A 54,884-nucleotide genomic window follows, 5' to 3' on the forward strand; every position below is an offset into this window, starting at 1 on the left:
AGGTCGCCCGGGCTAATATCTGGTCTGGGTGCACCCCGACTTCGTGGTGCTTTTGCCTTAACACTATGGGGGTGGTTAGCGAGGCGTTGTGCATGCTGCATTGAAATCAGTTCCCGGTCACGCACTGGTAATTGCTCGAGAGAGAACTGATCACGCTGCAACAGCATTTCACGAGCGGACATACCACGAGACCGGACACGGCTATTTAACTGAGCAACAGCTACCGACAGCAACACGGGGGTGACGACCCCGCAGTGTGGTTCTAGACGTAAAATCTCGCCCTGTAGCTCCTGTATAGCCTTTTCCGCCACTGGATTTTTGTTGATATTTTTAGCATCGCCTACTTCAATGGCCAGCCTGTGTTGGGCAAGCATTGCGTCTTTGGCCAGTGCTGAGAAACCTGGTGCTGGGTCCGTTCTAACTACGGCAAAGGGGCCATCGAGCGGACGAAGGCTAATACACATACGTATGATACCATCCCGCAACGTTTCCTTCCGTTCGTCACCAATCAACAATGCAGCTGTGTAGGATGTCACACACTCACGAACGACTAGGATGAGCTGACGTTCACGTTTAAGCACGTCAGCTGCAAAGGTAGACCCGACCGTCTCAGGTGGATCGCAGCAGGACTGCTCTACTGCGAACACTGGGGACTGTGCCAGTGAAGCACATTGGTGACATCCCTTACTAGTAAGCCGGACGGCAGCCTCCAAATCCAGTGCATAGAAGTACCTGTCCATAACGAGTCTCAACTGGTGTGCCGAGGGGTGATCTAACCTAATATGCAATGACATAAGCAAACCATGCAACACTGACCTAGGAACGACGATGCACTCAGTGGTGGTCGACAGTGGTGTGTTGCGTCGTACGACTAAAAGCCCATCTCTTGCCAAGGTAACAGTGTTCAAATAACGTTTCACATCTTTAACATTAGTAACCCTCTTGGAAGGGCGCGTACCCTGCCGAAGATGCGCGTGCACTCTACGACGGTCCGGACACTCTGCTTGAATGGACACCCACGTGGCTCTATTGGCAAAGGGTACCTTTTGAGCTCCACGCAAGATGTCAGCGACGTCAGTACGGCACACCACAGAGACCATAGATTCACGGACGAAGTTGCAAACTTGACATGAAGGACTATCACATTGAGCAGCATTACGACTAGCATAATCTGACGGGAGAATGGCAGCCCCAGCGACATGCCTAACAGAGACCTGGAAGCGGCTTGCAGTGGACAAGAAAGTGGTAACTCGCGGGCTTGCAGAGAATTCGCCCCTGCACAGCTTTTCAAAGGCCTGTACACATGGTTTACTGTCAGTGAGCACACATGCCTTCTGTGATGACTGAATAATGTATGGGCTGCAATGTTTGAGGGAGGCAGCTATAGCTAGGGCCTCAATCTCGCACGGAAGCCAATTAATCTGATTCTTACGAAGTTTAGCACTAAAATATCCAGCGATCAGCAGCTTTCCCCCCCGTGTAACGTACATTGTAGCGCCTAACCCTGGATCCCTGAGAGCACCATCAGTGACAATCCAAAGCTGATCATCAGGACGCGGTATCGTCACAGCGCAACTAGTAGATAACGCCTGCTGAGCCTTGTGAAAACACTGGAGAAGCTCATCTGACCACACAATCGCAGCCGTCGACTCACCCCCAGCGACCACATTGTCGAAGGGAGCAAGGATCGATGCACAACCCTTAAGAACACGTGCTAGGACTTTATATGCACCGATGAAGGACCGTAGGCCACGAACAGTCGCAGGGGGAGCACACGAAGCCAATGTTGCAATGCGGTGTGAACTAGCACGAATAGTACCCTGACTCCACACCCACCCCAATATGTCAGTCTGGACCGGGGCAACGACAGTCTTACTGGGAGCTAAGCACAGATTGCATGCCTGGAGAGCCACTAAGACCTTTTCCCACACTGCAAGAAGGCCCTCAAGAGTGTCAGCCCCACAATACAGGTCATCAGCAACCTTAGCCACCTGTCCCTGTTGAAGGAGATCACCGAGTACCCGACAGGTCAATTCTTCTAATGCAGTTTCTGAACCAGGCATGCCCATGGCACATCTGGCATACACCCGAACTCCTTTAAATGGCGTGACGACCCCGCAGTACTTCATGGAGGCTTTGGATAGTGGAATTTGGTAGAACGCCTTGGTGAGGTCAGTGGCGATAATATACCTCCACTGAGCAATCTGACGCAACGTGGCATCCACATTTGGCATAAGGGATGGCTGGGGTTTGCTGTAACGACCCACATCGGCGAAAGCTGTAACGAGACGAAACCCGCCATTAGGTTTTTTGATAAGAAATGATGGGTTGACATATTCAACATCGATGTCAATGTCTTCAGGCTTTCGAAAAACGCCTAGTGATTCTAGTTCGTCGAATTGAGCCTGCAGCTCCTGTAATTGGCCCCTGGAGTACTGAGGAACTCTTCCCTTCCGTTGCGGTGGCTGGACAGGTCCCATGTTTACCCTCGCCTGGAAGGGGCCAGCAGCGCCATTATAGCCTCCAAACTGCGGATTGAAGACCTCATCAAATTTCCTATGAATCTCGTGAAATTTTTCTCTGATGTCTGCCGTCATAATACCATTGGGGTCTAATGAGATAAGGTCAGAGAATAGTGTTAAACTGGGCGAACTGGACTTGCAAACAGTGGCCTGAGGAGTCTCCATTGGGGCCTGTTCAGTTAGGGGCTCCGGAACGTAGGTCATGCGAACACGGCATACATGGTCATGTTTCTTAATCCCCTGCGGTACGTCAGTCAAATTGGGAATCCTGATTTTTCCGGATACCCCTACGACTAATGATGGGGCAAACCAGTGTGTACGGCCCTCGTGCGGCTCAACAGCAAGCTTGTCGCTAATGTTTGCTAGTTCTGCTGGAAGCTCAAGTTCGACAAAATCCCCCGGCCACACAGTCTGCATGACAGCATGTCTGTCTCCATACGTTTGACTGGCACCATACTCGTATGTGTCAGACCCCACACTGACCTGATGTCGAGCAGGGCGGATGGAGATGTCATTACATTCCATAAAGGGGATGCCAGCGAGAATGTCAGAATCCAGGTTCTCTACCACAAGTCCGTCGAAAAAGAGCTTGTGACCATTTCTCTGAAAGTGTGTGCGTGTCTCCCCCACTACCTTCAATGGTGAGGAGCCATCTGCCTGACGAGCTGACTGTGTACTACTATAGACTTTAAGGCCCAGTCTGCTCGCACATGCTGCCCTTATCATGTTACCTGTCGCCCCACTGTCAATGGTCAGCCTAATGGGGATGTGGCCATGGAAGGCTTCGATGCATGGTGACTGCATAATATGAACGCGCTGTACTGCCTTAAGGTTGGATGCACTGTCCTCGTTGTCGTCCTCAGACTCGCTGTCAGAGTGACTCAGTGAGCCAGCAACTTGCCGCGCCTTAGCAATGAAAGCTCTGTCAGGAGGGGGCAGAAAGGGGCACTTACTGAGAAAGTGATTGTCTGGTCTGCGAGCCTCTTTACATAGTGAGCAGGATTTCTTTAGTCGACCTAGTGAAGCCAGCTTCTGTCTTGGGGGGTTAGACACAGCCAAGCGCATTGCTCTAGCATCCTCTGAGGACTGCAGCTCGTCTAGTAATGAGCACAGGGCTTGAGATATCTCTGGTTTAATGGACGCCAGAGTGCGTGAACGTAACTCTGTGCCATACCTCTGCTTTACAAGCTTCGGCAACTCGCTGTGTATAAGACGAAGCCAAGTGAGAACAACAAAGTTTTCTATCGTGGGGGAGAGCTCCTCATCCTCTGCGATGGGTTCACCTCCATGAGTAATACCAGAGTCTCTGCGTAGTAGATTATCCTCAACAAAAGCCATTAATCTCTGGTACAAATCCTCTGGTCCTTCATTAGACTCTAGTTTAATAGCAGAAAAATCTATAAAATGTGCACCAGTCGACTGGAATCCATAATGTAGTCTGATTGTCTGCCATATGTTATCAATGCATGTAGAGCTCTTAACAACAGTATTTCGGGAAATAACTGGGCATTAGTTAGCGATCTGCCCCAGCATAAGCTCAAGCATGCTGACCTTTTGTTGGCGCGTGCGCCGTTGCGCCGCGGGAACATCTGCGTCATCATCGGTAAAACCTCTGAATGGTGAAGCCCTCGTCTTTTTTTCCCAGCGCGCGCCGTCGACTAGAAACGGAGCGAACTCTGTGTCCAGAGATAAAGTGTAGACGAGGTTCTGACGCCAGTTCTCAAATGAATTTACAGTCTCAACTTTTGTGAGGCACCATTGTTTCGGTGCTCTGTGTGTATTCGCCATGCTTAAGTCTCGCGTTACACCAGCAGAGATAATCCACAACGCGGCTCGTTTATGCACGTCGATAGTGTGAATTAATCTCGCATGAACTCACCAGGCTGTTTGGGGAGTGAGTGCGTTAAAGCTGCCACCACGCCAGTGTAGAATAAGGTACAGAGAACCGCTGACACGAGAGACTGGTTTAGTCAAGCCTTTAATGGCGAAGGAAGTTAAACAACAACCGGACTTCACGCGCATGCGCCGCCTGGGTCAGCGCATCCCCGCTCCACGTCACAGAACACGTCACGATCCACGTAACACTCCACATCCTGGCGTAGGCCTAACGGGTACGTCTCAGTGACCAAACTGGCATGTTGCGAGGACGTAACATCAAAGGACCATATTGCGACAATAACGTTCCAGCGACGTAACTTTGTGATTCCCATAATCGTCGTGGCGACGTTATAGTGGTATGTTGTAAGAACGTAACGAGTAGGCTACGTCTCAATCTGCGTCTCAATAACCAAATGTTGCGAGGACGTAACATCAAAGGACCATATTAGTCGGTGCAACGTGCCAAATAACGTAGGCTACCAGCAACATAACTTTATGATTCCTGTATGCGTTTTGGTGACGTTATAACTGTACGCTACTGGAGCGTGGCAGGTACGTGCTAACGACAGGAGTAACGGTTGGAATATATTATGACAACGTTGTGAGGACGTCATGGTAAAGTTCCATTTTTTAAAATATTGGATTAGGCCTACGTTCCAGAAACGTCGTGAACCCATGAACTCAGCCAGCTGAAAAACTGTGCTAATTAGCAAATCCAGGTGATTGGAACAAAATACTGAGGAGGACTTTTACTTTCTGAACTTCACCTCTGATCTTAGGCCTACGTCAAATCTATAGGCTAAAGCTACGTTCACACTACAAGCGACAAAGCGACACGATACATTCATTTCAATGGAGAGCGGGCGATTTCCGGCGACACCGTCCGTCTCTGGCGAACGGCCACCTGTGTGGATTCTTGGGCTCGGGGCTGGGTGACAGCAGAAGGGAGCCTGATGACTTGCTGATGTTTGCAGGAGAAGAGATAAAGTGGTGAGTATCCTACCAAACTAGTGAATATCCCCAGTAAAAATGGGACGGTTCAGTGCTGGCCAAATACTAAATGCACAAAAACAAAACGCGTATTAAACCATTTATTTATGAGTCTCATATAAGTTTACACTCTGACATCCATACCAACAACACACCCACACAATTATAGCTGCATAATTTATTATTTGGCCAAACGCCAAACCTGAGAAAATGGCATCATCTGGTAAAAAGAAAAAAAAGAAAAAAATTAAAATTTTGAAGCCTTGCCAACAGATTGAAAGCCTATTTACAAAGACTGCATACTTTTATATTTAAATGGCCCTGGGATTAAAAATTGCAGTTTTAATGGGTTTCAATGGGGACATTTTTGTCCTTAATGTCCTGAGTGGAACTATTTGTTTACCTAGTGCAAAATAGATTTTTAAAGGAAATGGGGCTGAAATAGTACAATTCCAATAAAAAATACACACCCGTGTCAAAATGTATGCAGTTGGCATTAACACAGGCAAAATTATAAAACTAAAAAACACTGAAAAAGTCAACATCCATAAGGTCGCACAAGGGTTAAATATTATTTACACTTAGAGCAAAGTAAATACTATTTGCATTTAGTGTAAATAACTTCTATCTTTATTTGCACTTAATGTAAATAGTGTCTAATGTTTAGTGCAAATAGCCTCTGCCTGTTTTTCTTGAAGCAACTGACGCTGAAATAAATGAGTTGCATAGTCACATGTGGATACTTGAGACCAGTGTCCTGAAAATAAAGAAACCTGTGAATTTTAATAAAATAAACAAAAAGTGCATCAATGTTCAGATAGATAGATAGATATATAGATATTTGACCCAATATTTGTGAGTACTGTGTATGTACTTTTATGTTCATTATAGTATTGTGGTGTTAGCTCAGCAATATTCTAACATCAGACTCCATTGAAGTCAAATGTCTTATATGAGGGTCCATTTCCATTTGTGGTAAAATGCGGTCCATTTTATAGGATACTAATCTGTGTTGAGGATGAGGATCGTATTTGCATAAGATCTGTCTTTTCTGTCTCAGTCTAAGACACGTCTCATCTGTCTCAGTCAGTGTCACTCTCTTCTGAAGTGCAGGTCTGTGTCGTCTCATTTTTAGAGCCAGAGTGTTGCCGACCAGAAACAAAGAGTCGGCTACCTGCTGAAAGTTAAACTTGTGGCAGGATACTCCTGAGATGATTAATGGCTTAGCTTATGATTTCATTAATCTATTAATACCACTGATAAGTATCCTGCTGCAGAAAGAGAAGGTCAGTGTCAGAATAAATCTGGACACTCATTAACCCCTCAAGCCAAACCTCTGCTCATTAGAAAGGTCTGTGAAGACAGGCGAGAGAAATGGCATCTTGACTGGATAGAATGTTTTTAAAGAAATAGATCTTTTCATTGAATGGTTGATCCAGTTCACAAAAATGAATAATTTGATCACAGATTTGGTTCACGATTTAATCGTCAGCCATGCAGTCATGCACCTTACCTCACCTTATTCAAACATTTGGGGTCAGGAAGATTTTTAATGTTTCAAGTCTCTTATGGTCTTCAAGACTGCATTTATTTGATCAAGTACAGTAAAAACTGTAATATTGTAAAATATTATTGCAATTTAAAATAACTGTTCTTTATTTTAAAATGTAATTCATAATAGCTGAATTTCACATGATCCTTCAGAAATCCTTCAGAAATCATTCTAACATGCTGATTTGCTGCTCAAGAAACATTTCTCATATTATTATTATTATTATTATTAATGTTCATAAACTGTTATGCGTTTTCCCCCCACAAGATCCTTTGATTAATTAAAAGTTCAAAAGAACAGTGTCTATTTGAAATAGATATCTTTTGAAACATCATAAATGTCTTTACGGGCAGATTTGATCAATTTAATACATCCTTGTTGAATAAAAGTAATAACGTCTTACAAAAAAATCTTACCAACCCCAAACCTTTGAACAGTACAGTGCATCTTAAAAAGCTCAAAAATACTAGCAACAGGTCAGTGCGGCAGCACCATCACAAATGATTGATTGTGCTACTTTTGGATCAAGCATAGTAACTGCTTTCATAAGGTAGCCATACATCCAAGTTTATACTTGATAGACAGTCTAGATTAAAACATGACAAGACAAGGTTTTTTAGATCTGTCCTATGATTAATCTTTTGAGGAATTTTATGTTGAATACAGATGAAAGAGGCTGAAACTTTAGGTGTTTTCTCCATTATCTCATGGATCAAGTTTTTCCTTCATGTTGACTTGTTTCATTTCTTCACCTTATCTGGGTGGATTTCAGTATTTTTGGCCTTGTGCCTGTACTATGCTGAAAATAGATGCTTGTATGCGTCATACATTTATTAGTGCTCATATCCATGTGAAATCATATCCTGTTTTCTGGTCAATAAGATAACATCTTCATTTACTGCATTAGAGTTTCATTTGGATTTAGGTTGATGCAGGAGTAACTCATATTTATAGTCACAATTAAAACCTCTAGCACTTTTTGGCCCTTTTTAATTAAGGCAATAGCACTGATGGCATTGGTCTGTCGAAGATTGCAAGTAAAAAGGTTTTTAGTGTTTAATCAATGCTTACATTTGTGAGATTTTATATCAGCAGGTTTCCTTCACACATACTAATTTTATCCTTAGACTGAATGACACTTGAAAGCAAATTCAATTAACCTTTTACACAGTTTTACCAACATGGAAAAATAAGTTTAAACACTATGCAGGGGAGACAGAGAATGGTTGTAACACTTTGCTTTAACATTTGTAACATTGTTTTTTTCTACTTTTTATTTCCAATTTTGATTTGATTTTCAGAGCATTTTAATTAAAAAGCTAATACAAATATTACTCTAAATCAGCTAACAAACTGGAACCCCCATTTTCACAGACAAGGCTTAAGCCTAGTCCCAGACTAAAATGCATGTTTGAACTGTTTTAACTGAAAGCAACATATATCAGTGCCATTGTTTTATCTCAAGATGCACACCAGTAATACACAGTTGTGGTCAGAATTATTGGCATCCCTGGTAAATATGATCAAAGATGGCTGTAAAAATAAATCTGCATTGTTTATCCTTTTGATCCTTTTATGTAAAAAAAAAAGAAAAAACCTTTCATTGAAGTAAAAAAATTGAAAGTGGGGGAAAAATCTTTCTCCAAAACATGTTGGCCACAATTATTGGCACCCCTATCATTTTTGATATCTCTTTAGTATATTACCATTAATATTTACATTTTTTGACTACAGGAACATAAAATTGCCTATATGACTTCTTTTTTTCACTGCAGTATAAATATGAGGAAACACAAAGGCCAAATTCCCTTAATTATCCATCACAATGAGTAAAACCAAAGAATATAGTTCTGATGTGCCGCAAAATATTGTTGAGCTTCACAAAATAGAAAGTGGCTGTAAGAAATTATAGCTAAAGCATTAAAAAATCCCCATTTCCACCATCAGGGCAATAATTAAGAAGTTCCAATCAACTAAAAATGTTACAAATGTGCCTGGAAAAGGACTTGTGTCTATATTGTCCTAATGCACGGTAAGCAAGAAAGTTTGAGTGGCCAAAGACTTTCCAAAGAGAATAGCAGAGATTACTTGAGTCTTGGGGGTCAGAAAGCCTAAAAAACTACATCACTACATGTTGTTTGGGAGGGTTTCAAGAAAAATACTCCTCGCTCATCCAAAATCAAACTCCAGTATATTCAGTTGTCAGACACGGCTGACTTCAAAAGGGACCGGATTCTATAGTCAGATAAAACAAAACAAAAAAAAAGAGCTTTTTGGCAGTAAACCCACCAGATGGCTTTGGTGCAAACAGGGATAAAAAGTACCCCAAGCCCACAGTTAAATATACCGCTGGATCTTTAATGTTGTGGGCCTATTTTTTATTTATTTATTTTTTGCTGGAGGTCCTGGACATCTTGTTCAGATATCATGGATTCTAGCAAATACCAATAGATAAAAAATCTAAACCCGAAAGTTTCTGCTAGAAATCTTAGTGGGCCGTGGTTGGATCTTCCATCAGGACAAGGATCCACAACAAAGGGTCACTGAGCACAAAATGAAGCTTCTGCCATGGTCGTCCCAGTCCCCTGACCTGAACCCTATAGGAAATGAGTGAGTGAACTGAAGAGAAGAAGAACCAACATGAAACTGGGAATCTGAAGGATCTGGAGATTCTGTATGGAGGAATGGTCTCTGATTGTCAGGTGTTCTCCAGACTCATCAGGCATTATAGGAGAAAACTCAGAGCTGTTATCTTGGGGAAAGGATGTTGCAATAATTCAGTGCCAATAATTGTGGCCAACGTGAAGTAGAGAAAAACATTTATTTCATAATGTGAGTTTCCCCCCACTTTCAATTGTTTTACTTCAATGAAAGGTTAGAGTTTTGCAAATTTTTTGAATGGAATATCGTTCGACATAATTTTCATTTTTGGGTGAACTAACCCTTTAAATGTCCTAATTGAAGTAAGGCCTACTCCTGGCTTCATTTAAGCTCTGTCTATGAAACCAGACCAAAAAGTATTAAACCAATGCATAAGCATGTGCTGACAATTAAAAAATATATATTTTACTGATTGAAATTAAAATGCTAAACATTATTTGCAGTGCAAAAGGACTTAATATTAAAAATTGAAATTCAACAGTAAATAAATCACAAAATTTGGTCGTGCACATGGAGTACATGTAGGAACATGCTACAACGTACTCTGCATACTTGCAAAGGTTGACAACATGTTTGTCTTTGATGGGACTGTATGAGGCTGTATCACTTTCTCCAGCTCCAGATCTCAGTGTTTTTCTCATCTTTAACCAAGGCAGTGATATCTACAACATTCTGGAAAAAAAAACCTGGCCAGGCATTTTTTCCCTCTGCCTTTATGGAGAGTGAACGGAAAGTCGTAAAACCTGGTGCCAGCTCTTACCTGGCCTTCCAAACCCTGAGATGAACTTGAAGCAGAAAGATGAGTCAAAAGCGATACAACAATGATTTAGAGCCTTGCGGTAGCCAATGTTCAGGGAGCCCAGAGGAAACTCCTCTTTTCCGCCAGGAAAACTGATGGAACAAGAGGAGTCAGTGAAGGAATGATAAGTTCTGTCAGACTATGTCTAACAATAACTGAGAGAATCTCTTCTGCACCAGGGAGAAATAAAAGAGAGTGGAGGGGTGGAAATATTATGGTGGAAAGTAAACAAGGGCCATCATGTGGACAAGAAGAGAGAAAACGTGTCACAGACCGTATAACAGGTGGAAATGTAATTTTTCCATTTTAATGCGGTTTCATTTTCAATATTTTAATATTTGTTAATGTTTGACTAGTTGATTTGACACCTTATTGCATCTTTTTTTCTTCTTCTTCCTTTCTGCTCGACTTCAGATGTTAGTCATAAGCCTTGTCTTCATTGTCATAATGTTGTGGTTTTACATCTCTCATTTGAGCTTTGCAAAACCCACAGTTGTCGAATCGCTGAGCAAACACTTGTAGTGGTATGCAACATTCCAAACTGGGTTCCAGCATCGGTCAGCGCCATATCTTCAAAATCATTTGGTCATTATTTTCTATGGAGTGGAAGAGGAAGACATGAGAAAAAATGTTACAATCATGCACTTACATTCCTTTACAGACATTTTAGTGTAAGTTTACAGTATTTTTCTGCCTGCTAGTTGCTGCACATTCATAGTTTTTACTGCAGTGGATCTACAATTTATTAGAATTGTAAATGGAAGAAAATTGATGGGATAGCAGATTTTACTACAGTAATCTCTTATACAGTACAGCTACTAAAGTAAGTATCGCAACCCCGATCCTAATATTAATACTTAAATAAATATGTTTAATTCAATCCATTTATTTTTAAATATTTAATTATTTTTGTACTATAAAAGTACAATATTGCCACGTATAGTAAAAAGTTCATTTGAATTTAGTTAATAATTAAGCTAATTTTCCTCTACGTAAAAGTCCAAGGAGTTCTGCACTAGTGTCTGGGAGAACATGTATTAAAGATTTATAAAGTTCCCAACAGGGTGACTTCAAATACAAATGCACAATCCCCTTTTGTTTTTTGTTTGTTTTTTGTGTTTTTGACTTAGAGAAAGTCCAGAGCGCTTTGTTAAATAATTATTACTAAATTTAGCCCTAACAAATGTCCAAATTCAGTTCATGCGTATAATAACAGCAGTAAAATTGAGCTGGAGGAGACTTCACCTTTCATCAGCGTCACTTTCGGCTGCTGTCACCTCAGACTCATTTAACCAAGAGGAAAATTCATGTAAGTGTTTTTAGCATCTGCCAGATAAGCAACACATCTGTTCTCATTTGCACACAATGACAAAGAGCTGCAGAAAGTAAAGGGAGAGCTTGTCTGAGACATACATGTGGCAGTCATTTCTTTCTGGATGTGATAGCTTGGGACATGCTTAATTTCGACAAATCATTCTAGATGCACATCCGATAAATAGCAGATAATTAACTTGTGTACTATACTGTATTTATCAGATTTGTGAGGCTTCTTCATTATCTAGGTCATCATAGTCAGGTTTATTCTGGTGCATCTGGATTTATTTTTCCATTTACTGAAGACGTTTGGCCACTCGTCTGATCTTTTTATATATATATTATGTTTATACTGCTCTTTTGAGTGGCAGATATGTGTGTCTCTCTGTCTGTAAATGCATGTGTTTGAAAGAAGGGAAAAAATAGATAAGACAGGAGTAGAAATATGGGCCTTACTCTTTCTTTATTCTCTCATTCCTTACGCCCTTGAAGTGATCTGATGCATAGCCAAATCTCTGACTGACTGACCTTGCCTTTTCTGTTTTGTGTGTGTGTGTGTGTGTGTGTGTGTGTTCAAATCCCCTTTAACAATTAAAATGTGTACAGTATTATCTATACAGAAATTGTATCAAAGTATGTAATATTTCCTGTTTAATGAGTTAATAAGTTGCTTAGTATTCTAAAATTTCTTTAATATCTAACTTTTTTACATAAATATATTCAGCTTTGATCCTGAGAGCAAGATGATTAATTGTCAATGATATAAAAACAAAGGTAAGATGCCATAGAGCAATTTTCATCATTCTCTTTTGTTAACTTAATTGAGTGTTAATCACATAAAAATGAATAAACTTCAAATCCATTATGCTTAACTTCCCCTCAAGAATGCATGTCAAAAATAGATACTGGTGTATTACAGGTTTTGTTAATAGGATTTAAAGATTGTAAAATCGCTATGGATAAGAACATCTGCTAACTGACATTTTATTTTTTTTTATGCAAATTTAAAAATGATATTCAACATAGCCTATAATATAATTAAATACATATGATGGAAAACTTCCCTTCATGCTACACATAACAATAACGTGAAAACTGGTGACGGAAATGCCAGAAGTATTAATACAGTGTTCAAATGGTATGTTTAAAGTTTTCAGCCTTTTCCTGATGTGTGACGAATACATTTTTGGGGGCAAATTAATACCCTTATATTAATACTCCATTTTCAAATCATTCCTTCACCTCTAAATGATTGAGTTTGTTTCTGCAGCTACAGCTTTCACACTATTAATTTACTGTCCATTAACCATTTAAAGAGCAGCATGTCAGTCTAAGACTAGTTATACACTCTCTCCTTTAAATTGGATTTGAATGGATTAACTCCAGCCTTGTTTCGCAGAAAGCCTCATTCTTACTGTTCATAATTATATTTCACCCTGATATGCAAATTCAGGTCAAATTGTCATTAAGGTCATTGACATCTTCCTGACACTTTATCCTAATCCCACATGTACTGACTTTGGTCTACACTGGAAAGTTGTGAAGTTGCTTCTCAATATCCAAAAGGAGTTTTTCACGTGTGTTGATCAATTGTTTAAATCTAAACCAGTTTTATCAGCATGCTGTTTTATAATGGTTTCATGACTACTCTTCACTTATGTCATCTGAGTCAGTTAGTTTCTAAATGTGTGTATATCAAAAGCTCATGCTGAGATAAGACCATTGTTCTAGACATTATAATCTCAAAATAAATAGCCTGGAAGCTCTATAGCAAAATAGTATGTACTATATTTAGCTAACTGCTTCTAAAGCCTGAGGCCACTAATAAAAAATGCCTTTATTTTCCAGTTTATCTAATTTAATAGTACTTTTGTCCTATTAATATACAGTTAAATCATATTTTGCTACAAATTCTACAACAACAAAGGTGTTTCTATCAGTGATGTTCAGGAAAATCGATTTAATGTGAGATAAGGTTTAGGTAATTGATGACAAAATTTTTGGTTGAACTATCCATTTTCCATTAAACACTTTAAAAGAGATTTTACAAATTCATTAATGTGAATAAAGAGATGGCATGCCTGATGGGGACACAAATTTTGTTAAGGAGATGTGTGGGGTATTTTAATGGCATTTTTCTCCAAGGATTTCTCACGAGTCCCAGGAGAGGGGTGCACAGAAGTCTTTCCACAGACACATCCAGATGTGTGAGCTTGTTTTCCCAATGATGCTGAACAGATGGCATTCAAACGCTTGAGTACCTGACTTAGCCTGACCTATAAAAGACAAAGCTGATTCTTTTATTGCCTAAGGATCATGCTTCTTGATTCACGCTTTATTTTCTTGACAGAGGACTATCGCGCACAATTTAGTGTGCATGAACAATTTAGTGTGTATAACACAGCGGACTGGGGCAGTACCCTTAAAAGGACATTTTTACTCCAAAAGGTGCATATGCCTTACTACAAATACATACCTTAAGGTACTACTATGAATCTTTTTGTGGTAAAAAAAGAAGAAAGGTACAAAGATGTCCTTTTTAAGGGTACTGCCCCAGTGACAGGCTTTTGTACCCCTAAAGGGACCATTCTTGCACTTTTTTTCTCTGTGTGTATGAGTGGAGTCTTTTTTACAGTGTAATTATACATTTAAGTACTGAGTAATACATAGTAAGTACTTAGTATGCATCATTTACTGTTATTAGTACATGTACAGTAACATATGTAACAGGGACACTAAAATAAAGTGTTACCAAATATTTTTTGAATATTGTAATTTTTTTTTGGCAGAGGTTTACGTGGAAAAAAATGGTTCAAGAGTACTTTATCGAATGGATAAATAGATGGATGGATGATTAGAAATGTTGCCATAACTTAAAATAAGTTTGTTGAAATACTAAAATTACTCAAACTGAAATAAAAATAAATTAAAGCTAAATACAAAAAAAAATTAATCAAAAGCACATAACAAAATTACTAAAACAAACTAAAATTAAATTAAAGTTAATTCAAAATATTAAAAAGTAGCCTATAATAGTAGCTATACAACTAAAATAACAACTTAAATGTTCCATGGTGTGACAAACGATTTTCTTTTTAAGAAATGGGCTATTCCCTGTAAGTTTTATTTACAGAGTGTAAATTGTGTTTTCAACATGTGGAAATAGCATATCTGTATGTACTTTACAAAGTGAAAGTGATACTTTTAAATAGTGAAAGAAGCTATTCAAACAAAATGTAAATAGAAGTAGGCTAATGTGCTATTTGTACTGTGGTAAATTGTGTGAGCAGAGTGGGCGGAATCTGTGCAAATAGCCTTCACCAATAAATCTGCCTTTTTGTAGTTACTTCAAATAAACATTGCCTATTAATAATTAGAAAAGCCTATATATATATATATAAAATGAGAAAAAAAAAAGTTAAGAATAATTTTGAGATTGATGGATGGTTTCAGATATGGGTTGGGATGTCTCGTCTGAATTATCATAACAGCTTGAGAGAAGCATTGAGCTGGACACTCGTTCAATAGAGGAGGAGGGCTGTAATTTCTCGCCCTCCAGTGAAGTCTTTACGCATAAATTGGAGCACATGTGGTTGGCAAAATGGTGCATCATTCTTCCAATGAGAGGCGGAGTCAACCGAACCGTGAAGCGCTCCGTTCATCTGAATTTTCACACGGGTAAAGAGGGGCGCGCGGCTCGTTGCTGCCAGTTTGCTCTCTGGACGCAGTGCACAAGAGAGGGACGCGCATAAGAGAGTGAGGGATGAGAAAGTAGACGACGTAAAAGGGCACATTAAAGATATTTAATTGTAATAACCACTATGGCTGTTCCTGCGACTCTTCCGGTTCACTCTGGGACTTCTGTGGTGTCCGGTAAACTCTTCAGAGCCGACCCGTTCTTCTCGAGTCCCACGGACTCTCCGCGTCTGATCAACTCGCTGAACGCGACGCTTCCGAGCGGCGTAGCGACAAACGAATGCAAAATCGTGGAGGTGCACGGGGTGAAAGTCGCTTCTTTCAACGTTGATGGTCAGGAGCTCATTTGTCTCCCGCAAGTCTTCGACCTGTTCTTGAAGCACCTTGTCGGCGGACTGCACACCGTGTACACGAAACTCAAGCGTTTGGATATAAACCCGGTGGTGTGCTCCGTGGAGCAGGTGCGCGTGTTGCGCGGACTCGGTGCCATCCAGCCCGGAGTGAACCGCTGCAAACTCATTTCCAGAAAGGATTTCGAAGCGTTGTACAACGACTGTACCAATGCCAGGTTCGTTTGGTGAATAACTTTTTTTCTTTTTTTTTTTTTTTTTTTTTACTGCAAGTTTAAATTATTGATGTGCATGCATTAACTTTTAAATTGCAGATCCTAAAGTAAACAAATAATTTCCAATACTTTTTCAGTATTAAAAGAACTGCACAGAAGCAGAAATGTGTGAAACGGATTGTATTTTCCATCAGGGTTGGGTAGAGGAACATAGTGTCCCGTTATGTTGCTCTTGAGTCCTTTCAAAAGCAACAAGTGGAGCCCCAGTTTTGACTTGGTGGCAAATGATGAAAGAAATAGGCTATTAAGAATAAAAATAAATATTAAGAATAAATCTAGTTTAAAACTCTAAAGCTCTAAGAAAGTCCTTAGAAATGAAATCCTTGTGTTTATGTTTTTTACACAAATGTTCCACAGATATATTGATTTAATAGTACTTGTCTGTTAAATACACAAGAGAGTAACTTTGGTTGACTGATTTTGTTTTATGGTTTTCTTGCCAAATGACAATGTGGCTTCCTGAATGTTGGTTACATCCCACTGACTTTGATTTGGCAGCCAAATATATTTTTTGATATTCATATTTGAAAAGTAAATAGCAAATAAAATCAATCAAATATTATGCCAACTAATTATTCCAACATTTGTTTTTTCAAGAATTTAAACTTTTTTAACAAGACTTCATTTTTACAATCTAGAAGGTTACACTTGACATTGTTTACTTTAAGCCCAACAAAAGAAGGTAAAAACATGTTCATGACAGAAGAAATGTTTGCAGATTGCATTTGGACCATCTCAGATATTCTGCCAATGCAAGGTCCCGCAACCTCTATATGAGGTAAATTTTCACGATACAACTTTTATCAAGGAAGTTTGCTTGCCTTACAATGTGCTTATCTGTCTTCTCCATGGACACCCTGGAATACTTTCAGGGACCCTCAGGGGTCCATAGACCCCTGAATGAAAACCCATGGCTCTAATTGGATGGAATAGTTCCGTCAGGAACCATTAGTTCTGTGAATACACGTTGTGCGTCAGCTTGTGATTGTAATTGCCGTTCTTTGAAGCCCAGTGCATGCCTGTCCTGTTCAATCTCCTTAGATCCTCACATACGTGACACAGATCAATTTTCCAGATCCTTATGTAAACGCATATGCATCGGTCAACTGTTTATCCACTTTCCGATCTCACTGCTTGCTTTTTATTAAGGACATTTCGAGCGTCCTATGTTACGTTTCATTACCTATCAGTATAACAGTCTTCTTCCAAACAGAGAGAGAGAGAGAGAACCAATTTGTTTGCATTTCCTAGCAAAGACCATATTAGTTTGGAGCCTAATACTTTAATGCATTTAAACATTTCATTTGAGTAATGGCTTCTGTGTAATGCCCAAGTGATTAACTACATGACTGTATATATTTTAGTATGTTTTGTACAGTGCTGTGAAAACACTGGGATCATGTAACATCTACAGAGTCACGTTACAGTCGCGCTTTATTCACAGCAGACAATAGGTTAAAATATGGTGCTTTGAATGTGATGTCCTAATCCTTCTCTTTGTTGCGGTCTGTTTGTGCAGAGACCATGACTGAATAGAGGGGAGATATATTGTCATATTAGGTCATGTGTTTTGAAGAAAGTCTGTCATCAGGTTTCAAAGGGACTTTTGGATACATTCGCAGGTTTGCTGGAAATATTTTTATGGGGTGTGAATGTCAGAACTGTTGCCTCTGGTGAGATTAGGAAGCTAGTAACTTGAAGAAGAAAAAACGTCTTGAAATTTAAAACTATGATCTTTTAAGAAAATGATGAGAGAGAAAAGCATTTAATAGCAGTCAGGTTTTTTTTTTTTTTTTTGCTTGTAGATAATTATGTAAAACAAACACTGTTTTGTGGCTTTTAGTTCATGTCTGTTTGAGGCCATCCATTTGCTAGTGTACCGCTAAAGAAATATAATTCATTGTTAAGTCATTAATAAAAAAGTATGATATGATTCCAGGAAGAACAATATCATTTTTGATTGTATTAAGAATTTAGTATTGGTCACATTTCACCTTTGTGTTTTCTGGATTATGTTTCCTAGCAGATGGTTTACACTGCTTTGCATGAGTGAACTGCTTATTGACCTGTGACATATATTGTGGAGAACACACACATACACTCGTGATTTTATTTCTCTGTATAAACAGTGATGTCTCACCATATGTGATCCTAAGAATACAGTAGGCTCAAATGGTGGCTTGTTTTATTGCCTAGCTTGTCATGCACTGAACATTACCATTTATTAATAAGAATTTGAAAACTAAGAAGCTAGCACAATAAAACAGTCCATGCCTCAGATGTTGTTGAATCATGATTGTGTCAGTATGAAGTGATCCATGGTGTAATAGTGAGTCTGTACTTGGGCCTGCGGTGGACTATGTCTGCTGTAATATGAATATAGAATGGCCTCTAGGATCAGACTGAGTTCCAGCTTTAGAATCTGTAGTAAAGCCGTTTCTCTATTTCATCAGTGCACTTTGCTTAAGTGGAGAATGCGTTAATACAGTAACCTGTTAGTTTTTTTTTTTATACGCTTTGGTACTATTTTGGTATTCAAAAACTTTCAATTTCAACACAATAGATCATCAAAAGTGCACCCCCCCCCCCCCCAATTGTGTTAGTACAACACACAAATCACAAAGTATCCTTTAATTAATCTATATAAATGTTTCATTCACAGTAACTGCCTTTCATAAAGCTCTTAGTATCAAACTTTTTATTTGCATCTCTTCTCGTTCAGTTTAATACATTTGTCTATTATTTAATCCAACTGATCTTCATGGTTAATCAATGTATCATTTAGTACACCTATAGATATTGATTCTATAGTTTCTGAACTTGTTTGCAATTTCCGATACAGATAGCCAAATTTAATTAATTTTTTTTTACACAAGTGATATATCTTAGATGATAACCACCGCACTATGTTGAGAGAGAAAGAGAGAGAGAGAGAGAGAGAGAGAGAGAGAGAGAGAGAGAGACTGTGTACAGTAACATCAGATTGACAAGAGATGCATCAATAGAAGGGTCATGCTTCATCACGCATTTTGATAGCACATAACATTATGGATTCAATTACATAAGTTAGGTAATGTAAGTGTATTTTCTAATTTGGCAACTGTAGCCTTTATTACTGTAATTAATTCAGCAACAAGGATGATTTGAAACATTTTGCATTGTTCAAATGAACTGATTGTTAAAAGTACTAAACTGAAAGAAGATCATACTGTTGCGGTTTGGTGATTAAACCAAATTTTCTTATTACAGTAATCTTGTGTTTGAAACAATGATTATGTGGACTGAAAATATGTGCAACTGAATGAAAGCATTGCATCAGGTTTTGCTGTGTTACAAGTGTGATCAGTTTGGATCTTTGTACTGAGAGTTTTGAAAATGTACACCTTACTTGTGAAAATAGTACCAAAGCGAATAAATAAATAAAAAACACACAAAAAAAAAGTGTTCTAAAACAGGCCACACTATGTGCTGCTTTAAGCAGTGAGTGTGAAAGACCAGGAGAACAGCAGTCATTCATTTGATTCCTTATTGAGTTGTGTCTCAGCTGAGGTCATTCAGTACATTCAGTACTAATGAGCTTCTCTGGGGGTGCAGTTGCACTCAGCGAGGTTAATGTGTAGCGTGAAGTGGACATTTTGATAACACTTAATTACATTTGTCCACATCAGAAGCGGATGTTGGATGGTACGACTTATGCGTCACAGCATTGTGCCTCTCTGTCAAGAATCAGGCTGTAAATATGAGAAACTTCCTCTTCAGAAAGTTATTGTGTAGTCCAGGTGAACATCAGGAACATATGGATAGTAAAGTTAGATTGTTAGATTGCAGGTTCAGATAATTAAGCAACAACACTGTAAAAAATTATATGATCAATAAGTTACGACAACATATGTTTTACATTGCTTTAACTCATCAAAACAAGTTAAGCGATTTTTATAAGATTCAACAATTTTTTTAAGTCAGCTTAATGTAATTTAATGTGTGTGTGTGGCGGGGTGGGGGGTAGGGGGGGTATGCTTTATACTGTAGATATTCTATTTAGTGCCTGATTCGAAATGATAGAAAATCACATTGCTGTATATTTAGTCTTAATTATAAAAAAAAATATTTAGAAATAGCATTCTTTAAAGGTGCATAACGCAAGTCTCTGAGTTTTTGCAGAACTATGCCCCCCTCTGGCGACAAATAAAACTGCAACACTGCAACTGAACGCGCATGACGTCACGCCCAGTCTCAAATTCGGCCCGAATCCCTCTTATTTATTTTACTGTACAGGATTATAGAGGCAATCGCAGTGATCAGAGAAGGGCTCATTCAGCCCATCAGGCAATTGTTTAAGCATGTATGGGTTAGAAAAACGGGTATTTTTAACATGAAAAGTTGCATAATGCACATTTAAATGCTACCATTCAAAAGTTTAGGGTCAGCTGCTATTTACTGTATATATATTTTTTAAAAGAAATTAAAGCTTTTCTTCATCAACAACACATTAGATTGATCGAAAGTGACAGTAAAGACATGTATATTGTGGCCACGAATGACCAATTCGATACCGCGACTTACTAATACGTCAGCACGTTTTACTAATTCGTTCCCTCATTTTAAATAAATCGTGCGCACCATAAAGTAATTTGTTTTCTCGTTTTACTAAATCATGGCCACGTTGTAACAGTTCGTTCCCTTGTTTAGCTATCAAAAAGAGCAAACAAATTAGTACAACATAGCCATGATTTACTAAAACGAGAGAATTAATTAAGTCGTGGGGACGAATTCTTAATTCATGGCCAATATTTACTAAAACGAGAGAACAAATTCCTAATTTGTGGCCACAATATACATCTTTTTTTTCTGCATGTCATGTGCAGGGCTCCATATTAAATAAATGCTGTTCTTTGAAACTTTTAAGTCATCAAAGAATTTTCCACAAAAATATTAAGCAGCACTACTGTTTTCAACATTGATAATAATGAGAAATGTTTCTTGAAACCAAATCAGTGTCACGGGGCTGTGTAGTTTAGATCCGAAGAATGATGCGTGACAGAATTAATGATTGATCCTTTTAATAAACGCCTAACATAAAAAAAAGTTTAGGTACAGGACCTACAAAAAAACATTGATGATGCCAAACAATGAACAGAAAGAACTGAGGGCAAGGAATGATCAACAGAACAAGAAACAGGTGCATAACTCAATCAGAAACTATGGTAGCAAACTATGAACGAGGCAAATGGTAACAAGGAAAACGAAACCGAACATGACCATGAAACCAAACAGAACCAGCTACAAAAACTAAACATGACATGATCGTGACTAACGACATATTAGAATGATTTCTGAAGGATCATGTGACACTGACGACTGGAGTAATGATGCTGAAAATTCAGCTTTGCCTTCACAGGAAAAACCTTTCTTCTGTTTTCAGTTAGAAAGATACAATCTTTTCCAGTCATAGGTTGGTTAAACCAAACAGACAATTGAAGCGTTAAGAGCTTTTTACAGCTTGTGAGACAATAGCCCTGTGTAGCGATTATAACACAAAGGGAAGTTCTGTATGTTACATCAAGTGATTAGCTGATTGTGAGGTGCTAAGAGACAGGTTAGCACGTTAAGTACCCGAGATACTGAATGAAACAGGAGGAATCTGGCATCTTTTTTTCATGACCTGACGCTTGTGGGGTTCACAGACGCATAAATGAATGATCTCGTCTAGACGCAACAAGAGTCAGCTTGTTTTCAGACTAACAGATGCCTCATCTCACTTGTTTTAGCCATAGCATCATGACCTCCTTTATGACTTCTGTTGAGATCATGCGTCAGTGTTTGCATTGCGGTCATGTAGACGGGTAACATGCGGATGGATAGATGCGTTGTGATAATGTTTCTCCGAACAAAATAAACCAGACTTCTGTTTGGATCTCTTATCTGAGTGAGGGAGATAAGCTGTTGTAAAATAGTCAGTTTCCCCTTAAGACAGTCAAGCAGAGACACACACACACACTCACTCCCTCCCCACGCTTTTTCCTGTTGAGGTGTGGATGTTATGGATGGATGTTAGACACATGATAAGCCCTCTCTTCCTACTCACCTCTTCGTTAGAGGCTTGAAGAAAACAAAAATTACAAAGTGGTAGTTGACAGTATGTTTCAAACACTGTTTTTTTTTCTCATGCCTTCCTTTTAAAGGAGCAGTTCATCCAAAAATATCTGTGATCATTTACTTACCGTTATATATTTTCATATTTAACAATATGACCAAAATGGGTAAAAAAAGAAATTCAGCCACTTTTTTCAATGCAATTACAATGAAAGCTTTTCATACCTCAAAAACGATGTAAAAGCATTGTGAATTTATCATCATGGTAGTCCATGGCACATGCTCTAAAGTGTGTGTGTGTGTGTGTGTAAGTCATATAATAGCCTTGTGTGAAAAACAGGCCTTGGATTAAATAATCAGATAGAATTGGATTATTCCAATTTGTGAACAAATTATTCAGACAGTTTTTGTGAACCAGATGAATTGATTCATTGAAAAGAACTGACTCAAAACATTGTCTCATTCACAAATCAGACATTTTTCTTGTGAAAACGCCAAGGAGATGTAGGTCAGGTGTCAAGTATTTCAATGAATAACTACTTGTGTTTTGGTGTGTTTCTCTCACAAATCGTCAGAGGACTTTTATGGACGGTGCTTTTTTGAAGCTTTATTGTCAATGTATGGAAAAGAGCATGAAAACTGTCGTTGGATTTTATCACTTTTCTGTATTCTTTTAAATAGTTGTTTTGTCCACACTTGGATGGATAGTTTTGAATCTGAAACTGAATAAGCCACAGTGAATTAATTTATTTTGGGGAAGAGTTGTTCACTTTTTCTAGCGGCCTTAGGGCCAGATTTTCTAAACAGGTCAATTTAGCGTGAGAGCTATATTAATATATTTATTTATTTAAGTTGTTAGCAAGTGTAAGGAGATTGACTCAATTACGTAATTCACAGTGCTTCATGGGAGTGGGTGGGCGGTAAAGAGTTATTTTGGCGCAATTTGCTTGATTCCCTGATTGGTGGGGATTGTTTTGCATGGGTAATGTAGTTCTTCACCAGGAATTGCAATATTAAACATGAGTATTAAAAAAAAAGTGGTTTAAATGATGCGGGATGATGGCTTCTACAAAATGATATGCCATTGATTAACAACATAGCTCACAGTTTGTCTTTAATGGTTTAGTTATTGCTAAAAATCAATTCCCTTATGCAGAAAAGGAATGGGATTTTTTACTTCTGGAACCTGACTGTTACACTCTGTTGAATAAGTTTGAGATTCATTTCTTTTTGTCATGCCTAAGAAAACTCTTTTGTGTTAAAATCACTGTAACACCTGCCTTTTGTGGCGTGTTGGTTTATTCCATTCCTGTCTAATATATTCTCCCAATTTTTCCCATTCTCACCCTGTAGCACCTTTGAGAATGCTGCTCGCGTCTCTGTCCGATCACAAGGTGTCATCCCTGACTGTGCTGACTTGGCACTTCACACACACACACACGCACACTCACACACACACACACACACAAGAGGATTGTTTATTGGCTTGCAAATATGTCCTCTATCTAAAGAGGACAGAGAGGGAGGAAAGTATAGAGAGAATTGAATAAGTAAATGTTTTAATATGCAGGAGGCAAAGAGGAAAAGAAAGACAGGAAGAGTAGAAGATAAAGAAGGAGAAGTATTCATGAGGTTGAGGCAGAAACTGAAAATCAGTCAATGTAGAATTTTGGTCATTAGCGGAGCTTACTAACGTACTGTAAGAGTCACTTTTACTATTGCTAATACTTTTGTGATTTAAAAAAACTGTGAAAACTAAGTATTGAACTTTAGTGTGTAACTCATTTGTTATAATATTCATGCTAAAGACATTAATAAAAGCTCAAATTGGGATGCTATTTCTAAGCTATCATGATATAACATGCTGGAAAACAGTGAAAATGTATACTGAATCAGGGAGTCTTGGGCTCTTTTAACTTGTACCTTTTAGCAGCCACCTAACAACCACACAGAACACCCTAGCAACCTCCCATCTGCAAAAGAGGCTTGATCACAGTTGACACAATTACACAAATCTATTTTTTCAATAATTCTCAGAACGGAATAAATATAAGGTTGCTCCTTATAGTATAATTAGACCATTAACTAGCTTTTAGAGCAGTTCATAAGTGTCATAAAAGTAAATCATTCTCATAAATTATGTTCACATGGTCATTTTGTCTTTCAACGACATTTCTATATTTACACAAGCATTAAAAAATGCTTTAAGCCACCAGTTGTTGTTTCCTTGTGCCCCTTTTCCTCTTTCACTCTATGAATAGAAATCAGCATTTATGTTTTCCGTTTGCTTCTGTGATTCTTTTTAGACAGAGAATGAATGCCGCCTTTGTGTGGTTAAGAAACAGAGCAGCAGATAAACCGCCTCTCTCTCTCTCTCTCTCTCTCTCTCTCTCTCTCTCTCTCTCTCTCTCTCTCTCTCTCTCTCTCTCTCTCTCTCTCTCTCTCTCTCTCTCTCTCTCTCTCTCTCTCTCTCTCTCTGTAGTCATCCTTCTTACACATCCTTCTAAATACATTTTACTCTGATTTTTTTTAAATGCAGAATTAATCAAAAACATGAATGGTCTATTCTTATCAAGGCTGCATGTATTTGATCAAAACTATATTAAAAACAGTAATATTGTGAAATATTATTACACTTTAAAAGTACAGTTTCCTATTTGAATATATTTTTAAATGTAGTTTATTCCTGTAATGGCAGAGCTGGATTTTCAGCGTCATTCCTCCAGTCACATCATCCTTCAGAAATCATTCTATATGCTGATTTGGTGCTCAGTTTTTATTAGTATTGGTGCTCAGTTATTAATTATTAAGTTTTCGTATTATTATTAATATTTTTGTGGAAACAGTGATGCACTTTATATTTCTATATAGTTATATTATCTTTTTATTTCAGGATTCTTTGATGAATAGAAAGTTCAAACGGACAGCATTTATTTGAAATTATATATTTTTTGTTACATTATAATGTCTTTACTCTCACTTTTGAACAATTTAATGCATCCTTGTTGATTTAAAGTATAACTTAATTTCTACCCCAAGCTTTTGAATGGTAGTGTTCCACAAAAATAGTAAGCAGCACTGCTATTTTCAACATTGATAATAATTCTAAATGTATCTTGAGCTGCAAATCAGCATATTAGAAGGATAATGTGACCGTGAAGACTGGAGTAATGTGTGTATATACAGTGCTATGCATAAGTTTAGACACCCATGCTAAAGTTGACTAAAAAGAGGAATAAAAAATCATCTTTTGGAAATTGAACTTAATGCCTTAATTTAAAAAATTTGGAAAAATCCAACCTTTAAGGACACCAATTTTCTTTGTGAATGAATAATGTATCGTAAATAAATAAATGTTCTTCCTTAAAATACAGGGTGCATAAGTTTGGACACCCCTATGTTAAATTCCCATAGAGCCAGGCAGATTTTTATTTTTAAGTATTTTATTTATTTATTTTTTTAGGATACTATGCATCCTGATAAAGTTCCCTTGGCCTTTGGAATTAAAATAGCCCCACATCATCACATAGCCTTCACCATACCTAGAGATTGGCATGGAGTACTTTCCATAAGATCATCTCTCAATGCAAATCAAACTAGCTATTAGGCTAACTGAAATAAAACCATGCCAATCTCTAGGTATGGTGAAGGCTATGTGATGATGTGGGGCTATTTTAATTCCAAAGGTCAAGGGAACTTTATCAGGATGCATAGTATCCTGGATCCATGAAGTAACTGGCCTTTAAAAATAAAAATCTGCCTGCCTCTATGGGAATTTAACATAGGGGTGTCCAAACTTATCCACCCTGTATTTTAAGGAAGAACATTTATTTATTTACGATACATTATTCATTCACAAAGAAAATTGGTGTCCTTAAAGGTTGGATTTTTCCTAATTTTTTAAATTAAGGCATTAAGTTCAGTTTCCAAAAGATGATTTTTTAGTCAACTTTAGTATGGGTGTCTAAACTTATGCATAGCACTGTATGTGTACATTAGAGCTAACTGTTTTAATTTGCCCTAATAATGCATAACATGCATGTTGTGCCTCTAGATTTTTTATAATGTACAACATTCTTTTATAAATATATACTAGATTTTTACATTTTCTGAAGAAAGCGGGAGTTGTTCTCACCCATACAAAACTCTTCTCCACCATTCTGTGTTGTGTGTGCTTGTACATATTAAGTATTATAAGCAACATTCAGAATTCAGAGCCTAAGCATTGTGTTCTTTTCATAATATACTGTACAATATAAAGTGTCAGAGGCTGTAAATGAAATTGGTTTTGAACACTGAATAAGTCTCAAATTGTCTCACTGTGATCTAATTCATTTTCTCCCTCACTTTTTTCTGTTATTTTTTGTTATGTACTTCTTCTTTTTTTCTTTCCTTTTGTGTGTTTTCTCTGTCATCTCTTCCCTCTCCTTCTCTTCTCACTCAATTGAAAATGAGAGACTGTAATTAGCTCCTCTGTGGTCCACACAAAACCAGCCAGAGAAAGATGGAGCTATTGTATTTCTCGGAAGAAAGTCAATAGATGTCATTGTGTATGTGTGTATGAATGGGTGTGTTGAACGTGTGATTAAGAGTGTGTGTGTGTGTGTGTGTGTGTGTGTGTGTGTGTGTGTGTGTGTGTGTGTGTGTGTGTGTGTGTGTGTGTGTGTGTGTGTGTGTGTGTGTGTGTGTGTGTGTGTGTGTGTGTGTGTGAGTGTGTGTGTGTGTGTGTGTGCGTGTGTGTGTGTGTGTTTATGTGTGTGCTGCGTGTCTGTCCTTATTATCATACTTGATAGTAGTGAGAAAAAGAGGCAAAGGGCTACATAAATTCAATACCTAGCTCAAATGAAAGGAAAGTAAAGAAGACAACCTTGACCAATCAATAAAGGAGGGAGGGATTCCCTCCAGAGCTGAGCACTATGACATCATAGTAGAAAAAAAGCAAAGAAAAAAAAACACAAAGAAAAGGATGTTCTGTTCTGTCAAAGCATGTTAATTCAGGTGTGTGATGCCGTAATGCAGGTTAATTATTGTCTCGAAATGGGGAATATGTGCTATTTGTGTAAATATATCTGCGTACATGAGGAGAGATATTTTGTATAGGTTGAGATTGGTAATCTTAACAGTTGAATGTCACTAAACCTGGTCACATTTCACCCCAAAATCAAAGAAAAAAAAAGTTTTTTTATTTACATTTACATGATAATTAAGTGGAAGGTGCAGGTACAATGTACAAAATACAATCCACTTCCTGGCAAAAAAAGTCGCTGTTTGGATTTAAATTGGCGAAAACTTAAAGCAACACTAAAGTGTTATATACTGATTGGCTTCATCACTGTCTCCTCTCCACCAGTAAGCTGGTGTGTGGTGGGCGTTCTGGCGCAATATGGCTGCCGTCGCATCATCCAACTGGATGCTGCACATTGGTGGTGGTTGAGGAGATTCCCCCATCTATGTAAAGCGCTTTGAGGTCTCAGAAAAAGCGCTATATAAATGTAACGAATTATTATTATTATTATTATTATTAAAGATAATTTTTTACCTTAAAATAATGTTTCCAAAATCGTTTGAGTGGTTCATCAAGTCGTAACGGTGAACGGCACTTCATGATTCGCTTTGCGACCCAATATCTGCTATAACCGCACTATGCAAGTTTGCCAGATCGAGTAGCGTTTCTGTAGTTCGAATAAAACATAAGAAACTACAAATTTGACTTGCTTTACGTCAAGCGTTACAATAGTCATTATTTCGTTTTTCTTCGTTTCTGATGTCGCAATACATCATACTTTCATAAAATCATGCAACATACTCTACCTTGTCTGTGGACATCGTTCATTCCAAAGCCGGCGCTGGATAAACAGCGAGCGTGTGTGCGACGGTAGGCTAAAATATTTACGACAGCGGTAATGGACAATTCCGCTTCCAACCTGTAGGGGGACCGAAGAGGAAAGTTCTTTGGTGCTGCTTTATGAGTCTATGAATGTGTCATTATTGCAGTGATTATCATGTTTCTATCATGTTATATATTTGGCAACAGTTCTTCTAATCCTAATTGATGGAGTGTGTTGCTTTTCATTTCTTAAAGGACAAGTTCGGTATTTTACACTTAAAGCCCTGTTTACAGATCGTTTCTGATGAAATAGAACGGTTAAGATTAAAATTTGGACACATGCTGCTGTCCCGAGAATTTTAGGTTTATTTCGCCCCCCCCCCCCCCCCCACCTCCACAATGGCTGCATATGTGCACTGGAACAATCCTTCCTAAAATGCATTAAACTTTCGTTTACAAAGACGTGAAACTCACCGAGTGGTCAGGGGTGTTCACTGATATGCTCACACAAAAATCGCTGCAAAAGATGCTTTCCAACAGGTTTTATCGTAGTTTTTGTCCAACTCCATTGACTTGTATTGAAAGAGCTGTGTGAGGTACGGTATTACTCCGCCGCATCTTCTTCTGCTTCTTCTGTGTATTCAATGAAATGCCAGCGGTTTGCTTGCAATTGGCAAAGGTGCATTATCGCCACCAACTGGGCTGAAGTGTCTATTATTCAAGCTCTCAACGGAAGAATCTACGGGTGTGAGACGTTTGGAAAAATAGATCTACAGTTTTACAACGAATGGTAAAACACCTGTTGGAAAGCATATTTTGCAGCGATTTTTGTGTGAGCATATCAGTGAACACCCCTGACCACTCGGTGAGTTTCACGTCTTTGTAAACGAAAGTTTAATGCGTTTTATGAAGGATTGTTCCAGTGCACATAGAATGCCATCGTGTAGGTGGGGGGGAGAAGCGAAATAAACCTAAAATTCTCGGGACAGCAGCATGTGTCCAAAGTTTAATCTTAACCGTTCTATTTCATCAGAAACGATCTGTAAACAGGGCTTTAAGTGTAAAATACCGAACTTACCCTTTAAACAACCATGTAGGAAGACACATCATGGCCATATTCCAGGATGACAATGTCAAGATTCATCAGGCTCAAATTGTGAGAGAATAGTTGGGAGGGAGCATGGATAATCATATTCACACATGAATTTGTCCAGATCTTCAATTAATTGAAAGTCTTTGGGATGTGCTGGAGGAGACTTTACAGAGTGCTGGACTCTTGCACTGTCAATACAAGATCTTGACCAAAAATGTATGCACCTCTTGTTGGTAATAACATCACAACATTTATTTCCAAGGTTTCCTGAATGCTCAAAAACAGATGCAATGTTCTGAAACTTTCACAGACCCAATGATTTTCAGGGTAATTAAACTTTTTTTCACATTAAGCTGCGATAGGAGAAAGTTTTAGTATTATACTTTTAGTAGTTTTAAAATTGGAAGGAATATGCTTATTTATTTTAAATAACATAGCGTCACTTTCGGGTGGAAACCTCTAATCTCCAAAAAATAAAAATAAACACTCTAAACTGTAAAGTACTGCAAAGAAACACTGTGTTGTCAAATTTGATACTGTTGCTTTATATATGGCCATACACTTGCATGAGTCATTATATTATTACCATTTTACAAAAACCAAGCTCAAATGGAGTTACAAGGTTTTCGACCAGCGAATTGAGGATATACTTGTTTTGTCCTTCATTAGAATGGCCACTTCTGAAGTAGTAAGTGCATTGCGTTACGTTTTCATCAACTTATGGGCTATAAAGTTTACTGTAGCTACGTGGGCACTCGTGTTAAATCTCATGTTATTAAAGATGAAGTGCTACGCATAGACTATTTAAGCAGTATTGGCAATGACTCAATGACAAATGCCAGACTAAGACACTCTTCTCCGCTCCAACTAACACAACATTAAAATGTTTCCATATAAAAGTAAAAACATTAAAAGTACCATAGTTAAAACATGTAATATTGAGTTAATACATTCTCACCTGCTAAAGGTAATCCCATTTCTTCGGGAATTTAATTTCTCGGCAGTTTCACAACGAGAAGCTACGCAATGTTGTGGCATTATTGATTCTTACTGTGAGTGACGACATGCTGACCGGCCTCTACGTATACATATCTATGGTCCAAACGCCGGTTCATGTCGTTCATGATAGAGGCGGGTGGAGTTATGAGGTTTGACCGACAGTTTGAGGATCCAACGGAGGTAAAAGGTTTAGTCACAAGCTCTTTTTAATACTTTTCATTGATTAAATATTTGCAAAACCCACAGACAGAGGTAAAGGGTAACCAATATGAAAAAATAACAAAATAACAAAATATATGATCAAGATACAAGGTTTCCGTCCGACAGCAGCGATAATACACAAGCTGAAGATGTTTTATTTTCTTTTAATTTTGGGGTGAAGTGTGACCCGTTTACATGACATGTTTCCATGAGACTCCACCCTAACAGTTATTGTTAGTGAACGTTTATGAATGTAAAGAGGAACTTCAGTGAGACCTATGGTCAACGGCTATGACAGCTGTTTGATATCTATCATGGCAATAAATAGAGCTACCCTCTGTGTGTGTGTGTGTGTGTGTGTGTGTGTGTGTGTGCGCGCCTGAGCTTTAATAATATGCCTTTGATCTCTGGGGGAATCCTCCCCTGTCCTCCATCTGCCACCAATCATAGCCGATGACAGAGTATTGATTGAGAAAAGGTTTCCATAGTAACAGGCTCTTGGGTGTGGTCTGATATATGTTTTATGCAGTGATAAAATGTAATAATATAAACATCAATAAATAAAGAGTTATTTTAGGGTTCACGATGATACGGCAAATATCATCAAGATCTCATACAATAGCCCTGAATGTATGTGAGCAAGCATGTTTAATTAGATTACATTGGAATCAGATAATACTTTATTGTCCACTATACTGTGGGAATTTGTCTTTGACTTCACAAACAAAACTATATACGAACAAATTAAACATTATGTATGACAAAAATATATAGTATGACAAAGAAAATCACAGTGTCTTTTCAATTAAAATAGATGATACATAAATAGATTAAGTAAATCATTTTGTGGGATTTATTTTCACATATTAATTAGGCTACATACAGATGTAGTCACACTGTTTCATGTTTTATTTGATAGAAATACAAAATACTAAACCAAAAACAAAAAAGTTTTACATTTGCAATGCCCACAGTTAGACAAACTAAATACCTGGAAAATCATAACTTATATTGTGATTTATAAAAACACAATCTTGCTTTGGGACCAGAATTGGTGGGGTGCTCATATTTTGCTCATTTATATTCACATTTTTCAAAAGAAAACAGAAAATAGAATCTAAAATAGAAATAAAAATGTGAACTATACATATTGTAACATATGTAGCAAACTTTGTGAGATCTCTAGACTTTCTTTACGCATAGAATGTTTTACTAAGGATTGATTCACTACCAAAACAATTATGAGAAGTACTATGGTACAGTTACACGATGTTTAAATGATTTTAAACACAGTCGGCTGATTAATTATAATCAGTGTATGGTTATACATGCACTCTTTTTGATGTTGTGAATCAAACCCATGACCTTGGCATTTTTTGCATCTTGCTTTTCCTGTTGAGCTACAGAGATTTATCTGATGCCATGGTGTTGGCATGACAGGCTTGTTTAGCCAGTGTGTTTCCAGTCCATACAATCAGTGCTTCAGTCATTTTTAAGAGAGTTTGTGCGCGCTAGTGACCTCTGCATGACTGCATCGCTTCCATCAGCGGCTCATCCCGTCGTTCGCTAAAAGAGAGGGATTCTTTTCTCTCTGATAATACAGAACAAAAGAGCTGTTGTCAGTAGATCTGGATTAGCTTTTTTTGTGTTTCCGTGTGTGTGCACAGAAAGACAGAGCGAGAGAAAGAGAGGAGTGGTATCAAGAGATCAATGAATGAGCGTCTCCAAAGCTGCATTACTGTAAGCTTTGTAAACAGCGTTCTTCCTTTTGCCTGTGCTTTTAAGAAAGAGGAAACCATTCACACCCCCGTACATCAACACACCGTCCCACACACACTGCACACATTCCTGTTAGGCTGACACAGCGGGTTAGTGGATGTATAAACATTACACACCAGGATGAAAAGAGAGATATGAGCAGCTGAACTGCCGTGGAAATGCTTTTTCCCCCCACTTCTTTCTCTCTGTTGGGATTCTTCTGCATGTGCTTGTGGCTCTTTTAGGCATCAAACTAATTAAGCGTGCAATAAGCAGTCCTTATTGTTTCAAAATCTCGTTGCCTATTTAAATTTACTGTTTAAAATCTAAACTGCTTGCTGAGCCTGTGTTAATACTCGGAGATCTCAAAGGGGCCGTATCCGAGAAAACAGGATTTTCCTTGCTCTTTTAAGACACAGAGTATTACATTTCAGTGCATAACACGCCCTGCACCGTTTACACTACGCTCATGAATAATTCTGCAAATTGTGTGGCTTGTTGAGGAGAGCTTGAGGAGAGCGTGATTAAAAAAGATAAAAGATCCCTAGGGAGGGACCCTAGCCATATAGAGACTTATGACAGCAAACACCCCTCAGAACACCTTGGCAACACCCTGGCAACCATCCACAACCTACAATTGTGATAGATTTTCATATTATCTTCAGAAAATGTCAAGGTCTAGTTTAAACAATTAATTCGTAAACCTTCAGATTTCAAGTATATGTCATTGCCTACTTTTTTTTTTTTTTTTGCATTCATTAACTTGAATGACACAACAGAACTATGCTTATATGGGGAAGTCATTTACAATTTAAAGTAATTTAACTAATAAATGTAATAAACAAAAGTTAAAAGAAACCTTAAATAACATTTTACAGTAAATAACAGTTTAATTTACAGTAATATTTGTGGGAAAATGTACAAATAAAAATCGGTTACACTTTATTTAAAGTGTACTGAAGAATATACATTTAAAGAGTAGAGAGTACTGATTAATAATTAACTAGTTAGGATGAGAGTTTGGTTTAGGGTTAGCTGCATGTAGTTATGCATAATTTATAGTTATTGCTAAAGTAACTTTGTGTAACGTGTAACAAGGACACTGTAAAATAAAGTGCAAAAATGCCACTGGTTCATTCCAGCTCACTGTACGTCAATGTCATTTTCTTGTGACTCACATAGGGGTTCATGATTGTTGCTCTATCAGAGGAGAGATCACAGTCTTGTCGGCAACTACCATTGCCGCATAAATCAAAGGAGGGATGTTAAACTCAGTCTGTTTCCCTGTCAGTCACGGGTCTCTGTTTAAAGGTCTTTCTCTTTTTTTCTCCCACATTCTTCCAGGGCAAAAGCCCCTCAGTGTCTTTTAACCTTTGACTGCTCAGAGATTGTGCCTCTATCCCAGAGATGAACCTTTGGAGTGATAAACAAAAGCAAGACAGGCAAGAAAAGCTACCGGCTGTCCTCTCTCTTTCTCCTCCTGTTACCCGTACTGACAGGGCACCCTATTTATTATTTTTCGACTATTTTAACTGAATTTGAAGGGGTTTGTCTTCCTTTATTTGATCAGTTGTTGGTTGCCTTATGGGGGTTGTTCATATCCCATGATTGACAGGTGACAGACAAAGTGCAATGTTAAAACTACTTGTATATCTTCAAGGGAAGAACTAATGGGAAAAGCAAAAGCATCCCCTTTTGAAGCATACAGAACAGTCTGAATCTGAACCTTCAGAATGAATTTCGTGCTTTGACCTTTATAACACCTTTCAAGTTAGAAGGCTGAAACCTCAGTATGTTCACCTCATAACTGTATCCTAATACTCCCCATAAATCATTTGAAATATCTATATAATTTACTGAAAGGGCACTCTTGTGTGACTAACATTGTTGACCATAAAGAGCACTGTCTCATATTTATGTTAAGTGTATATACGCTACCGTTCCAAAATTTGAGGCCTGTATGATTTTTGTAAATAAATACATCCTTTTATTCAGCAAGGATGCATTAATTTGTTCAGAAATATTGTAAAGACATATATAATGTTACAAAAATATGAAATATTTCAAATATATATATGTGACCCTGGATCACAAAACCAGTCACAAGTCGCACGGGTATATTTGTGGTAATAGCCAACAATACATTGTATGGGTCAAAATTATCGATTTTTCTTTTATGCCAAAAATTATTAGGATATTAAGTAAAGATCATGTTCCATGAAGATATTTTGTACATTTCCTACCATAAATATATAAAACATTTATTTTTGTGAGTGAATGCAGCACAATCGTGAACATAAATGGACAACTTTAAAAGGCGACTTACTCAATGTTTCGATTTTTTGCACCCTCAGATTCCAGATTTTCACATAGTTGTATCTCGGACAGTGTACTATCCTAACAAACCATACATCAATGGAAAGCTATATACATAATTTATATATATATATATATATATATATATATATATATATATATATATATATATATATATATATATATATATATATATATATATATATATATATATCAGTATTAAGCAGCACAGCTGTTTTCATCATTGATCATTATTAGAAAGGTGAATATTTTCTTGGAATATTGCTAAATTGAATGCAAAACTTATCAGTGGTGACCATATAAGTTTGGAATGGTAGAAAATACAAATAAATATGTTTTTTTTTTTGCAGATTACGTAAAACATACTTTTTTATTATTTGCTTTTAATGCATTTCTTTTTTTTCTCTGGTTCTCTGAGACATCCTCTCGTTTGTCCCTGTTGTCCTCAATAATGGGCACAATACTAATGTCTGTTTACACCCTCCACAGCTCTCGTCCAGGCCGCCCACCAAAGCGTTCCTATGGGGCCAGTGCACAAGAAAGCCCCAGAATCCTCCACCACAGAGCAAACAGCCTTCTGTCTCCAGCCCTGCTGTCACCCACAGGTAAACCCAACTGTACACACACCCTGCTCGCTTTTCACCACGTTCAGTGCACTGTAAATTTAGATGAGCCTCAATTTACTCACTCGCAGCCCCCTTCAACACATATGAAAAGTATATGCTTAAATCACTCCCTCCTCTGCTGTCCTTCTGCTCATCTTTCATTCTCTCTCCCTTTCTGCCGCTCTGTTCGGTCATCTTTCATGCACCTTCTTTTACGGGTGACAGTGATGAATGACACACCCCAGCGGGATCACTCATCCATCTGTTCATCCCTCTCCATTCCCCTCTTCCTCTCACTGGCCAAAAGCCTCACATTCCCCGTCCTCTCTTCTCAAATCTACTGTATCACATTGGGAAGGGTGGATGCTAAAAATCTGCTGAAATTTGCCCAAAGAAATGTCTTATTTCCGCCAGAATCAGGGGTGTAGCAGTCATTATACCTGGAGCTGTGGAGGGTTTAAACAGACATTGTCCTTCCCACTTTCAGGCAATTGTGGCTTATTTTCAGGAAACAATTTTTTATTTAAATTTTTGCTAGAAAAAAATGGAAAGTGTAATTTACTTTTTATATATTTATTTGTCATTTAAAAAAGTAACTGCTGAATTTTAAAGGAATCCCACTTCAGATCCAAAGTACCTTGGCATTAATCACCATAAACAGATTTTATGGTCTATTTTTTAAATTTTACTTTTAATCCTGTGGGTTGGTTATACCAATAGTTATTTGTCATGTATGTATGTATATATATGTATATGTATATATATGTGTGTGTGTGTGTGTGTGTGTGTGTGTGTGTGTGTATATATATATATATATATATATATATATATATATATATATATATATATATATATATATATGCATGAACATGATTTGTGCCACTGTTACATTTGATTTATTATTAAAGTAAATATATTATTTTTAATATTTTAATCAACATTTTTAATGTTTGGATTTAATTTTTATATTTTCATTTTTCATTTTAATTAATATATTTAGTTAGAAAAGTTTGTGATTTTATTACGTTTTTTTGTTTTTAGCTTTAATTTATTTTTTATTTATGTATTAGTCATTTTAGTACCTGAAATTATTTTATTTCAGTTAGTTTTAATTAACAAACACAATTTTGAAAGCTGTATTTGTACTTTTAGTTAACAATAGCAAAACTGGCACCACACCACATTATCTACACAGTACTTTTTCCCCTATAACTGAGTGGAATTATTTAGCTTGATGAGGCCAATACAAGTAAACAGTAAAATAAATAGCCTTATTTCACTGTGGTCAAAATAATAGCACAAAAAGAACCCCCTTACAATCTCTCTCTCACACACACACATTGATGCACCTATTGTTATGAAGACACTCCATAGGCGTAAAGGTTTTTAGACTGTTCTATTCTGTCCCCTTTCACTAACCCTAACCCTAAACCCACCCATCACACAAAACTTTTCTTTACATTTTTAATTAATAAAACATTATTTAGTATGTTTTTTATGCCATTTTAATTACAAGGATTCAGGAAATGTCCCCACGTTTACTTAGTATTACCAGTGTAACGCCCATGTCGTACAAATTTGTGTCCTCATAAATCATAAACATTCACGCACACAAAGTTGTGGGGTCACCATGGAGGATGCGCTAGACTGTGCAGTGATATTCTGCCATGTTTGAGCGGTTACCGTGGAGATGTCACTTAGAGTCTTGGCATCGTCAAGTGCCAGATGTCAGGACTCGTTAGGAATGAGAGTGGGGCAGTTTGCTGTGATTTGCCAAGTGCTCAGTCATTGTTTAGGGCTATGACAGTAAGGTAAAAAAAAAAACATGGTGCCATCAATTGAGTGAATCAATGATCCTGTTCTAACAGCAAGATACAACGGGCCAGCAAACACAGTGGAGACATGACAGTATTTTGCTTTGCGTTTTTGTTTGCTTCCAGATAAGAAAATCAGAAATGTATTTAATATCTTAATTAAGATGCTTCTCTGATTGTTTGCCTGAGGGGGAAAAAAATGACCAGAGTAATCTCTAATATGTGTCTTTAGAGCTTCAGAAGTGATCTCAACAATGTCTCAAACTGTGTTCAGGTTTGCTAAAGATACTGTGCAATCAAATGTTTGGAAGCTTGTTTCTGCCACAAAATAAAATTGCAACTTTTTATCTATCTTAGTTCTGACTATTTTTTCTCGCAATTGCAAGTTTATATCTCACAATTCTGAGGGAAAAAAAGTCAGAATTGCGAGATGTAAACTCCTAAAAAAAAGTCTGAATTCTTAGATTTTAAAAAAACCCAATAACCTTGTTTATTTTTTATTCAGTGGCGGAAACAAGCTTCCATACAAATGTCAGGTATTTCAAAATGAAACTTTTTTCATAAATTAACAGCTATACTATATAGTAATTGCCTCAAGATTTTCTTCTGGGATCTGAGGTATGTGACAATTTTGTTTGGCATGGATTTTGTTTCTGAAAGATTGGCAAGTAAAATTTGACTTTGACATTCATTTAAATCTTTTATTTTCATATTCTCTAATCTCCAACTGCTTCAAAATGGCCTCGTTGGCATGTTTGGGAATTTTTGGGATTGTTTATGACAGGGGAATGACAGACAGCAGGGGGTGGTGCCAAAACGAGGGAGAGGAGAGGAGAGGAGAGGAGCGGAGAGGAGAGGAGAGGAGAGGAGAGGAGAGGAGAGGAGAGGAGAGGAGAGGAGAGGAGAGGAGAGGAGAGGAGAGGAGAGGAGAGGAGAGGAGAGGAGAGGAGAGGAGAAAATACAGTTTTTGATTTCCATATAATAGATTAAAATGCACATATTATTTGATTTCCATATAACAGGTTAAAATGTTTTCTAAAAGAAAACAGTTAATTTGTGAAATATTATTACAATTCAAAATGAATGTTTTTTTGTTAATATATTTTAAAATGTAATTTATGCCTGTAATGGTAAAGCTGAATTTATCCATAATATTCAGATTTGCAGCTCAAGAAACATTTTTCACTGTTATCGATGTTGAAAACTGTTTTTGCTGCTTAATATTTTTGTAGAACCTGCGATCAATTTTTTCATGATTTTTTGATTTATAGAAAGTTCAAAAGAACATAATTAGTTTGAAATAGAAATCTTTTGTACTGTAAATGTCTTTATTGATATTGATCAATTTAATGCATACTTGATGAATAATGTATTCATTTCTTTCAAAAAAAAATGTGATTACATGTATAACACTATGTTTGTACATGTGTATATGGCTAATCATTCTCTCACTGTCTGGAATATTTCACCCCAAAAAAATGAAAATTCTGTCGTTTCAAATTCTATGATTTTAAACATGAAAATCAAATGGAGATATTTAGCAGAATGTCCCAGCTGCTCTTTACCATAAATCAAAATTGACCGGTGAATTACATTATTGCAAAGCTCCATGAAATGACAAAAAGTACCATAAAACTATATTAAAAAAAAGCATGATCTTAACTATTCTCATGGTGTGTGGCTGTGACCTGTGAACTTTAGAGTGCACCAAGGAATACAATTCCTCCCTCAGGACAGTCTCACTTCACATGAACGAGCGGTTTCCTTCTTGTCAAACATCTTACGTAACTCAACTCAAGTCTCTGAAGATTATTTTCCCATGAGCCCACAGTGAAGCTCATGCAACAGTCAGCGTTTACATAGAGATACTGAAGTCACGATTAGCCAAGCAGTCCATGCTCTCCTAAGGGAATATGCCGGTCTGTACTTGTGTCTGTGTGTGTGCACGTTAATGGTCCATTGTTTTTCTCCTTCTCAGCAGTCAGCATCACCTGCACTTTTCTTTTCCTTTGTCACAATCGTGACCTTGTCAGATGCAATACACACGCTCACCCGAACACATATGCAAAAATATACAGGCACACACACACCATCACATGCACAGTGGACATCTCTAGAGTTGCAAGGTCGCGTGTTGAAAAATCTGAACTATAATGAGAGAGGCAGCAATTCTAACATCAATCACTGGTCCAGAGCATTGACCGTCTGTCACAAATCAATACTTTTTTATTCTTTTTTAACCTTTTTTTTTTTATAGTATCCAGGGTAACCAAGGCCAGAGCTCTCAGGCTGGCTAATTGCTGGTAGTAGGAGGAGTTTAAAGTGATTGATTGGCAGATGGCTATTTCTTGGACGACTTCCATGACATGTTCTCTGTCCAGCTAACAGAGTTATTTCAGGTCTCTTATCACACTGCGACCCTCCAGTTGCTCTGAATAAAACTCTGCTGATGACAACATCCATTCACTGTCAACTAAGGAATTTATTGCTGTAATTTTTAGTTTAATGTGCTTCATAAATAGCACATCTCTTAGCAGCCTGAAACCAGTATATTAAGATTTTCAAAACCAAAAAGAGAAGCATATTTTTTCCTCATTTGAGTTCTAAATAAAAATAGAAAGAGATTGGATAACGACCTGGCAAAGTTTGGAATATTAAAGATTTATAATAATGTTTTTGAAAGAAGTCTCTTATGGCCGCCAAGACATTTGCTCAAAAATACTGCAATATTGACGAATATTATTACAATTTAAAATGACTGTTTTCCACTTCAGTATATTATAAAATGTAATTTGTTCCTGTGATGGCAAAGCTGAATTTTCAGCATCATTACTAGTGCCACATGCATGATCACATAAATGCAGCCTCGGTTAGCATAAATACACTTTTGACCAATAGTGTATATACAGTATAAAGTAGATTTGAATAGAAAAGCTTAGATTATGTGGTCTTATAGCATTTTTTAGCATTTGATTGTAGAAAATCTTGGCAAATCTGAGCTCAGTTTGAGATATTGTTAAGATCTCAGCTGAAACTGTTCTGAGGACACATGAAGCAGAAGTGCCTCCATTTGATTACGTCATTGCTGTGTGGGAGAAACAAGTGAGATGTGAGTGTTTCATGTACTCAGTTATTTGTGATATTATTATATTGCAGGTCTAACAACAATGGCTGAAGCTTTGAAGATACAGAAGATGAAGATGATGATGACTCTACACAAGGCCCATAATGGCTTAGAATTTGATTCAGATGAGCTCAACTCTAATACAGATACAGGTATGGGGTGTGCATTCACTATCAGCTATAGAGTCAAGCGGTAGTGCTTGATTTCCAGCAAAAGACAGAAATCTGATCCAGTTGTACTTACATGAATGGGGTCTTTTATCACTGGGACCACTCCACGTTTTTATAGCAAACGATTTGCAAATCCAGCGTCGACCTGGGCCTTGTTAATAAAACATTCGTCACTGAAATGACCAGAACACACAACCGCACTTGGTACACTCCGTTGCTGCCCCGGAAAAACAAACTGCATCCACTGTTCCTGTAACACTGGGTTCTTTGGAAAGCTGAACACGGTAAGCTTTTCCTCACATCCAAATACACACTTTTTTGGAGACATTCTTGAACAAATCCTATGCAGCGCGGGCGCCGATGATTTCCTGTTGAAGCGCGCTGATGTGCGCGGTCTCGCTCTCCTCTGGTCGACGTGTGCGCGGGCGCGCTTTTCCGAGAGAAATGCTCATATAAGGAGTTCCACTCTCATCTACGTCATTAGATCCACGATCGAAAAAAAACAGCCGAAACTTGTACCAACCCGGAAGTAAGATTTTCGGCACAGAAATTCTCCGTTATTCGTCCAAAATATTTTTTTTTTAAACTTTGCCCATGTTTAGCATGATAATCCATCTCTTTAACACTGTAAACAACTCTGAATACATGAAACACCATTGTACCCCCCCTTTAAGTTTGCTAAGTGTTATGTTAAAGGCAGCTTGTTTAAAGTGCAATCTGTAGATGTGCCAGACAGATGGTCTTGCAATAGTAACCTGGGCCTTTTGGGTGAGATGAGCCCCATCACAGAGCTCGCTCAAGGGGCCCATGTTGCAGGGCTGTGCTTGGTTTACAGAGACTAATGGTGACATTAATGACTGCTGCCTGACTGTGCATTTAGAGAAGACCAACAACGGACAGGAGAATAGTTAATCGTACACCAGCCTTAGAGATGAAACAAGACATTTGGTGCAGAGGTGCTTGTGTTTGTGCGTATGCATTTGGTGTGTTGTATATGCACAATATTTGTGTGTGTTTCTATGCATAAGAAGATACATCATTTGTGGTTTTATGATTTTTATATTTATTTATTTTTAATTTGATTTAAACTAGATCTAATAATACACATTTATTTATATGTAATTATATTTGTTTTGTCTAAATACATTTATCTATATTTCTCACCCGTCTGATGTGGTATAATACAGTATTACTGTGATATTATACAATTAGTATTGTATAAAATGAGACAGAGACATTTTTCTTCAGGATTCTATGATGAATATAAAGTTCAAAAGAACAGCATTTATTTGAAATAGAAATATGTTGTAACAAAACAAATCTTTAGACACTTTACTGTCACTTTTGATCAATTTAATGCAATTTTGCTGGAAAGTTTATTTTAAAACAAATCTCACTGACACCAGTGTTTGGATGGTAGTGTGTGTATATTAGAGGAATATTGCATTTTTTTAGTGTTTGCATTAAGCAAGACTTGCTAGACAGATTTTCAGGCATCACATGAAATCTTGAGTCTTCAGACAAAGCTAACTGTGGCTAAAACTAACACAGATAATGTGAACTTCAAAGGCCACTCTCACAAGTGTTTAGGAGGAAGAGAGCGCAGCGTTCCTAGTGAGAACAGCTGTGGACAAGCAGAATTTAGGAGAGCAGAAAAAAAGGCCTTCATCAGAAAGATGGAATGCAGTCAAGGAAAATCAGCATCAAGGATGACATCAGAAGAGAAGAGAGAGACAGTGAGAGATACTTTTTCCCCCTGCATTGACAAGTCGAAAGAAAAATTCCATGCATTATTTAACAAGATGGCCGAAACCTGTCATACGGGTGATTGCCTGCGTTAACAGAAACAGGTGTGAGATGTGCGCACATACGGGTGTATGTTAGCACATGTGTGCTTGTTTTTACGTCCGCGTGCGCTTAGCAGGGAAGTCGTGTCTAGTGTACGCACACATTATCTGTTTGCACATCTTTCCCTGCAAGCATATGGTCAGCATTTTTGGATCTTTACCCGTCCACCCCCTTTCTCTCTCTCTCTCTCTCTCTCTCTCTCTCTCTCTCTCTCTCTCTCTCTCTCTCTCTCTCTCTCTCTCTCTCATCTTGTCTGTTTGAAGTTGCCCTTACTTTTTTTTAGGATGCTGTTTAAATCAGTAGTTTTTTGTGCAGGCAATGTTTGTGTGTGTGTTTTGGTGACAGCAATCATGTAGAAACACACAAATCTGTTCTAGTTGACTTTTAAAGCATTTCTCACTTGATCAAACAGTCTAGACAAGCTGACCATCTGGTGTTTATTAATTACTAGGATACTAATTACTATAATTAATTACTGGCCAAAAATACTCCAAAGTGAGAAAAAAACATTTTTGTGAGAAAGTTTTACCTTGTTTTGACCTTGTCATAGAGGCTCTTTTTTCCCTCATTAAAGGTTCCATATTGTACACCTTTCTGAAGTTTTATTTTAAGTTTTGATGTCCTTAAGAATACATATTTGCGGTATAAGTACCAAAGTTTGTTGTTTTCTGAGTGATGTACGGCCAGGCCAATCACAGCTACTACGTGCATGGTTTGGCATGACCAAGCGGCAACCTCCCTGTCTCTCTCTTGAAACCAACACGGAAGTGAATTCAACGGCAATTCATCGACTGGCCGCTTGAGGCTGGGTGCAGAAGTGAGTCAAATCTGTATCTCCCCCATGTTAAAATACCCAACTTTACAGCAGAAAAAAACACGTTTACAGCCTGGTGCAAAAAGTGGCTTTGGTCTATATAGCTTATTTTTCCCTTCATGACAACTGTGAGGGGGGTGAATTTTTTTATAACTCATCCGTTTAAATTATATTAAGCCTTAAAATTTCTGCATAATTAAGGGTGTCCACTTTTGAGTGACAGGTAGATTCCCGCTGCTGTGGTCGTTAGTCATCATTAGCCATTTGTCTGCTGTCTGTTAGCCGTCACGTTACCTCAGCTCATTGTCTGACTGTAAAAAAAAAAAAAATTCGGGAGTGACGCGCTGCCAAGATGGCGACGGTCGGCCACGCCCACTTTAGGCTTCAAAAACGGTCTTCAGAAACCTACGGGTGACGTCACGGACACTACGTCCACATTTTTTTACAGTCTATGGGCATGACAGAAATAGCGCAAAGTGCGCTCCCTTAATAATTCCTAAAAAGCTTACATCTCAGTTCATCGCGATCTCACAAAGCTCCGTTATTATCAATGAAGCTAACTGCACAATAAATATTTCATAATGTCAACACTTCGTTTGTTATAATCAGAGGATTTGCCAGCATGCAGAATAGGGGTTATGCAGAACGGCCAACGTTCGAACCGGAAAACAGGTATAAACATTTCCGGTTTGCATTACCGTACGCATCTGCAGCGGTTGATGATCTCTGAATCACAATCACAATAAGGCCAGGAATGTTTATTAAAAAGTTGTCTTTTATTAGGAAACCTTTTATTTCATGTTGACCATTTCTAGAAAGATCTGCCATCATATTTCTTATACCATCCTTTCAAAATGTCAGTAGTCCAAACCAAAGCTGTTCTAGACATCCACCCAAAGCTGAAAGCTGTTTCTATTTGAGTACTTGACACAAGAGAATATACCGTATGCACGTGTGTGTGTACGTGTGCATGTTTGTGTTAGTTTTAGTGTTTGGCAGCACAGCTGCAGCTCTTGTTGTCTGATTGCTCCTGCTTTCCCTCCTCTCATCCATCTTCATCTGTCTGATTACTGTGAATTTGCACCCTCTCACTTACGTTAGAACAGTCCTACAAGATATGTGAGCGTGTGTTGACACTAGTCTTGATTTCCATGGACGTGCAGATCGTCGCACAGATGGCCGCTCTATTGTACGGTATTTATGTCATGGTGAAGGGCCCAGGTTGCGAAGCTGTTGTGGTGTTGTAATGCAACTGCAGTGTTGTGTCGTGGTGTAATGAGAGAGCTTATTGTTTTTAATCAGGTTATTTTTGTGCGGCCGTGTGAAGACCTTATTGGCTGGAGTATGTGAAAGTCTTAAGGGGACCGACTTCATCCTGCGTTATCATTGATTCCTTTGCCACAATCTGCCACCTAAACACCATCTGCTCTCATGGCACTGACATGAATGCTGATGATAGATTATTTCAGTTCATTGTTACTGCTGGTCCCTGGGCAACATACTATGTATTATTTCTTTATTCACTAAAATGAACATAATATGCATATATTATAGTATTGTGATAACTTTTTTTAACTTACATTTTACTAATTTAATTAGTCTGAGCACATTTGTGTGTGTATGGTTAAATGTGCACTTGAAGTTCACTTAAAGCAATGAATAGTACTTTTAACAAACTCCAGTAATATTAGTCACTATCTTGCAAGTTATTTTTGGTTTCAAAGTGCAATAAGGCTATAAAAATAAATTAATTGGCTGTTTCACAATGACATTACATCCACACCAGTAGGTGTCAGTATAAAGTCTAATACCACAGTGACTTTAAAAAAAACTACTTCTGAATTCTGGTATCTGCTTAGTATATGTATGTGTATATATTTTGTGGATTTGACTATTTCATACTCTTTTGTAATTAAACAGGATGTAGCGCTTTGTCCTGGGAGAGAGAGAAACATTCATCACCTGCTTCAGAGAAAACACAGCACAGCTTGAACAACTCTCAGCTCAACTCTCTCCAACACACCCATCTACTGGCCAACAGTGAGTATTAACCATTCACTTGCACACCCTGATGAAGAGGTAATTCACCCCAAAACAAAAATTCTGTCAGTATTTTCTTAACCTCATGACATTCCAAACCTAGGACTTTTTCTATGTTCAAGTAATAGGAAGCTTTCAAGCTTAAAGTGACATGTGAAGGCTAAGTATGGTAACCAATACTTGGAATTTGTCCTCTTAACCCATCTAATACAGTTAACCCGTTTAATTAATCTTTGCTACAGCTACAAAAGTGACTTTCTCTTTGTATTTTGTATTTTGTTGTTTGATTAAAGCCGGGTTCACACTGGATGATTTTGGCCGTCTGAGACTAATTTTGAGAATCCTAAAAGATTCCTCTGATCCTGTTCCAAAATCTGAAGTCTTTGATCGCTAGTTTTTTGTCTTTGTTCGCCGACAGCCAATTAATGACCATTGCGATAAAATTGACACACAATGCTGCAGTGTGGCTTCTTCTAAGACAGCCGTCAAATGAAAAACCAGTTGGAGCGCAGAACCTGATGACGCATTTAGTGAGACAACAACAAACCTCACTTGCTTTTTTTGAGAAGACATGGTCAAAATTAACGCTAGAGACTGTTTTTGTTTGCTAGAAACCATTGCTATCCCTCATGTAAATGCAGCTCACAGTCACGGATTGATGATGTAAAACTCGGATGAGTCTTCTTGCGTGCGTCCAGTTTTAACACGTCTTGACTGCTGTACGGTCTGACAACTGAGATCCCAGAGTGTGACATGGCTTACAGCGAGGATCATGTTCATACAGTCTTACAAGCAACAGTCGTAGAGGACTATTATAAATCATACGATGTGCATCTGGCTTAAAATTAATGACACAGACAGCAGCGGGAATATTAGGCTTTTGTCACTTTAAGACTGAATGCAATGCACGGATCCAATATAATGATATGCATCTGTTTTCTTTCTCAATTGTTTGTTTACATAAGTCATAAGCAACTTTTTTACGTGGATACTTGACGAGACAGCATTTTGAAGTTCAAGCACAAATAAATGTGAAAGAGAATGGAGTTCGGTGCTCCGAATTGAGTTCCTTCGCGTCCTCTTGTGCTCGAATGTTTAAACTGACAGGACCTAAAAATTATAAACTTTCACTCTATGACGGTTAAACTTAGCAATTAATCCGAGAATCACGAGCGTTTCGAACCATGGTAACTGGTCCATACAGATCAACTATGATCCCGATACTTGACATCGCTCATCCTGTGATGTGACTATCGCAGATGCGCGATATCGATGCTAAAATGGTATATCATGTAGCCCTAAAAACATAATAAAAGTAGTCAATATGATTAAAATCCATGATTTTATTGGTTATTCCATGATTCTTTCTTCTTTGCATAGGACTGGACCTGCCCTTCATGATGATGCCCCATCCCCTGCTTCCTGTTGGACTTCCTCCCGCCTCTGTTGCCATGGCTATGAACCAGATGAACCACCTTAATACAATTGCCAACATGGTTGCCAGTGCACAGGTGCACAGCCCCGTCTCCAGGCCGACATCTGCCATCAAGGTAGGACATGCTGGACACACCAGACACTAAAACACACATATACTCCAGGAGCTCTTTTGCTGCAAGGTCATCAGGGATTTTTCACATAGTTCTCACTTGAGTTTATTTATTTTGAGTCACTTAAAGCAATTTGCTGGTCCACTTGGTCTAAAGGGGTCCAAACTGCTTTAGGGACTTGTGTTGTGTTGCAAAACACAACTTGACTATTAAACTAGCCTTAACACAAAGCTGTATCTGGAAAAAAAGTGTGTTTTTTTTTTTATCACTACTTTACGATGATATGAATCTCAAGCCAATCTGACTCTCTGATGGAGTTCAGACAAACTGGGTTGATGAAGATGTGCTGTCGTGTGGGGAGAGTTTCTATGGGTGTATAATTGTTTACAGGACTGAACTTTTTATTTGTATTTTTTTTTTCAGCAAGAGTGTTTTGAAGAGAGTCCCTCTTTGACACCATCCGTTGAGGGAATTGTTCCTCAGAAAACTGAGCCCTCACCTCAACTAAGCAGTTCAGTTCCCAGCAGCCCCACACACCCTTACACACACTCTCCTCAAAAAACAGGTGAGTTATTCAGTATGGCTGTCAAATGAATTAATGATATGCTGAGTAATCAATTGTATTTACTATAACTGATCAAATTATCCATCAATATTTGCTGAGTATATCCCTCAAATGCACAAACACTACCGTTCAAAAGTACATTTTTTGAAAGAAATATGCTTTTATTCAGCAAGTATGCATTAAATTGATCAAAAGGAGAGTAAATACATTTGTGTTGTTGCAAAAGTTTCCTATTTCAAAGAAATGCTGTTTTTTTTAAACTTTCTATTCATCAAAGGATCTTGAAGAATAATCAGAAATGTTTCTCGAACACCAAATGTACATATTGATTTCTGAAGGATCATGTAACACTGAAGACTGGAGTAATGATGCTGAAAACTCAGCTTTGATCACAGGAATAAATTACATTTTAAAATATATTAAAATAGAATAAATTGTAATATTATTTCACAACAATACTGTTTTTACTGTGTTTTTTATCAAATAAATGGAGCCTTGGTGAGCATAAGAGAATTCTTAAAAAAACACAAACATTTGAATAATAGTGTAACTCAAAGACATTATTGGGCCATATGAGTAAACTATTGAAAGGACAATACAGGCAGTAGCATTAGAAGCAATCACAGTGAAACGTTAATTTCATAAGCCTATCACTCGCCTACAGTCCACTTAGAACATCTTAGTAACTGTATAGAAGTGTACAAAGAAAACAACAACAACAACACTAAGAATCATGTAGCAACTGCATGGCAATATGATAAAAACCACTCAGGACACCTTAGCAAATGCATATCAGTGCCCTGGGCTGGCAACCACCAACAACACTGTAGCATAGTACCACGTATACATATACTTATATATATATATATATATATATATATATATATATATATATATATATATATATATATATATATATATATATATATCATTTTTTACCCCCAGAAAATGTAATAATTTAGTTTCTGAATTTTAGTGGATTTATGGAGACCCAGTTATTGTGGTTAGCATCTTCATCTTGAAATGTGATATTACTGTTGTTTCGTAATATCTTGCGTATAATGTCCATAGTAAACAACATTATATGATTTACATTGAGAGAAAAAAAGATGTTACTGTAAACTAATCAACAAGCCTTGCAATGATTTTGGTTGCATACACAATAACAGCACAAAGCAATATGTGTTTGTAATAGTCTGTGCTACTCGGAAACTTCTTGTTTCATTTATCTACTGTCTTTTTGTATTTATTTATTTCTCTCTCTGCAGCATATGACATTCATGATGAACAAAGGGAGATAGACTCAGCTCTGCATATGAACAGACTTTCCAACAATAGAGGTGCATTTTCTCAACATAAACAATATTTCATTTAAAATAACAAAATTTCATAAAGCCTCTGACCTCCTCTGCTCTCATTATAGTTCAATTATTACACAGAGCCTTTATATTGCATTTAGTGGGGTGATGTAATGGTATATTGTTGGTTGTAATGGGATATTCTAGGTTCTATACACAAGTAATCTCAAAACAATTAAAATAATATGCTCATGCCCTACAATACATATCATCTTGTACTGGAAAATATTTAAAAAGCATAAACCGACAGACATACACTAAGATCATGTGACACTGAAGACTGGGAAATTCAGCTTTGCATCACAGGAATAAATTACATTTTAAAATATATTAGTTATATAATATTTTAGAATATTACAGTTTTTACTGTATTTTTGAGTAAATATATGCAGCCTTGGTGAGCATAAGAGAAATCATTTAAAAACATTTTTGATATTAAAAACAACTGAAAAAATCTTACCGACCCCAAACTTTTTTGGTCAGTTTTATTATTATTTTAAATATGTCTAGTTTTTCTTCATTTGTATTTATTTTAATTTAATTTTAGTTTAGTTTTATTTATTTTTCAAGTAATGAAAATATTTGTTTATGGTTTTAGTTGTAGTTAACTATAATAACCCAGAGTAAACCCTGACAGTATTAAATTAATGGCTAAACTGTTCCTTTATCAGTCAGCCGATCAGTTGAGTTATTTTCTATGTGTTTATTATTTTGCAGTTGAGCAGAATGCAGTGAAGCCAACATTATTTGAGAAGGGCCCAGCTCAGACGTTTCCCTCGGGCTTCCCTGCTTCCCTCCTTTTCACAGACGGCCTCTCCTCCGTGGAGACGCTGCTCACTAATGTCCAGGTACAGCCATGAAGAGACACAGAGAGACACACACACACAAAACAATGTTCAACATCAATAACATGTGGACATGTGTTTCAGGGTCTGCTAAAGGTGGCTTTGGAGAACGCCCGTCTGCAGGAGAAACAGCTTCAGCAGGAGAGGCGAGAGCTCAAGATGGAGCTGTACAGAGAGAGAGAGATGAGAGAGAGTCTGGAGAGACAGCTCACCTCTGAGTTACGCAGTCGGGGTAGAGTGTTACGTTATGATACGTGTATTGGAAAATTGAAAAACCAGAGATCATCCGGGTCCGTTTGATGTTTACACATGGAACTTTTCCTTTTCTCATCTAGCCACCATTCAGAGACGTCTGAAGAAGGAGAAGAAGGCAAAGAGGAGGTTACAGGAGGCGCTGGAATATGAGTCCAAGCGGAGAGGGCAAATCGAGCAGGCCTTACAGCAGGCCACCTCATCAGACCCTCTCACACACGGTGAGACACACTCTCACACACACTCATTCAGGCCTATAGTCTTTCAGCAGGCTTTGTCAGCTGTCGCTGTCTGTTAACATAGATCCAATCAGTCTGGACATGGAGACGGAGCGCTGCAGAAGCCCAGAGGACAACTGCTTGTTACAAGGTATTGAATGGAGCGAGCCCCTTTTTCATATGTGTTTCTTATTGCAGAACAACATATTTTAATAAATATATAGTACAAAAGTTTGGGGTCGTGAGATTTTTTTAAATGTTTTTGAGAGAAGTCTCTTATGCTCACCAAGGTTGCATTTATTTGATAAAGAATTCAGTAAAAATTGTAATCTTGTGAAATATTAATACAATTTAAAATAACTGTTTTCTATTTTAATATATTTTAAATGTAATATATTTCTGTGATAGCAAAGCTGAATTTTCAGCATCATTCCTCCAGTTTTCAGTCACGTGATCCTTTAGAAATCATTCTAATATTCTGATTTGATGCTGCTTTTTATCAATGTTGAAAACAGTTGCGCTTGCTTAATATTTTTGTGGAAACCATAATAAATTTTTTCCAGGATTATTTGATGAATAGAAAGTTCAAAAGAACAGCATTTCTTTGAATAGTAAAGGCTTTGACATAGTTATGAACAAATTCTGTCACTTTTAATTCATCCTTGCTGAATAACAGTACAAAAAACGTTTGAACGGCGATGTACATTTTAATGATAAATATGATCATTTCCCGTATTCACTTTGAAGATAGTCCTAAAATATTTAGTATTTCGATTGTTCCTAGTACAAAAAACATGGTTATCAGCTCACTCCTGTATATATCTATATGGACGTGCACAGTTTCAGCTGTGGCTTATTCAGATTTGTTGTTTTGACCTCACTTCCCCTTCCCATCAGTCTTTCTCAGCAACACCGTGTGTCACTCGCCCGTGTCCTCCAAACAGATGAGATCATCGGCTCCCTCTGTCTCAGAGCGAAACCGTTCGCAAATAAACACATGGATGAATCAAAAGACTGGGGACTAATTGCAAGTTTCCTGTGTAAGCAAAGCCTCACGGCATGAATATTCCAGCGCCGCCCTTCCACCCGTTTATCTGTTTCTGCAGCTGGCCGTTCTCGCTCTCTCCCCCTCTGTGAGACAGCTAAAGCTACATGATAAATTACTTGAATTACACCTCTTGTTAATTTTATTAAAATGGCTCCCTAATGCCGAGAAAATCTGCCGCACTGGACTGGAAGAGGTGCAATGTCCTTTTACATGATGTGCAAAAATTGTCTATTTTGGAGTAAAAGGGCACTTGAAATTGTATATAATATTTTAGAAATACAAGTAAATATTTTATTTTTCTTAATTACATTTTTTGTTATTTTTTATTATTACATTCGAATTGTGTTTTAAGCATGTTGGTCAAACATTAGGCCCACCTTAAATTAACTTAAATAAAATTAAGAATTAGCATAACTGAAAAAAGAAATGAACTGAACTATATGTGACCCTGGTCATAAGTCGCACGGGTATATTTGTGGCAATAGCCAACAATACATTGTATGGGTCAAAATTATCGATTTTTCTTTTATGCCAAAAATCATTAGGATATTAAGTAAAGATCATGTTCCATGAAGATATTTAGTAAATTTCCTATCGTAAATATATAAAACATTTATTTTTATGAGTGAATGCAGCACAATCACGTACATAAATGGACAACTTTAAAGGCGATTTTTTCAATGTTTCGATTTTTTTGCACCCTCAGATTCCAGATTTTCAATTTTTGTTTCTCGGCCAAATACTGTTATATCCTAACAAACCATAGCATCAATGGAAAGCTTATTTATTCAACTTTCAGATAATGTATAAATCTTAATTTAAAAAAATTGACCCATGTGACCAGCTCCAGGGTCACATATGACAACAAAAAACATTCAAAAGTATGTTTTGAAAGAAGTCACTTCTGCTCACTGAGGATAAAAAAATACAGTAAAAACAGTAATATTGTGAAATATTAATACAATTTTAAGTAATGTTTTTTATTTTAATATATTTTAAAGGCAAAGTGTCATTACTCCAGTCTTCAGTGTCACGTGATCCTTCAGGAATCATTCTAATATGCTGATTTAGTGCTCAAGATTAATTTTTTCAGGATTCTTTGATGCATAGAAAGTTCAAAAGAACAGGACTTATTTGAAATAAAAATCTTTTGTAACATTAGAAATGTCTTTACTCTCACTTTTGATCAATTTAATGTGTCATTACTGAATAAAAGTATTATTATTATTAAGTTTAACAAGAGAAGTTTAACATTGCTTCTGTGGTTTCAGTCTCTCCCCATTCCAGTACATAAGAAGAACATAGAAAGTACCATATTTTTTTCCCAGACTGCTGTGATTTACAAGTTGTGGTTTAGTACTCTCAAACCTTCCTCTTTATGTCTCTCTTTTACAGAAAGCAGAACATACACAAAAAACCCAATAATGTACTAAGAGGCCGAGGATGTTCTCCACATCATGGATCATCCCTACACAAAAAACAATCAACTTCCCGAATGCAGTTTCCAATGAAGAGAGGACTTCAAGGTTTTACATAATGAGCTATGTTGGAGAAGACCTGAAGATTTGACCCAGTCGATTGCTCAATCCACTCTTATTCCCATCCTCACAACATTCCAGATTCCTCAGCTGTTGTTTTATACATATATTGTGCTTTATTCCCCGTTTAAGCTCTGTGGAGACGGTTGACGTCCTGTTTCTTGTTTTGAAGCCGCGACATCGTCCCTTTAGGACAGTGACCTTCAGTCTAATGCCCTCATGATGGGCTGATGTAAAAAAAAATGAGGGAAAGAGAAGGAAAAGACATGAATCTGGCTTGTTTCATTCTTGTTGAAAGACTCTCAAGAGTGTGGAATGTTACATTGTGTTGCTTTTCTCTTGTTTGTCCATCTTCTGGTTCTTCTGTCCATTTATCTCTCTTTTGTAGGCCAGTTTAGCTTCTTGATACTGTTTAAAATGTTCACCTGCTCTTCAGTTTGTGCTAGTTTTCTTTTGTAAGACCTCGCGTTAGCTATTGTATTGGCTTTCAGTCAGAAGGAAAAGCTACTGAATGTGTTTGTTCTGTATTTTGAATCTTTCCTAATGAGAAATACAGTATTACCACCATGTCATTCATTCAGAAGTCTCGAAACGTCTCCCTGAATGTTTTGCCCAGGTTTGTTGAAACCTGTGGTTCCCAAGCATTTACAGAGATTTGATTCACTAACCATTTTAGCATTGGCTAAAACTAGACACTAAGACCGCAGAGGATATTTGGCATTCACCCCAACATTACGAGTCTTTATTTAGTCTGAGTGTTACTTAAAGAGGAAAACAGACTTCCCGCAGAACAGAAGTTCCCTGCTGATGTTGTCAGGACGAGCCTTGAGCCGTCATTCCTATAGGCATTTGAATGCTAAATGATGTCTTGAAAGGTGTAGATCGATGTCTGTCACCGTTTCGTGCACCAGAAAGAACCGACGACACAAATAAACAATGCGATGCTCATGTCACCGGTGTCACCTTGTCGTCAATAGCGTTCCTCATGAAGCGAAAGCCATCAAACAGTCCTATTGATTCAGGTCATGCAAATGAGACCCCATTAGTGCTTTTATTGACACATATCAAAGTCCTCATTAACATTCAGTTTGTGATCCGGCATTTCAGACGCAAGCTAAAGTGTGTGTCCTGTACTCATGAGTCTAAAAGGACCAATTTCCTTTTCCAAACAAGGATATCATGACTCAAAGTACAGTACTGTGACGTGAAATTGTAATATTTTTCTTTTGCATACTTTATAATATCACCCGAGACCATAAATCTGTGGGGACCATAAATAAATTTGAAAACAATTTACTCTGATTTAGAATTGCACTCTAAAAATGGGAGATGACCATTTGGGAACGTGGGAAACGTTCGGTTTAAAAACTACAGCTAGCAAAAGATAGGGGCGGAAGATAAACATACGTGTTTAGGATACAGAAATGGCATCTGTTTTGCAATGATCGTTTTGTGAGAAATATATATCAGTACTGTTGCATTTATTTGTGTATTCAGTCAATTTCAGCATCCTGGAAAATATGTTATTTTAGTTACACACAAGTTTTGAGTCCCTATGTAGAAGGAAACTACATACCGGATATTGTGTGATCACTGACTAAGTAGGCTGGAAACAAAAAAATAAACAATAAAAAAGAAACCTCGTGTATGAAGAACATGGTCCGATAAACTGAAATAAAAATGGCTTTAAAACAAGTGAACAAGAAATATTTCACAAAGAAATGGCAAGTAACATTTAATTAAATGTGGAAATTTGTAGTTGCATTTTCTTGTAAAACGTACCCTAACGTAGCAAACCAATTTATGGCATTTATTATTTTCTTCAAAACAATTATCCAAGCTGTGGGCCGTTTTTCAATTCCCTCGAGCCAGATAAACAAATGTGTCATATTATTCCCAGGATGCACTGAGGGTGGCTGCTGTTTTCTCAGGGTGGTATGACTGTGCCTATAGATAGTCAGAGGCACTGATTGAACGATTCACCCATAATACTCCAAACAGAAACATGAGTTTATTTTGTTACTCATGGAAAAGGCAGCCCAGATATTTTTTTAATGCGATTTGAAGACGCTTGTTTCTCCAGTGAGTTATAGGACCATTTCATGCACCACAGCCTTCAAACAAAGATACACATTGTGAAGAAAGCACTTAAATAAGACATGAAAAAATGTTTGTTTAACTAGATTACCCATATTAGGGCACACTGGGATGGAAAGGGAGGAAACGCTTTGAAAGGAAATTATTAAATCGTGATTAAGTCATTGAACCCATGAACAACTTTTCTCGTGACATCGAATAAGAACAGAGGATGTTTTTCCTCATTTAAAGTGACCAACGTTCTAATCTTTTGACTTCCGCCATATAGAAGAATGAGAATGTTTCTTTAAATGAATGACTGTTAATACAAGGAAAAAAATATGTGTATATTTATAAACCTACTCTATGTTGCAAAAGTTCATTGAGATTTTTTAGTTCCTTATGCTCACCATGGCTGCATTTTTGGATCAAAAATACAGTGAAATATGATTTAAAATAACTGTCATTGTTATTATTAACTTTTTATCATTAACTTTTCTTTCTGTTTTAATATATTATAAAATGTGATTTATTCATGTGATAGCAAAGCTGAATTTACTCCAGTCTTCAGTGTCACATGATCCTTCAGAAATCATTCTAATATGCTGATTTGGTGTTCAAGTATGACATTTTTTTATTATTATCAATGCTTGAAATGTTGTGCCGCTTAATTTTGT

General features: G+C 37.5%; 1 protein-coding gene across 2 annotated transcripts; it reads left to right on the forward strand.

The window, feature by feature from the left end:
* Positions 1 to 15,319: 15,319 nt before the first annotated feature.
* Positions 15,320 to 54,660, forward strand: dachb (dachshund b). 2 transcript variants are annotated; one of them, XM_081361445.1, is made up of 12 exons: positions 15,320 to 15,989; positions 34,835 to 34,950; positions 39,921 to 40,040; positions 44,641 to 44,760; positions 46,141 to 46,310; positions 46,731 to 46,872; positions 48,141 to 48,212; positions 48,948 to 49,078; positions 49,160 to 49,307; positions 49,411 to 49,548; positions 49,631 to 49,696; positions 51,989 to 54,660. In XM_081361445.1, exons 1-12 carry the CDS (start codon positions 15,538 to 15,540, stop codon positions 52,024 to 52,026), a joined length of 1,713 nt encoding a protein of 570 aa, XP_081217571.1. In that variant the 5' UTR covers positions 15,320 to 15,537; the 3' UTR covers positions 52,027 to 54,660. The 2 variants fall into 2 exon arrangements, with proteins under 2 accessions (XP_081217571.1, XP_081217572.1); XM_081361446.1 differs by having other exon boundaries at positions 15,320 to 15,980.
* Positions 54,661 to 54,884: the final 224 nt, after the last annotated feature.

This window comes from Scardinius erythrophthalmus (assembly GCF_964197995.2).
Source record: "Scardinius erythrophthalmus genome assembly, chromosome: 3".
NCBI lineage: Eukaryota > Metazoa > Chordata > Actinopteri > Cypriniformes > Leuciscidae > Scardinius > Scardinius erythrophthalmus.

Coding starts and splice junctions, on each gene's coding strand:
- dachb (XM_081361445.1), top strand. CDS start 15,538: ATGGCTGTTCCTGCGACTCTTCCGGTTCACTCTGGGACTTCTGTGGTG. Junction 15,990..34,834: donor ACCAATGCCAGGTTCGTTTG/GTGAATAACTTT, acceptor CACCCTCCACAG/CTCTCGTCCAGGCCGCCCAC. Junction 49,697..51,988: donor GGACAACTGCTTGTTACAAG/GTATTGAATGGA, acceptor TCTCTTTTACAG/AAAGCAGAACATACACAAAA.